The sequence below is a fragment of the Aphelocoma coerulescens genome, unplaced genomic scaffold (assembly GCF_041296385.1).
Source record: "Aphelocoma coerulescens isolate FSJ_1873_10779 unplaced genomic scaffold, UR_Acoe_1.0 HiC_scaffold_244, whole genome shotgun sequence".
Lineage (NCBI taxonomy): Eukaryota > Metazoa > Chordata > Aves > Passeriformes > Corvidae > Aphelocoma > Aphelocoma coerulescens.
The window spans coordinates 60,494-128,354 of NW_027183589.1; the positions used below are offsets into that span (position 1 = coordinate 60,494).

Genomic DNA, 67,861 nt, shown 5'->3' on the forward strand with positions numbered 1-67,861 from the left:
TTAGGGATTTTTAGGGAATTTTTGGGGGATTTTTTGGGAATTTTTGGGGGAATTTTGGGGATTTTCCAGGGGATTTTTTGGGGAAGAATTCCAGGGATTTTTGGGGGATTTGGGAGGGAAATCCTCGGATTTTGGGGGAAAATCCTGGAATTTTGGGGAGGAAATCCTGGAATTCTGGGGAGAAATATCCTGGAATTTAGGGGGAAATCTCTGGAAATTTGGGAGGAAAATTGGGATTTTCAGGGAATTCCAGGGATTTTTTGGGAATTTTTGGGGGGATTTTTTGGGGATTTTTTGGGGATTTGGGAAGAAATCTTGGGAATTTGGGGGAATTTGGGGGCAATTCCAAGGATTTTCCAGAGGATTTTGGGGACAAATCCCAGGATTTTGGGGATAAATCCCAGGATTTTGGGGATAAATCCCAGGATTTTGGGGACAAATCTCCGGAATTTGGGGATAAATCCCAGAATTTGGGGATAAATCCCAGGATTTTGGGGCTCCCTCACCTCTCCTCCCCCCCCCAGGGCGCCGCCGCCGAGGGACAAAATCCAAGGAGAAAATTCCGGGAATTCTGCTCCGGGTTCTTGGGGGATTTTGGGGCTTTTTGGGGCTTTTTTGGGCTTTTTTTGAGGGGAAATTTGAGGTTTTGGGAGGTTTAAAATTTTCATTTTTGGAGCCTTTTTTGAGGCTTTTTCTGGATTTTTTGGGGATTTTTTTGAGGTTTTTTGGGGGATTTTTGGGGTTTTTTTGAGCCTTTTGGGGCTTTTTTGGGGCTTTTTTGGAGCCTTTTTTGAGGGGAAATTTTGAGGTTTTGGGAGGTTTAAAATTTTTATTTTTGGAGCTTTTTTTGAGGCTTTTTCGGGATTTTTGGGGGATTTTTTGGGGCTTTTTTTGAGGGGAAATTTGAGGTTTTGGGGGGGTTTAAAATTTTTATTTTTGGAACCTTTTTAAAGGATTTCTTGAGGTTTTTGGGGGATTTTTGGAGCCTTTTTGGGGCTTTTTTGGGGAGCTTTTTTGGGGCTTTTTTGAGCCTTTTTTGGGGCTTTTTTGAGCCTTTTTTAGGAGCTTTTTTGGGGCTTTTTTGAGGCTTTTTTGGGGCTTTTTTGAGGCTTTTTTGGGGCTTTTTTGAGGCTTTTTTGAGCCTTTTTTAGGAGCTTTTTTGGGGCTTTTTTGAGGCTTTTTTGGGGCTTTTTTGAGGCTTTTTTGGGGCTTTTTTGAGGCTTTTTTGGGGCTTTTTTGAGGCTTTTTTGGGCCTTTTTTGGGAGCTTTTTTGGGGCTTTTTGACGCCTGTTTTGGGCCTTTTGAAGGCTTTTTTTGAGCCTTTTTTTTGAGCCATTTTTGGAGCTTTTTTGAGCCTTTTTGGGGTCTTTTTTGAGGCTTTTTTGGAGCTTTTTTGGGCCATTTTTGGAGCTTTTTTGAGTTTTTTGGGGGGCTCTTTTGAGGCTATTTTTGGGCTTTTTTGGGCCTTTTTTGGGAGCCTTTTTTGAGCCTTTTTGTGGCTTTTTTGAGTCTTTTTTGGAGCTTTTTTAAGGCTTTTGGGGGAGCTTTTTTGGACCATTTTTGGAGCTTTTTTGGGAGCCTTTTTGGGGCTTTTTGGGGGCTTTTTGGAGCCTTTTTAGGGCCTTTTGAAGGCTTTTTTGAGCCTTTTTTGGGCCATTTTTGGAGCTTTTTTGAGCCTTTTTGGGGGATTTTTTGAGGCTTTTTTTGGGCCATTTTTGGAGCTTTTTTGGACCATTTTTGGGCCATTTTTGGAGCTTTTTTGAGTTTTTTGGGGGGCTCTTTTGAGGCTATTTTGGGGCTTTTTTGAGCCCTTTTTGGGAGCCTTTTTTGAGCCTTTTTGCGGCTTTTTTGAGTCTTTTTTGGAGCTTTTTTAAGGCTTTTGGGGGAGCTTTTTTGGACCATTTTTGGGGCTTTTTTGGGAGCCTTTTTTGGGGCTTTTTTTGGCCTTTTTGGGCCTTTTTTCCCGGGGATGAAATTCCCCCTTTTTCCCTGAATTCCCGGCCGGGAATTTTCAATAAAAATTCGAATTCCGAGGAAACGGAAACCAAATTCCTTCTTTGGGGACTGGGAGGGACTGGGGGGCACTGGGAGGGAACTGGGAGGGAACTGGGAGGGACTGGGAGGGACTGGGAGGGAACTGGGAGGGACTGGGGGGCACTGGGAGGGAACTGGGAGGGAACTGGGAGGGAACTGGGAGGGACTGGGGGGCACTGGGAGGGAACTGGGAGGGAATTGGGAGCACTGGGAGAGGTTTGGGAGGGACTGGGAGGGAACTGGGAGGGGATTGGGAGGGACTGGGGCATACTGGGAGGGAACTGGGAGGGACTGGGAGGGGATTGCGAGGGACTGGGAGCTACTGGGGATACTGGGAGTTACTGGGAGGAGACTGGGAGGGAACCTGGGAGGGACTGGGAGCCACTGGGAGCTACTGGGGGATATTGGGAGCACTGGGAATTACTGGGAGCTACTGGGAGGGACTGGGAGTACTGGGAATTACTGGGAGCACTGGGGATACTGGGAGCTACTGGGGATACTGGGAGGGACTGGGAGCCACTGGGGGATATTGGGAGCACTGGGAATTACTGGGAGCACCGGGAGCTACTGGGGATACTGGGAGCACTGGGAATTACTGGGGGATACTGGGAGCACTGGGTGGGGTGGGAATTTTTGGAGGGGGAGGGGGGGGAGGGGCGGGGGCGTTTCCCGCTCCCAAATTCCCGATTTTTGCCCCCAATAAAAAATTCCCGATTTTTTTTTTTCTGTTGGGTTTTTTTTTGGGGTTTTTTGTTTGTTTTTGTTTGTTTTTTTCCCGGGAATGACGCAAAAAAAAAAAAAAAAAAAAATTCCCGGCGGTGACTCCGGAGCGGGGAATGGGCCGCCCCTCCCCCCGCAGCTCCAGTCCCCTATAGACCCCCTATAGACCCCCTATGGGACCCCTATAGACCCCCTATAGAACCCCTATAGGACCCCTATAGGACCCCCCAATCCCCTAGAGACCCCCCTATAGAACCCCTATAGGACCCCTATGGACCCCCCCAAATCCCCTATAGACCCCCCAATCCCCTATAGACCCCCCTTATAGAACCCCTATAGGACCCCTATAGACCCCCCAATCCCCTAGAGACCCCCCCCCGTCCCCTATAGACCCCCCTATAGAACCCCTATAGGACCCCCTATAGACCCCCCCAATCCCCTAGAGACCCCCCTATAGAACCCTTATGGACCCCTATAGACCCCCCCCGTCCCCTATAGACCCCCCTTATAGAACCCCTATAGGACCCCCTATAGACCCCTATAGACCCCTCAATCCCCTATAGACCCCCCCAATCCCCTATAGACCCCCTATAGACCCCATATAGGCTCCCCTGTCCCCTATAGACCCCCTATAGAACCTCCAATCCCCTATAGAACCCCCCCCGTCCCCTATAGACCCCTCAATCCCCTAGAGACCCCCTATAGAACCTCCAATCCCCTATAGACCCCCCTATAGACCTCCTATGGACCCCCCCAAAATCCCCTATAGACCCCCCCCAATCCCCTATAGACCCCCCCTGTCCCCTATAGATCCCCCATCCCCTATAGACCCCCCATCCCCTATAGACTCCCTATAGACCCCCTATGGACCCCCTCAATCCCCTATAGACCCCCCCAAAGGACCCCTATAGACCCCATATAGACCCTCCCAATCCCCTATAGACCCCCTGTCCCTACAGACCCCCCAAAACCCCCCTATACGCCCCAAATACCCCGCAAAATCCCCCAAAATCCCCCCAAAACCCCTCTATACCCCCCTAAAATCCCCCTAAACCCCCCAAAATCCCCCTATATCCCCCCAAAATCCTCCCAACCCCCCCAAAACCCCCCTAAATCCCCCAACTTCCCCCAAAATCCCCCTAAACCCCCCCAAAATCCCCCAAATTCCCCCTAAACCCCCCTAAACCCCCCAAAATCCCCCAAAACCCCCCCAAATTCCCCCTATAACCCCCCAAAACCCCTCCAAAATCCCCCCAAATCCCCCCAAAACCCCCCCCAAATCCCCCAAAACCCCCCAAACCCCCCCAAATCCCCCAAAAGCCCCCCCAAACCGCCCTAAACCCCCCAAATTCCCCCAAAACCCCCCCAAATTCCCCCTATAACCCCCCAAAACCCCTCCAAAATCCCCCAAAATCCCCCCAAAACCCCCCCAAATCCCCCAAAACCCCCTAAACCCCGCCAAATCCCCCAAAAGCCCCCCCAAAACTGCCCTAAACCCCCCAAAATCCCCCAAAACCCCCCCAAATTCCCCCTATAACCCCCCAAAACCCCTCCAAAATCCCCCAAAATCCCCCCAAAACCCCCCCAAATCCCCCAAAACCCCCTAAACCCCCCCAAATCCCCCAAAAGCCCCCCCCAAACTGCCCTAAACCCCCCAAAATCCCCCAAAACCCCCCCAAATTCCCCCTATAACCCCCCAAAACCCCTCCAAAATCCCCCCAAAACCCCCCCCAAATCCCCCAAAACCCCCCAAACCCCCCCAAATCCCCCAAAAGCCCCCCCCAAACCGCCCTAAACCCCCCAAATTCCCCCAAAACCCCCCCAAATTCCCCCTATAACCCCCCAAAACCCCTCCAAAATCCCCCAAAATCCCCCCAAAACCCCCCAAACCCCCCCAAATCCCCCAAAAGCCCCCCCAAAACCGCCCTAAACCCCCCAAATTCCCCCTATAACCCCCCCAAATTCCCCCTAAACCCCCCTAAATCCCCCGAATTCCCCCCAAAACCCCCCTAAATCCCCCCAAACCCCCCAAATTCCCCCAAAATCCCCCCTAACCGCCCTAAACCCCCCAAAATCCCCCAAAATCCCCCCAACCCCACCCCATACCCCTCCCGGTAGGCGGAGCCTCCGCCCCAAGCCCCGCCCCCTCTCCCATCCCCACCAATCAGATCGCTCGGTGGGCGTGGCCCGGCTCGGCGCGGGGGCGGGGCTCGGCGCTCCCTTGATAACCCCGGGGCCGCGGGTTCGAATCCCGACCTTCCTCGGTCGCCATGTCCATGGTAGCGGCAGCCGCGGCCACCGCCACGTGCCCGGGGCGTTTTTGGGGTCACCCCGAGGGTGCCCCCGGTGGGGTCAGCCCGTCCCCACCTCGCCACTTCACCTTCGAACCTCGCCCGGTGGCCAGCGCTCCCTGCAGGCCTCGCCGAAGGCATCGCCGCGTTCTTTACCCGCCCGCTGTGAGTATGGGAGGGGTTGGTTTTTGGTTTTTTTTGGGGGGGTTTGACCCCAAATTTGGAGCCTCTCAGGTGGTTTGGGTCAGTCTATACCCCCCCACTTGCCGCCTATAGGTCCCAGGGGTCTCCTATAGCCTCCGCTAAACTCGTCCTAAACCCCCCTGAACTCGCCCAAATCCGCCTTGAACTTGGAAAATTCGCCCCGAACTCGCCCCAAACTTGCCAAAATCGCCTCGAAATGGTCCCGCACCCCACCCGAATTCTCCCTAAACCTCCTTAAACCCCCCTGAATCCACACAAATTCACCCTAAACCCCCCAAAATCGCTCTAAACCCCCCTGAACCCCCCCAAAATCGCCCTGAACCCCCCTGAAAATGGCCCTAAACCCCCGCAAATTCGCCCTAAACCCCCCAAAATCGCTCTAAACTCCCTCAAAATGGCCCTAACCCCCCTAAATTCCCCCCAATCTGCCCTAAACCCCCCTGAATGCCCGCAAATTCGCCCTAAACCCCCCAAAATCGCCCTGAACCCCCCTGAAAATGGCCCTAAACCCCCCTGAACCCCCCCAAAATCGCCCTAAACCCCCCTGAAAATGGCCCTAAACCCCCGCAAATTCGCCCTAAACCCCCCCAAAATCGCTCTAAACCCCCCTGAATATGGCCCTAAACCCCGTAAATTCCCCCCAAAATCGCCCTAAACCCCCCCAAAATCGCCCTGAACCCCCCCCAAATTCTCCCTAAATCTCCTCAAACTTGCCCTAAACGCCCCCAAAATCTGCCCTAAACCCCCCCAAAATCCACCTAAATTCCCCCAAATTCCCCCTAAACGCCCCCAAAATCCTCCCTAAACCCCCCTAAACTCCCCCAAATTCCCCCTAAATCTCCTCAAACTCGCCCTAAACGCCCCCAAAATCCGCCCTAAACCCCCCCAAAATCGCCCTAAATTCCCCCAAATTCCCCCTAAATCTCCCAAATTCGCCCTAAACCCCCCCCCCAAAATCGCCCTAAACCCCCCTGAACTCCCCCAAATTCCCCCTAAAACTCCCCAAACTCGCCCTAAACGCCCCCAAAATCCGCCCTAAACCCCCCCAAAATCCTCCCTAAACCCCCCTAAACTCCCCCAAATTCACCCTAAATCTCCCAAATTCGTCCTAAACCCCCCTAAATTCACCCTAAACCCCCCCCAAAATCGCCGTAAACTCCCCCAAATTCCCCCTAAATCTCCCAAATTCGCCCTAAACCCCCCCAAAATCGCCCCAAAACCCCCCGGCCACCCCTCCCATCCCCCCCCTCTATTCCCAAAACCCCTCCCAAATCCCAAATTCCCGGAATTCCTCCTCTGCTCTCATTTCCCGGAGCCCCGGGGGGGGAAACTGAGTCACTTCCACCCCCTCGCCTCTGACTCAGCCCTGCCCGGGGCCCTCCCTGCTCAGGTATTTGGCCCAAAAAAGGGTTTTTTTTTGCCCCAAAAAAGGGATTTATTTGCCCCAAAAACGGGATTTTTTTCCCCCCCTAAAAGGGATTTATTTGCCCCAAAAAAGGGATTTTTTTCCCCCCCTAAAAGGGATTTATTTGCCCCAAAAAAGGGATTTTTTTCCCCCCCAAAATGAGATTTTTTTACCCCCCAAAAAGGGATTTTTCCCGCCAAAAAGGGGATTTTTTTGCCCCCAAAATGGGATTTTTTTGCCCCCTAAAATGGGATTTTTTTTTGCCCCCAAAAATGGGATTTATTTGCCCCAAAAACGGGATTTTTTTTGCCACCCAAAAAAGGGATTTTTCCCGCCAAAAAAAGGATTTTTTTTTCCCGCCAAAAGGGATTTTTTTCCCCCCCAAAAATGAGATTTTTTTGCCCTGAAAAAGGGACTTTTTTCCCCCCCAAAAAAGGGATTTTTTTGCTCCCAAAAGGGATTTTTTTGCCCCCCAAAATGGGATTTATTTGCCCCAAAAAGGGATTTATTTGCCCCAAAAATGGGATATTTTTTGCTCCCCAAAAAAAGGATTTTTCCTGCCAAAAAGGGGATTTTTTTTTCCCGCCAAAAGGGATTTTTTTTTGCCCCCAAAAATGGGATTTTTTTCCCCCAAAAAAGGGATTTTTTTCCCCCCCAAAAAAGGGATTTTTTTGCTCCCAAAATGGAATTTTTTTGCCCCAAAAATGGGATTTTTTTGCCCCCAAAAAAGGGATTTATTTGCCCCAAAAAATGGATTTTTTTGCCACCCAAAAAAGAGATTTTTCCCGCCAAAAAGGGATTTTTTTTGCCCCAAAAAAGGGACTTTTTTGCCCCCAAAAATGAGATTTATTTGCCCCAAAAACGGGATTTTTTCCCCCCCAAAAAAGGGATTTTTCCCCCCTAAAAAGGATTTTTTTTGCCTCCCAAAAATGGGATTTTTTTGCCCCCAAAAAAGGGATTTATTTGCTTCAAAAAGGGATTTTTTTTGCCCCCAAAAAAGGGATTTTTCCCGCCAAAAAGGGGATTTTTTTCCCCGCCAAAAGGGGTTTTTCTCCCGCCAAAAAAGGGATTTTTTTGCCCCCCAAAATGGGATTGTTTTCTCCCAAAAAAAGGGATTTTTTCCCCCAAATATGGGATTTTTTTGCCTCCCCAAAAAGGGACTTTTTTGCCCCAAAAAAGGGACTTTTCCCCCAAAAAAGGGATTTTTTTTTCCCCAAAAAAGGGATTTTCCCCCCAAAAAAGGGACCTTTTCCCCCACCCCCTTTGGGAAGCTAAGCAGGGTCCGCCAGGGTCACCCCTTGAATGGGTTCCCCAACCCCATCCCGTGAAAAATTACCCCAAAAAGGGATTTTTTTCCTGAAAAAAGGGATCTTTTTTGCCCCAAAAAGGGATCTTTTTTGCCCCAAAAGAGGGATTTTTTTTCCCCCAAAAAAGGGACATTTTCCCCCCAAAAATGGGATTTCTTCCCCCGAAAGAGGGATTTTTTTTCCCCCCAAAAAGGGAATTTTTCCCCCCAAAAATGGGATTCTTTTCCCCAAAAATGGAATTTTTTTGCCCCCCAAAAGAGGGATTTTTCCCCCCCAAAAAAGGGACTTTTTCCCCCCTAAAAGGGATTTTTTTTCCCCCCAAAAAAGGGATTTTTCCCCCAAAAAAGGGAACCTTCCCCCCGCCCCCTTTGGGAAGCTAAGCAGGGTCCGCCAGGGTCACCCCTTGGATGGGTTCCCCAACCCCATCCCGTGAAAAATTACCCCAAAAAGGGATTTTTTTCCTGAAAAAAGGGATCTTTTTTGCCCCAAAAAGGGATCTTTTTTGCCCCAAAAGAGGGATTTTTTTTCCCCCAAAAAAGGGACATTTTCCCCCCAAAAATGGGATTTCTTCCCCCGAAAGAGGGATTTTTTTTTCCCCCAAAAAAGGGAATTTTTCCCCCCAAAAATGGGATTCTTTTCCCCAAAAATGGAATTTTTTTGCCCCCCAAAAGAGGGATTTTTCCCCCCCAAAAAAGAGACTTTTTCCCCCCTAAAAGGGATTTTTTTTCCCCCAAAAAAAGGGATTTTTCCCCCAAAAAAGGGACCTTCCCCCCCCCCCCCCCCCCCCCCTTTCAGGAAGCTAAGCAGGGTCCGCCAGGGTCACCCCTTGGATGGGTTCCCCAACCCCTCCCTTTCCCCTCCTCTAATCCCCCCCTCACCCCTATCGGGAATTTCCCCCGGAATTCCCGGAATTTCCCCCGGAATTCCCAGAATTTCTCCCGGAATTCCCGCAGATCCCTGACCCCCTCTCCCCCCCCCACCCAGGTGCGCCGCCCCCTCCCCACCGAAGCGCCCAGCGCTGCCCAGCGCCTCCTGCTGCTGCTCTTGGCCGTGGTGGGCACCCAAATCTACACCGCGCCCGGCGACGTCGGCGCCACCGAGGGCGCCGGGACCCCCGCGGGGGCACCGCCGCTGGCACCCGAGCCCCCCGCGATTCCCGAGGCGCCCCCGATTCCCGCCGGGAACGCCGGGACGCCCAACGGGACGACGCCCGCGGCACCCGTGGGTGGCTCCTGCTCCTCTTGGTCGCTGTCGCCTCCTGGTGGTGTCCGGATCTGCTGAGGGGAACCCACCCCACCCCAGCCCGCCCCTCGTCGTCGTCGTCGCCTCCTGGCTTAATTAACGGCGTCGTTAATTAAGGTCGAAGAGCTCCGCGCTGTTTTGTGGCCTGACCGGTTCCAGTTGGGCACTGGGAGAACTGGGAGAACTGGACTGGGAAGGGGGTGGAGCCGTGGGTTGAGGAGGGAGGGAGGGGGGGGTTGTCCTTCCTGTAATTAATGAGCCGGTTAATTACCTCCTAATTAATGAGCAGGTTGTTAATTAGGCCCCAGGAGTTGCTGGTTGGAGGTGGGACCAGTCCCAGTTGGGTACTGGGAGCACTGGGAGCCCTGGGAGCACTGGGAAGGGGGTGGAGCCGTGGATTGAGGAGGGAGGGGGGGGCGTTGTCCTTCCTGTAATTAATGAGCCGGTTAATTACCTCCTAATTAATGAGCAGGTTGTTAATTAGCCCCCCAAGAGTTACTGGTTGGAGGTGGGACCAGTCCCAGTTGGGTACTGGGAGAACTGGGAAGGGAGGGTGGAGCTTAGGGGGGGGGGCGTGATCAGGATGGCCTAATTAATGAGGCTTAATTAACGAGGTCAGCTCTACCTCAGCATCAGCGCCTGTGGGTGCAGAACTTATTTATTGTTAATTAATATTTATTTGTTATTATTTATTCGTTATTAATTATTATTTATTATTAATTATTATTTATTGCGTCTTCGATCGTTATTATTTATTAATTATTTATGGATTATTTATTAATTAATTACCTCCGGGTTATTTATTGCGATTCAATTTGGGGGGTGGGGGGGGTGTTGAATGTGAGTTTGGAGGTAATTAATCTTTTAATAAATTAATTAATTTAATTAATGTCTGTCGTGTCTTTATTGGAGTTTCCCGTAGTCGGAATGGGGGGGGAGGGGAAAATTATGGAAAATCCCAATTTTGGGCATTTTACCCCAAAATTTTGGGGGATTTGGATGGGGGAAAAATTATGGAAAATCCCAATTTTGGGCATTTTACCCCAAAATTTTGGGGGTTTTGGAAAGAGGAAAAATGATGGAAAATCCCAATTTTTGGGCATTTTATCCCTAAATTTTGGGGGTTTTGGACAGGGGGAAAAATGATGGAAAATCCCAATTTTTGGGCATTCTACCCCAAAATTTTGGGGGATTTGGATGGGGGAAAAATGATGGAAAATCCCAATTTTTGGGCATTTTCATCCCTGAATTTTGGGGGTTTTGGAAAGAGGAAAAATGATGGAAAATCCCAATTTTTGGGCATTTTATCCCTAAATTTTGGGGGTTTTGGACAGGGGGAAAAATGATGGAAAATCCCAATTTTTGGGCATTTTACCCCAGAATTTTGGGGGTTTTGGACAGGGGGAAAAATGATGGAAAATCCCAATTTTTGGGCATTTTACCCCAAAATTTTGGGGGTTTTGGAAAGAGGAAAAATGATGGAAAATCCCAATTTTTGGGGATTTTATCCCTAAATTTTGGGGGTTTTGGACAAGGGAAAAATGATGGAAAATCTCAATTTTTGGGCATTTTATCCCAAGTCGGATTTTTATTGACCCGACACGGAAAATACAAAGTCACAAAAGTAACAAAAAAACCCCGAAAATTCCATTTTTTTCCTTAAAAAACAAAACAAGTTAAAAACGGCTCAAGTTCGCTCCCGTTTTTTGGGGAAAAACTGGGAATATCCAAAGGAAAAATCCCATCTTTCCTCCAAAACTCCCATTTGGTGGCCGTGGTGACCCAAATTTGGGATTTTTTTCCCCAAAATATTTTTTTTTTTTTTTTTTTTTAATTTTTCCCCTCCAATTTCGAGGATTTTTCCCCAAATTTTGAGCCGCGGGATGAGCGGGAATTTCCCCGTCCCGTCGTGAATTGGCCAATGAATCGCCCCCCTAATTAATCCCAGCTCGTTAATTAGCCGTGGGAATGGAGCGGGAACGAGGTGGGGCCAAACCCAAGGTTGGGGCTTGGGGTCGGCCGATCCCAGTTGGGCACTGGGAGCACTGGGAGCACTGGGAATGCTTGGAAGGGGCCGGGAGCGTGGAACGATGGGAACTTCTCTGTGTCGCCAATTAATTCAGCCCTAATTAATTAGAGATCATTAATTAGCCACGGGAACAAGTTGGGGACAAACCCAGTGATGGATCCTTGACCCCAAGGTGGGCACTGGGAGCACTGGGAGCACTGGGAATGCTGGGAATACTGGGAATGGGAACCATGGAATGATGGGAACTCCTCCATGTCGCCAGTTAATTAATGAATGAATTCAGCCCTCATTAATTAGAGATCATTAATTAGCCACGGGAACGAGTTGCGACCAAACCCAATGACGGATCCTTGACCCCAAAGTGGGCACTGGGAGCACTGGGAGCACTGGGAGCACTGGGAATGGGAACCATGGAACGATGGGAACTCCTCCATGTCCCCAGTTAATTAATGAATGAATTCAGCTCTAATTAATTAGAGATCATTAATTAGCCGCCAGGCTTGAATGGGAACGAGTTGGGGACAAACCCAGTGATGGATCCTTGACCCCAAGGAGGGCACTGGGAGCACTGGGAGCACTGGGAGCACCGGGAATGCTGGGAAGGGGAACCATGGAATGATGGAAATTCCTCCACGTCCCCAGCTAATTAACGAATGAATTTAGCTCTAATTAATTAGAGATCATTAATCAGCCACAGGAACAAGTTGGGGACAAACCCAGTGATGGATCCTTGACCCCAAAGTGGGCCACTGGGAGCACTGGGAGCACTGGGAGCACTGGGAATGGGAACCATGGAACGATGGGAACTCCTCCATGTCCCCAGTTAATTCCGCCCTAATTAATTAGAGATCATTAATTAGCCACCAGCCTTGAATGGGAACGAGCTGGGAACAAACCCAGTGACGGATCCTTGACCCCAAAGTGGGCCACTGGGAGCACTGGGAGCACTGGGAGCGCCGGGAGCACTGGGAATGGGAACCATGGAACGATGGGAACTCCTCCATGTCGCCAGTTAATTAATGAATGAATTCAGCTCTAATTAATTAGAGATCATTAATTAGCCGCCAGGCTTGAATGGGAACGAGTTGGGGACAAACCCAGTGATGGATCCTTGACCCCAAGGAGGGCACTGGGAGCACTGGGAGCACTGGGAGCACCGGGAATGCTGGGAAGGGGAACCATGGAATGATGGAAATTCCTCCACGTCCCCAGCTAATTAACGAATGAATTTAGCTCTAATTAATTAGAGATCATTAATCAGCCACAGGAACAAGTTGGGGACAAACCCAGTGATGGATCCTTGACCCCAAAGTGGGCCACTGGGAGCACTGGGAGCACTGGGAGCACTGGGAATGGGAACCATGGAACGATGGGAACTCCTCCATGTCCCCAGTTAATTCCGCCCTAATTAATTAGAGATCATTAATTAGCCACCAGCCTTGAATGGGAACGAGCTGGGAACAAACCCAGTGACGGATCCTTGACCCCAAAGTGGGCCACTGGGAGCACTGGGAGCACTGGGAGCGCCGGGAGCACTGGGAATGGGAACCATGGAACGATGGGAACTCCTCCATGTCGCCAGTTAATTAATGAATGAATTCAGCTCTAATTAATTAGAGATCATTAATTAGCCGCCAGGCTTGAATGGGAACGAGTTGGGGACAAACCCAGTGATGGATCCTTGACCCCAAGGAGGGCACTGGGAGCACTGGGAGCACTGGGAGCACCGGGAATGCTGGGAAGGGGAACCATGGAATGATGGAAATTCCTCCACGTCCCCAGCTAATTAACGAATGAATTCAGCTCTAATTAATTAGAGATCATTAATTAGCCACCAGCCTTGAATGGGAACGAGCTGGGAACAAACCCAGTGACGGATCCTTGACCCCAAAGTGGGCCACTGGGAGCACTGGGAGCACTGGGAGCACTGGGAGCACCGGGAGCACCGGGAGCACCAGTAACACCAACACCCCTCAATTGATCAACGACGCCGCCTCCGCCGACCCCGCCGGAAACCCCGGGAACGCCCGGCCCGGGAACGCCAAAGCCCAAGGCAACTCCAACGGCGCCGGCACCACGGGCGAAGCCGGGAACGCCGGGAACGCGGCGCCCGCCCCTCCCGCGGCGAAACCTCCGGCCGGCCCCGGCAGCGGCGCCGCGGCCCGAGAGGCGCCGGCGGCTTTGGCGTCGCCGCCCTTGTCCCCGGCGTGGGTGCGCTGGTGGCGGTTGAGGTGGGAGCTGCGGCTGAAGCACTTGCCGCACTCGGGGCACTTGTAGGGCTTCTCGCCGGTGTGGACGCGCTGGTGGATGGTGAGCTCGGAGCGCTGGATGAAGCTCTTGCCGCACTCGGAGCACTGGAAGGGTTTCTCGCCCAGGTGGGTGCGCTGGTGGGTCAGGAGGTTGGAGGAGACGCTGAAGCACTTGCCGCACTCGCCGCAGCGGTACGGCTTCTCGCCGGTGTGCATGCGGCGGTGGATGGTGAGGTCGGATTTTTGGATGAAGCCCTTGCCGCACTCGGGGCATTTGTAGGGTTTCTCGCCCGTGTGGATGCGCCGGTGTTTCACCAGCGCCGAGCGCTGCCCGAAGCTCTTCCCGCATTCCTGGCACTTGTACGGCTTCTCCGGCACCGCCGCCGCCGCCGCTTCCGATTCCCGCCCGCAATCCTGGCACAACCCGCGGCTTTTCCCGCAATCCAGGCATTTCGGCGCCGACGTCCCACCGGCACCGCCGCCGCCGCCGCCGCCGCCGCCGCCGCCGTGGGCGCGTTGGTGCTTCAGCAACGCCGCGCCCTGCCCGAAGCACCGCCCGCACTGCCCGCACTGGAACAGGCGGCCGTGCCGGTGAGCGGCCAAAAATCCGGCCAGGTGCTCCGGACAGCGGTAGCTCGCCCGTTCGGCCGCGTGGATTTTCCGGTGCCGGTCCAGGTGGGAGCTGACGCTGAAGCTTTTGCCGCACTCGCCGCAGCTGTAGGGCCGCTCGCCGGTGTGGACGCGCTGGTGCCGCTCCAGGTCGGAGCGCTGGATGAAGCCCTTGCCGCAGTCGCCGCAGGCGAACGGCCGCTCGCCCGTGTGGATGCGCCGGTGCTGGGTGAGGTTGGAGCCGCGGCTGAAGCTCTTGCCGCAGTCGCCGCAGCGGTGCGGCCGCTCGCCCGTGTGCGTCTTGCGGTGCTTGGCCAGCGCCGAGCGCTGCCCGAAGCTCTTCCCGCAATCCGGGCACCGATGCGGCGCCGCCGGTTCCGCCGCGGTCGCCGCCGGCCTCGCCCTGGCGCGGGGTTGAGCGGGCGGCCCCGGTCCCCCGGCGTGGGTGCGGCGGTGCCGGTCCAGGTGGGAGCTGACGCTGAAGCGCTTGCCGCAGTCGCCGCAGGGGTACGGCCGCTCGCCGGTGTGGACGCGCCGGTGCCGCTCCAGGTCGGAGCGCTGGATGAAGCCCTTGCCGCAGTCGCCGCAGCGGTGCGGCCGCTCGCCCGTGTGGATGCGCCGGTGCTGGGCCAGGTTGGAGCCGCGGCTGAAGCCTTTGCCGCAGTCGCCGCAGCGGTGCGGCTTCTCGGCCGCGGCGCCGCGTTCCGGCTGCCGGCAGCGCCGGCCGCACTCGGAGCAGCGCCGGGGTTTGGCCGGGCTCTTGCCGCACTCCGAGCAGCTTCCCGCGGTTTTCCGGCTTTTTGCCGGTGCCGCCGGGGTGGGGTCGCTTTGGGGTTGAGGTGCTGGAGGGTCTTGGGTGTCCTGAGGGGCCGGATCGTCCTCGGGGCCGCTGCCGGTGCCGGCGGCTGCGTTGGGAAGGGAGAACCTGAATCGTATCCCGGGCAAGGTCTTCCAGGATTCCGCGGTTTGGGTTGACCTTGGCCATGGTCTTGTTGGCCTCCCAGAAAATCTCATCTCATCCCCAAAAAATCCCATCCCGCCCCCAAAATCCCATCCCAAAAAATCCCAGCACACTCCAAAAAATCCCATCCCATCCAAAAAAATCCCATCCCATCCCATCCCAAAAAATCCGACCCCACCCCAAAAATCCCATCCCATCCCAAAAAATCCCATCCCATCCCAAAAATCCCATCCTGCCCCAAAAAATCCTATCCCATCCCAAAAATCCCATCCCACCCCAAAAATCCCATCCCAAAAAATCCCACCCCAAAAAATCCCATCCCATCCCAAAAAATCCCATCCCATCCCAAAAAATCCCATCCCATCCCAAAATCCCACCCCCAAAATCCCAAAAAATCCCCAAAAAATCCCCTAAATCCCATTCCAAAAATCCCCAAAAATCCCCAAAAATCCCAAAAAAATCCCCAAAAAATCCATTCCAAAAATCCCAAAAAATCCATTCCAAAAATCCAAAAAAATCCCCAAAAAATCCCAAAAAATCCCCAAAAATCCCCAAAAATCCCCCAAAACCCCACCCCAACTTTCCCACAGAACCCCCCCGAACAGAGCCCACCCAAAAAAAAAAAAAAACCAGGAAAACCTTCCCGGACTCCCTTTTTCCCCCCAAATTTTTGGTTTTTCCCCCAAAATTTTTGGTTTTTTCCCCCCAAAATTTTTGGTTTTTCCCCCCAAAATTTTTGGTTTTTTTCCCCCCAAAATTTTTGGGTTTTTTTCCCCCGAAATTCACCTCCGTCCTTGGCCGTTCTCCTCCGGTGCCGGCGTTTCCCGCCCTGCCCTTGTTCCCGGACCAATTCCCGGAGCATTTTTTCCACCTGGCTCCTCCCGGCCGTCTGCAGGATCAGCCCCAGCTGCCGCCGCAGCTCGGGATCCGCCCCTCCCCCATCGCCCGCCGCCCCCGCCGGGGGTCCCGGGGGGGGCTGGGCTGGGCTTTGATCCCCCTCGGCTTCCACGGCTGGGAAAAAAAAAAAAAAGGGGGGAAAAAAATGCTGGGATTCCGAAAAAAAAAAATCCGGAGGGGGTTTGGGAAGAGTTCGGGGAGAATTCGCGGAAAATCTGGAGGGGTTTGGGAGAATTCGGGGAGAATTCCCAAAAATCCAAAGGGGTTTGGTTGAGTTTGGGGAGAATTCCCGGAAATTTGAAGGGGTTTGGGAGAATTTAGGGAGAATTCCCGAAAATCTGAAGGGGTTTGGTTGAGTTTGGGGAGAATTCCCGAAAATCCAAAGGGATTTGGGAGAATCTGGGGAGAATTCCTGGAAATTTGAAGGGATTTGGAAGAGTTTGGGGAGAATTCCTGGAAATTTGAAGGGGTTTGGTTGAGTTTGGGGAGATTTCCCGAAAATCCGAAGGGGTTTGGTTGAGTTTGGGGAGAATTCCCGGAAATTTGAAGGGGTTTGGGAGAATGTAGGGAGAATTCCCGAAAATCTGAAGGGGTTTGGTTGAGTTTGGGGAGATTTCCTGAAAATCCAAAGGGGTTTGGGAAGAGTTTGGGGAGATTTCCCAGAAATCCGAAGGGGTTTGGTTGAGTTTGGGGAGAATTCCCGGAAATTTGAAGGGATTTGGGAGAATTTGGGGAGAATTCCCGAAAATCTGAAGGGGTTTGGTTGAGTTTGGGGAGAATTCCCGAAAATCCAAAGGGATTTGGGAGAATCTGGGGAGAATTCCTGGAAATTTGAAGGGATTTGGAAGAGTTTGGGGAGAATTCCTGGAAATTTGAAGGGGTTTGGTTGAGTTTGGGGAGATTTCCCGAAAATCCGAAGGGATTTGGTTGAGTTTGGGGAGAATTCCCAAAAATCTGGAGGGATTTGGGAGAGTTTAGGAAGAATTCCCAAAAATCTGAAGGGGTTTGGTTGAGTTTGGGAAGAATTCCCAAAAATCTGAAAGGATTTGTTTGAGTTTGGGGAGAATTCCTGGAAATTTGAAGGGATTTGGTCGAATTTAGGGAGAATTCCCAAAAATCCCAAAGGATTTGGTTGAATTTAGGGAGAATTCCCAAAAATCCCAAGGGATTTGGGAGAGTTTGGGGAGATTTCCCAAAAATCTGAAGGGATTTGGTCAAATTTGGGGAGAATTCCCAAAAATCCAAAGGGGTTTGGTCGAATTTAGGGAGAATTCCCAAAAATCTGAAGGGATTTGGTCGAATTCAGGGAGAATTCCCAAAAATCCAAAGGAATTCGGGTCAGTTTTGGGGGAGAGATTCCCAAAAACCCCCAGGGATTCCCTCCAACTTGGAAATTCCCCAAACCTCCCGAAATTCCCCCAATTTTGCAGCCGCTCCCCAAAAAAAACCTTCAGGAATTCCCCCGAATTTCCGAGCCCCCAAAATCCCAAATTTTGGGCCGATCCCCAAAATCCGAGAACCTCCGGAATTTCTCGGATCCCCGCCATCCCCAAATTCCCACGTTCCCGCCCCCAAATCCCAGGAAATCGCCCCGAAATTGCCCAAAACCTCACGGAATTCCCGGGTTTTTTTTACGAATTAACCAAAATCCACGGAATTCCCCCCAAATTTGGGGGATTTTTCCCGACTCACCCGACCCCAGCCCCCGTCTCCGGTGGGATTCGGCGAAGGCGGTGATCCGGGGCCAACTGATGGCGATTTCCTCGGCTGCCGGGGGGAAAAAAAATGGGAATTTTGGGAATTTTGGGAATTTTGGGAATTTTGGGAATTTTGGGAATTTCGGGAATTTCTGCACCCCCCTTTTTCCCTGCCCGGCTCCGTTTTGGGCTGAAATCCCTGAGTTTTGGGCAAATTTCGTTGATTTTTAGGGGGAAAAAAATCCCCAAATTCCCCCCCCCCCCAAAATCCCAAAATTCCCCCCCCCCCCCCCCCCAAATCCCCAAATTCCCCCAAATTCTGTCCTGGGAATTCCCCAAAAAAATCCCCAAAAATCCCCAGATTTGTGTCTTGAGGAACTCCCAAAAAATCCCCCCAAAAATCCTCAAAAAAACCCCAAGAAAATTCCCAAAAAAACCCCAAAAATTCCCAAAAATCCCCAAAAAAATCCCCAAAAAATCCCCAAATTCCACCCTCGAGGAACTCCCAAAATTCCCCCTTCTCTCCCCAAAAGTCCACTTTGGGATCTCCCCCAAAAATTCCCAAATTCCCTGGGAACCCCCAAAGAAATCCCTAAAAAATCCCAAAAAATCCCAAAAAATCCAAAAAAATCCCCCAAAAATCCCCAAATTCCACCCTCGAGGAACTCCCAAAATTCCCCCTTCTCTCCCCATAATTCCACCTTGGGATCTCCCCCAAAAATTCCCAAAATTCCCTCAAATTCTGTCCTGGAAATTCCCAAAAAATCCCAGAATTCCCCCCCAAAAATTCCCCAAATTCTGCCCTGGGAACCTCCAAAAAAATCCCCCAAAAATCCCCAAAAATTCCCCAAAAAATCCCCCAAAAATCCCCAAAAAATCCCCCAAAAATATCCCCAAAAACCCCCAAAAAATCCCCAAATTCCACCCTCGAGGAACTCCCAAAATTCCCCCTTCTCTCCCCAAAATTCCGCTTTGGGATCTCCCCCAAAAATTCCCAAATTTCCCCCAAATTCCGGCTCCCCCTTACCCAGGGAAATGACGTTCTCGTAGTTCTCCTGCATCCTCGGCCCCAAATTTGGGGGAATTTGCCCCAAAATCCCAAATCCGAGCCTGCAACGAGACCCCCCCACCCCAAAATTCCCGGTGGGATCCCAAAATCCCCCAGTTTGGGGCTTTTCCTGCAATTTTTGGGGTCTTTTCCTCAGTTTTTGGGGATGATTTGGGGGGAATTTTGGGATAATTTTGGGATGATTTGAGGGGAATTTTGGGATAATTTTGGGGTGGATTTGGGAGGAATTTTGGGGAAGATTGGGGGGATTTGGGGATCATTCGAGGAGGAATTTTGGGATAATTTTGGGGAATATTTGGGGTCATTTTGGGATAATTTTGGGGCATATTTGGGGTAATTTTGGGGGATTTTTGGGAGGAATTTTTGGGATCATTCCAGGAGGAGTTTTGGGGTAATTTTGGGATGATCTGGGGGGGGGAGGGGGGGGATTTTGGAATTATTTTGGGGTGGATTTGGGAGGAATTTTGGGGTAATTTTGGGTTAATTTTGGGATGATTTGGGGGGATTTTGGGATGATCTGGGGGGGGGAATTTGGGGTAATTTTGGGGTGATTTGTGGAGCAATTTTGGGGTAATTTTGGGATAATTTTGGGAGGAATTTTGGGATAATTTTGGGAGGAATTTTGGGGAAGATTCGGGGGGACTTTGGGGAATATTTGGGGGGATTTTGGAGAATATTTGGGGGGAATTTTGGGATGATCTGGGGGGGGATTATGGGGTAATTTGAGGAGCAATTTTGGGGTAATTTTGGGATGATTTGGGATGAATTTTGGGATGATTTGGGGGGGATTTTGGGGTAATTTTGGGAGGGTTTTTGGGGGTAATTTGAGGAGGAATTTGGGGGTAATTTTGGGATGATCTGGGGGGGGGGGGTTTTGGGGTAATTTTGGGATGGATTTGGGAGGAATTTTGGGGTAATTTTGGGAGGAATTTTGGGGTGGATTTGGGAGGAATTTTGGGGTAATTTTGGGATGATGTGGGATGAATTTTGGGATGATCTGGGGGGGGCGATTTTGGGGAATATTTGGGAGGAATTCTGGGGTGGGTTTGGGAGGAATTTTGGGATCGATTTGGGAGGAATTTTGGGATGGTTCAAGGGGGAATCTCGAGGGAATTTCGGGATGATCTGGGAGGAATTTTGGGATGATTTGGGGAGGAATTTTGGGATGATTTGAGAAGGAACTTTGGGCTAATTCCGGGATGATCTGGGAAGAATTTTGGGATGATCTGGGGGGGGGGGATTTGGGGGAATATTTGGGAGGAATTTTGGGGTAATTTCGGGATGATCTGGGGGGGGGGGGAATTTTGGAGCGGCTTTAGGGGGAATTCTGGGATGATTTGGGGAGGAATTTTGGGATAATCTTGGGATGATTTGGGGGGGGGGGAGGGGGGGATTTGGGGGCACCCTGCGTTACCTGCTGGGGGGAGGGGAGGGGGGGAGGGGGTTCAGCGCGGGGTCCCCCCCCCCCGCTTTTGGGGTCTCCCCGCGCCGCTCCCGATCCCGATCCCGATCCCGATCCCGCTCCCGATCCCGCTGGAGGCGGCTCCCGGCGTGACCCGGATACAGTGGAGCCGCCACCGCCTCCTCCTCCTCCTCCTCCTCCTCCTCCTCCTCCTCCCTCCCCCCTTTCCCTCCCTCCTCCTCCTCCTCCTCCTCCTCCCTCTCCTCCCCTTCCTCTTCCTCCCTTATTCCTCCTCCTCCTCCCCCCTCATTTCTCCTCCTCCCCTTTTCCCTCTTCTTCCTCCTCCTCCTCCTCCTCCTCCTCCTCCTCCTCCCCCCCCTTTTCCTGGATCGGGGGAGTTTTGGAGGGGGGAGGACCAAAAACGGGGGGGGGGGGGGGAGCTCCAAGGAATTCCCGAAGAATTGTGCCAAGGAATTGCCCAAGGATTTGCCCCCAAAACTCCCCAAAGTGCCCCCAAAAAATTCCCAAGGTAATGCCCCAAAAATGGCCAAAATATTCCCAAGGAAATGCCCCCAAAATAACCAAGGAAATGCCCAAGGATTTGTCCCCCAGAATTCCCAAAAAATTCCCAAGGAAATGCCACAAAAAATTCCCAAGGAAATGCCCCAAAAATTCCCAAGGAATTGCCCAAGGATTTGCCCCAAAATTCCCAAGGAAATGCCCCAAAAAATTCCCAAGGAATTGCCCAAGGATTTGCCCCAAAATTCCCCAAAATGCCCCAAAAAATGCCCAAGGATTTGCCCCAAAATATTCCCAAGGAAATACCAAAAACATTCCCAAGGAATTGCCCAAAAAATCCCCAAAGTGCCCAAAAAATTCCCAAGGAAATGCCCAAAAAATTCCCCCAAATGCCCCCAAAATTCCCAAGGAATTGCCCAAGGATTTGCCCCAAAATTCAAAAAAAATTCCCAAAAAATTCCCAAGAAAATGCCCCAAAAATTCCCAAGGAATTGCCCAAGGAAATGCCCCAAAATTCCCCAAAAAATCCCCAAAAATTCCCAAGGAATTGCCCAAGGAAATGCCCCAAGAAATCCCAAGGAAATGCCCAAAAAATTCCCAAGGAATTGCCCAAGGATTTGCCCCAAAATTCCCCCAAAAAATCCCCCAAAAAATCCCCCAAAAATCCCCCCAAAATTCCCAAGGAAATGCCCCAAAAATTCCCAAGGAAATGCCCAAGGAAATGCCCCAAAATTCCCCCAAAAATTCCCAAAAAATTCCCAAGGAAATGCCCCAAAATTCCCCCAAAAAATCCCACAAAAAATCCCCCAAAAATCCCCAAAAAATTCCCAAGGAAATGCCCCAAAAATTCCCAAGGAAATGCCCAAGGAAATGCCCCAAAATTCCCCCAAAAATTCCCAAAAAATTCCCAAGGAAATGCCCCAAAAATTCCCAAGGAATTGCCCAAGGAAATGCCCCAAAATTCCCCAAAAAAATCCCACAAAAAATCCCCCAAAAATCCCCAAAAAATTCCCAAAGAAATGCCACAAAAAATTCCCACGGAATTGCCCAAAAAATCCCCCAAACTCCCCCAAAAAAATTCCCGAGAGCCACCCGAGGAATTCCCACCCCAATTTTCCCAGGGATTCTTCCCAGAACTCCCGGATTTTTCCCCCATTTCGGGAAGGGCTCCAAGGAAATTTCGGGAATTTCTCGCTAAATCTATTTTTTATTCACAATACAAACGACAGCTCCCGCTCGCCTCGGGAAGAGAATTCCAAACAAAAAAAATCCCAAAAACCACCGGGAAAAACCCCGGAATTCCCGCCTGGCTCCCACCCCCCATCCCGGAAAAAAAAAAATAACCAAAAAACCCCATCCCGGCCGATCCGAGAGGATTTTTGGGATGAAATCCTCCTTTTTTCCCAGTTTTTCTTCCCGCTTCCGGCTGCTGAATAAATACAATAAATTAAGGAACCGCCCGGAATTCCGGCTTTTCCGACCGCCAAACCTCCGGATCCGGGGTCTTTTTCCCTCCGGAAAACTCCACGACAGAAAACCTGGGATGATCCAAAGGTGAAACCACCCAAAATTCCGGGATTTTCTCCAGCACGGGGCGGGATTTTTCCGGGAAAAACCGCCCGGAATTCCATCTTTTTCCCATATCTACCCTACTTTTCCTACTCTACCCTACCCAAAACGACATCCGGGATGCCGGGAACGCTTTTCGTGGAAGAATTCCCAATTTTTTTTTTACTTTTCACCCTTCCGGCATTTCCTCCTCTCCGTGACTCCGGAGGTGCCTCCGGAGATGGGATCCCATCCCGAAATTCCGCCCGCAGCGCGGGCACGGGAACGTCTTCTCCTTGGCCAACGCCGATGGATCCGAGGATTTCCCACTTTTTTGGGATTCCTCCTCATGGATCTGTTGGTGTTTGGCCAACGCCGATGGATCCGAGGAGGATTTCCCACTTTTTTGGGATTCCTCCTCATGGATCCGTTGATGTTTGGCCAACGCCAACGGATCCGAGGATTTCCCACTTTTTTGGGATTCCTCCTCATGGATCCCTTGGTGTTTAGCCAACGCCGACGGATCCGAGGAGGATTTCCCGATTTTTTGGGATTCCTCCTCATGGATCCGTTGATGTTTGGCCAACACCGACAGATCCGAGGATTTCCCAGTTTTTTGGGATTCCTCCTCATGGATCTGTTGGTGTTTGGCCAACGCCGACGGATCCGAGGATTTCCCGATTTTTTGGGATTCCTCCTCATGGATCCGTTGATGTTTGGCCAACACCGACGGATCCGAGGATTTCCCAGTTTTTTGGGATTCCTCCTCATGGATCCGTTGGTGTTTGGCCAACGCCGATGGATCCGAGGATTTCCCGATTTTTTGGGATTCCTCCTCATGGATCCGTTGGTGTTTGGCCAACGCCAACGGATCCGAGGATTTCCCACTTTTTTGGGATTCCTCCTCATGGATCCCTTGATGTTTGGCCAACAGATTTCCAAAGGATTTCCCGCCTTTTTGGGACTCCTCGTGGATCCGTTGATGCTTGGCCAACGCCGAGGGGTCTCCAAAGGATTTCCCGCACTCGCCGCAGCTTTTCCGGGATCCGGCTCCGTGCGCCCGCTGGTGCTTCTGGAAGTGCAGCGTGGAGTTGAAGCTCTTGCCGCACTCGGCGCAGACGTGCGGCTGCCCCCCGGCGTGCGTCCGCTGGTGCCGGTAAAGGTGGGAAGTTCTCCCGAAGCTCTTCCCGCATTCCGGACACTCGTAGGGCCTCTCGCCGGTGTGAATCCGTTGGTGCCTCTCCCAGTGGGAACTCCAGGAGAAGCTCTTCCCGCAATCCCCGCACCGGTACGGCTTCTCCGAGGCTCCGCCGTGGAAGCTCCGCCGGTGCCGGGCGTACTGCGAGCGCGCTCCGAAGGCTTTGCCGCACTCCTCGCACCGGAAAGGGCCCTCCCCCAGGTGAATCCGTTGGTGTTTCACCAACGCCGGAGCGTCTCCGAAGCTTTTCCGGCACAGCGAGCACTTGTAGGGTCTCATCCCGGTGTGCGTCCGTTGGTGCCGCTCGAAATGCAGGATGCTGCCGAAACTCCGCCCGCAGTAGGTGCAGATGTACGAACGGCCGCCGGCGTGACCCCGCTGGTGCCGGTAAAGGTGGGAACTCCTGGAAAAGCTCTTCCCGCATTCCGGACACTCGTAGGGCTTCTCTCCGGTGTGAATCCGCTGGTGCCGCTCCCAGTGGGAGCTCCAGGAGAAGCTCTTCCCGCAGTCGCCGCACTGGAAGGGCAAACGCCCCGTGTGCAGCCGTTGGTGCGTGGCCAACTCCTTGTTCCTCCGGAAGCTCTTCCCGCATTCCCGGCATTCGTAGGGAAGCCCGCGGGGTTTCTCCGCCTCGCCGTCGGCGCCGCCGTGGCCGCGCTGGTGCCGGTAGAGGTTGGAGGAGACGTTGAAGCTCTTCCCGCAGTGGAAACACCGGAACGGCTTCTCCCCGGTGTGCGTCCGGCGGTGCTTGGAAAAATGGGAGCTGCAGCTGAAGCTCTTCCCGCATTCCGAGCACTCGTAGCTTTTCTGGAGCACGATGATGCTCTTGAAGTTGGAGAAAGGGCCGGATTTGGGGCTTTTCCCGCTTTTCCGGCTTTTTCCCGACGTCCCGGGGTCGATCTGTTGCACCACGGTCCAGCGTAAAGTTTCCCGCGCCGGGCTCGGCTCGGAAGGGCGGGAATGGGAGTCGGGGGTTGGGAAGAGGGAAGGGGGCTCCAGTTCCACGATTTCGGGATCGTCCGGAGCGGTCGGATTCGAGTCCGGGGTTCCTGGGATATCGGGGGAGGGGAAAAGGGGGGGGAAAAAAAAAAGGGGGCGGAATTCCATGCGGTTTTCCCGTTTTCTGTGGGATTTCGATGGGAACGGGGATCGATCCCGATTTTCCCCTCGATTCCCATGCCAAGGATGCCATTCCCGTCGAAATCCTGTGGGAACCGGGGGGGGGGGGGGGGGGAGGTTCTCCATCCCATCAATCCCACCGGGGATGGGAATGATCCCAATTTTCCCCTCGATCCCACAGGAATGGGAAATCCCACGGGAAACGGGATCCTTGGGATGGGAATCGAGGGGAAAATCGGGATCGATCCCATCCAGGGTGGGATTGATGGGATGGAGACCCCAACAGGGATCCCGGGGATTTTTCCCACCCCCAACTTTTCCTGAGGCCCCTTCCCAAACTTACCCTGGATCCCGGCGGGATCGTAGGGATCCTCCTCCCCCTCATCCCCAAAAATCACCGCCTGCTCCGGCTCCTCCTCCTCCTCCTCCCCCCACGGATCCATCGCCCGCTCCGGGATCCTGGAAAAAGCCCCCCCAGAAAAATTCCAGCCCCTCCCCAGAAATTCCAGCCCCTAAAATTCCAGCTCCTCCCCGCCCTCGCTCCACATTCCCGCTTTTCCCGGGAATTTAGGGATCCCTCCAAATCCCATTTTCCCAGGAATTTAGGGAAACCCCGCCCCCATTTTCCCAGGAATTTAGGGAACCCCCACACCCATTTTTCCCAGGAATTTAGGGACCCCTCCAATTCCCATTTTCCCAGGAATTAGGGAAACCCCGCCCCCATTTTTCCCAGGAATTTAGGGATCCCTCAAATCCCATTTTTCCCAGGAATTAGGGAACCCCCGATTCCCTTTTTCCCAGGAATTTTGGGATCCCCCCATTCCCATTTTTCCCAGGAATTCAGGGTCCCCCACCCCCATTTCTAAGGATCCTCCCATTCCCATTTTCCCAGGAATTTAGGGACCCCTCCAAATCCCATTTTCCCAGGAATTTAGAGACCCCTCAATTCCCATTTTCCCAGAAATTAGGGAACCCCCACCCCCATTTTTCCCAGGAATTCAGGGACCCCCACCCCCATTTTCCCAGGAATTAAAGAACCCCCAATTCCCATTTTCCCCAGGATTTAGGGATCCCCCCATTCCCATTTTTCCCAGGAATTCAGGGACCCCCACCCCCATTTCTAGGGATCCCCCCATTCCCATTTTCCCAGGAATTTAGGGACCCCTCCAAGTCCCATTTTCCCAGGAATTTAGGGACCCCTCCAAATCCCATTTTCCCAGGAATTTAGGGACCCCCCAATCCCATTTTTCCCAGGAATTCAGGGACCCCTCAAATCCCATTTTCCCCAGGAATTCAGGGACCCCCACCCCCATTTTCCCAGAAATTAAAGAACCCCCACCCCCATTTTCCCAGGAATCTAGGGACCCCCACCCCCATTTTCCCAGGAATTAAAGAACCCCCTATTCCCATTTTTCCCAGGATTTAGGGATCCCCCCATTCCCATTTTTCCCAGGAATTCAGGGACCCCCACCCCCATTTCTAGGGATCCCCCCATTCCCATTTTCCCAGGAATTCCAGGACCCCTCCAAATCCCATCTTCCCAGGAATTTAGGGACCCCTCAAATCCCATTTTCCCAGAAATTTAGGGACCCCCCCAATCCCATTTTCCCAGGAATTTAGGGACCCCCCAATCCCATTTTCCCAGGAATTTAGGGACCTCTCAAATCCCATTTTTCCCAGAAATTAGGGAACCCCCACCCCCATTTTCCCAGAAATTAAAGAACCCCCACCCCCATTTTTCCCAGGAATTCAGGGACCCCCACCCCCATTTTCCCAGGAATTAAAGAACCCCCTATTCCCATTTTTCCCAGGATTTGGGATCCCCCCATTCCCATTTTTCCCAGGAATTCAGGGACCCCCACCCCCATTTCTAGGGATCCCCCCATTCCCATTTTCCCAGGAATTTAGGGACCCCTCCAAGTCCCATTTTCCCAGGAATTTAGGGACCCCTCAAATCCCATTTTCCCAGGAATTAGGGGACCCCCACCCCCAATTTTCCCAGGAATTCCGGGACCCCTCAATTCCCATTTTCCCAGAAATTAGGGGACCCCCACCCCCATTTTCCCAGGAATTAAAGAACCCCCTATTCCCATTTTTCCCAGGATTTAGGGATCCCCCCATTCCCATTTTTCCCAGGAATTCAGGGACCCCCACCCCCATTTCTAGGGATCCCCCATTCCCATTTTTCCCAGGAATTCAGGGACCCCCCCCCCCCCATTTCCCAACCCCCCCCCCCACTTCCCATCCCCCTTTTCCATGGAATTCCCCGACCCCCACCCCCTCCCCGCCAATCCATGGGGACAAAGCCGGGCGGCGCCACCACCCCTCCCCCTCCCCATTCCCAAAAAAAAAAAAAAAAACCCGGAAAATTCCCCCTCACCTCCCCTCCCCTCCCCCCCCCCCCCCCATCCCCCACCCACCCTAAAACCGCTCCGGGATTTGAGGGTTTTTTTTCCCGGTTTTTTCCCGGTTTTTTTCCCCCTCTTTTCCCGGGGCTCCCGCTCGTGGCCGTGGGGTTCCCCCCCCCCTCCCCCTTCTTTTTCCTGTCCCCCCCCCCTTTTTTTTTTCCCGATATCCCGTTTTTTTTTTTTTTTCGCTCCAGCCCCTTCCTGTGTGTCCTGGGATCACGGAGCCGACGTGCAACATCCACCCATCCCCCCCCCCCCCACTTCATCCTCTCCCATTTTTCCGACCCCCCTTTTCCCAAATCCCAGCCCCCTTTTCCCGCTGTTCCGCCGCCTCTCCGCATCCAGGTAAAAAAAAAAAAAAAAAAAAAAAAAAAATTGGAATTAAATTCAAAATCCCGGGATTTTTTGGGGGGAGGAGAAGTGGGGGGGGGGGGGGGGGGAAATGGGAAAAATCCTCACGCGGCCGCGCCCCGAGGGTGTGGATGGAGATGGAACGGGGGGGGGGGGGGGTCGGTTATTCCCAGAAATCCCCCTTTGGATTTTAACCCTTGGAATTCCCGGGTTTCCTCCCCCCCTCCCCCCCGCCCCCCATTTCGGGATCCGGATGCGCTTTTCCTGCCCCCAAATTCCTTAAAATTGCCTCAAATTCCCTGAAATTCCCGGCCTTTTGATGCTTTTTATCCTCATTTTTCCCTCCGTCCTCGTAGCCCGGCCGAGACCCTCCTCCATTTTTCCCATTTTTCCCATTTTTCCCATTTTTTTCCCTTTCCCGGTTTTTTTTTCCCTTTCCCGGTTTTTTTCCCCCCCATTTGTTTCCACCGCGATTTTCCCGGGGTTTTTCCACCTTTCCCCCCCCCCCCCCTCTTTCCTCCCCTTTTTTCCCATTTTTTCCCCTTTTTTAATTTCCTTAAATTCCGGCGCCCCCCTCCCCCCTCCTCCATTTAAAATCCCCTTTTTTTTAACCCCTTCATTCCCTGGATTCCTCTTCCATGGAAGCCCCAAATCCTTCTTTAAACCCTTCCCAACCTTTGGAAAACTGGGATTAGGGTGGGAATTAAGGTGGGAATTTGAGGGGGGGGGTCCCTTCCCAAAATTCCTCCTCGCCCCCCCCGCTCCCCCAAATTCCCGAAAAACACCCAAACATGGAAAAACCCCCAAATTTAAGGATTTTTTTCCCCCCCCCAGGATCCCAAAATCGGACCCGGAGCTGCTGGAATTCCAGGGATTCGTGACCCTCCCGCCGAAAATTCCCCAAAAACTCCGGGAGAAGCTCGGAATTCCGGGACGAGATGCAGGAGAGCTACGAGAGCGTCATTTCCTTGGGTAAGAGCCCCGATTCCCTCGGATTTCCCCTTAATTCGGGATCGAATTCCCAGATTTTTTTGCGCCCGGAAGTCCGAACGAATTGGGCTGGATTTTAAAAATGGGAACGGAAACGCCCAAACCCGCCAAAATCTGGCGGATCCGACCCCGATTCCGGCAGCGTCTTCGCGGGGTTATCCCGGATTTCGGGGTCCGATCCGTGCGCGGTTGTTCCCGGCAGCCGAGGAGATCGCCATCAGCTGGCCACGGATCACCGCCTTTGCCGAATCGCACCGGAGACGGGGCCTGGGCAACGGTGAGTCAACGCTGGCCAACGGGGCTTGGCCAAGATGGGGTTGGGCTCTTCCAGTTGGCCAACGCGGCCAAGAGTGGGGTTGGGCTCTTCCAGTTGGCCAACGCGGCCAAGAGCGGGGTTGATCAACCCAACCAAGATGGGGTTGGACTCTTCCAGTTGGCCAACGCAGCCAAGAGTGGGGTTGGGCTCTTCCAGTTGGCCAACGCGGCCAAGACAGGGTTGGGCTCTTCCAGTTGGCCAAGGTGGCCAAGAGCAGGGTTGATCAACCCAACCAAGACGGGGTTGGGCTCTTCCAGTTGGCCAACATGGCCAAGAGGGCAGTTGGACTCTTCCAGTTGGCCAACGGGGCTTGGCCAAGACGGGGTTGGGCTTTTCCAGTTGGCCAACCCAACCAAGAGCGGGGTCGGGCTCTTCCAGTTGGCCAACGCAACCAAGAGTGGGGTCGGGCTCTTCCAGTTGGCCAACCCAACCAAGGCCCCCCCCCAAAATCCCCTCCAGGGACCCCCAAAACCCCCCCAAGACCCCCAAACACTCCCAGGACCCCCCCCAAACTTCCCAAAGACCTCCAAGACCCCCCAAACACCCCCCCAAAACCCCCCCGGGAGCCCCCAAAACCCCTCCAAGACCCCAAATTCCCCCGAAGACCCCCAAACCCTCCCAGGATCCCCAAAACTCCCTCCGAGACCCCCCAAAACCTCCCCAGGACCCCCCTTTTTTTCCCGGCAGACGCCGCCCCGGCCTCGCCGAGCGACAACGACGAGGAGGAGCCGCCCCCGGACCCTCTGGAAAAAGCAGAAATCCCGGGAACGCCGCCGGCCCCGAACCCCAAAACCCCCCCGAGCCCCGACGGCGCCAAATCCGGCAGCGCCGAGGCTCCGAAAGCGGAAAGCCAATCCCGAAAACCGCCGGGGAAACGCCAGGGGAAATCCGGACCCCGCGGCTTCAAGAAATTCCCGGCGCGGAGCTTCCGATGCCACGACTGCGGCAAAGCTTTGGCCTTCCCGAAACGGCGGCGCGGGACGGAACGAGCCCATAAATGCCCGGAATGCGGGAAGAGCTTCCGGCTGAGCTCCAGCCTGGTGACCCACCAGCGGCGGCATTCCGGGGAAAACCCCTACAAATGCCCGGATTGCGGGAAATCCTTCAGCGTGGGCTCGGCGTTCATCCAGCACCAGCGGATCCACGCCGGAGCGGCGCCGTGCCAGTGCGGGATTTGCGGCAAGAGCTTCCCGGGAAGTTCGGGGTTGGTGAAGCACCAGAAGCTTCACCTGGAGGAGAAACCCTACAAATGCGGGGATTGCGGGAAAGGTTTCAACTGGAATTCCCACTTGGAGCGGCACCGGCGGATCCACACCGGAGAGAAACCCTACGAGTGCCCGGAATGCGGGAAGAGCTTTTCCTGGAGTTCCCACCTGGACCGGCACCGCCGCACCCACGCCGCGGCCGAAGGCGCCGGGCGCTGCGCCGAGTGCGGGGCGGGATCGCCGGAGCCTCCGGAATGCGGCGAGTGCGGGAAGGACTTCCCGAGAAACTCCAAAAACCATCCCAAAACCCCCAAAGCCCGGCGGGAAGCGGCGGAAAAACCCCACAAGTGCGGGGAATGCGGGAAGAGTTTCGGCGTCGCGGCGGCGCTGGCGCAGCACCGGCGCGGCCACGCTCCCGGCAAACCCTACGAGTGCCGGGAATGCGGGAAGAGCTTTTCCTGGAGCTCCCACCTGGATCGGCACCGGCGCATCCACATGGGGGAGAAACCGTTCCGCTGCGGGAATTGCGGCAAGAGCTTCTCCCAAAGCTCCCACTTGGAGCGGCACCGGAAAATCCACGAGGAGCCGTGCCGGAAATGCGGCAAAAGCACCGGCAAGAAGAGCGGGAAGAGCTTCCAGAAACGGCGCCGGCTGCCGGGGGAGCCGTGCGGGGATTGCGGGATGAGCTTCCCGTGGGGTTGCCGGGAGCGGGAGCAGAAGTGCAGCGAGTGCGGGAAAAGTTTGGGATCGGCGGCGGCGGCGGCGGCGCCGAGCGGCGGCGGCGCCGTGAAGGATCAGGGCACGCAGACCGGCGAGAAGCCGTACGCCTGCCCGGAATGCGGCAAGAGCTTCGGGCAGAACTCGGCGTTGGCCAAGCACCGGCGCATGCACACGGGCGAGAAACCCTACAAATGCCCCGAGTGCGGCAAAAGCTTCGGCGTCCGCTCCAACCTCATCAAGCACCAACGGACGCACCTGGGCGAGAAACCCTACAAATGCCCCGAGTGCGGCAAGGGCTTCATCCAAAAATCCGACCTCACCAAGCACCGCCGCATGCACACCGGCGAGAAGCCGTACCGCTGCGGCGAGTGCGGCAAGTGCTTCAGCGTCTCCTCCAACCTCATCAAGCACCAGCGCATCCACCTGGGCGAGAAACCCTTCCAGTGCTCCGAGTGCGGCAAGAGCTTCATCCAGCGCTCCGAGCTCACCATCCACCAGCGCGTCCACACCGGCGAGAAGCCCTACAAGTGCCCCGAGTGCGGCAAGTGCTTCAGCCGCAGCTCCCACCTCAACCGCCACCAGCGCACCCACGCCGGGGACAAGGGCGGCGACGCCAAAGCCGCCGGCGCCTCTCGGGCCGCGGCGCCGCTGCCGGGGCCGGCCGGAGGTTTCGCCGCGGGAGGGGCGGGCGCCGCGTTCCCGGCGTTCCCGGCTTCGCCCGTGGTGCCGGCGCCGTTGGAGTTGCCTTGGGCTTTGGCATTCCCGGGCCGGGCGTTCCCGGGGTTTCCGGCGGGGTCGGTGGGTAATTAGTGGTGGTGTTAATTAGGGGGGGGGGGTGGGGGGGGAGGAGGGGGGGGGTTTATTTGTTGATTCATTGGGGAGATGGAGGAGTTCCAGTGTTTCAGGGTTCCGGCCAATTCCCAGCATTCCCAGTGCTCCCAGTGCTCCCAGTGCTCCCAGCGCTCCCAGTGCCCACCTTGGGGTCGAGGATCCATCATTGGGTTTGTCCCCAACTCGTTCCCGTGGCTGATTAATGATTTCTAATTAATTAGAGCTGAATTCATTCGTTAATTAGCTGGGGACGTGGAGGAGTTCCCATCGTTCCATGGTTCCCCTTCCCAGCATTCCCGGTGCTCCCAGTGCTCCCAGTGCTCCCAGTGCCCAACTGGGGTCAAGGATCCATCACTGGGTTTGTCCCCAGCTCGTTCCCATTCAATCCTGGTGGCTGATTAATGATCTCTAATTAATGAGGGCTGAATTCATTCGTTAATTAACTGGGGACATGGAGGAGTTCCCATCGTTCCATGGTTCCAGCATTCCCAGTGCTCCCAGTGCTCCCAGTGCTCCCAGTGCCCAACTGGGGTCAAGGATCCATCACTGGGTTTGTCCCCAACTCGTTCCCGTGGCTAATTAATGATCTCTAATTAATGAGGGCTGAATTCATTCGTTAATTAGCTGGGGACATGGAGGAGTTCCCATCATTCCATGGTTCCCATTCCCAGTGCTCCCAGTGCTCCCAGTGCTCCCAGTGCTCCCAGTGGCCCACTTTGGGGTCAAGGATCCATCACTGGGTTTGTCCCCAGCTTGTTCCCGTGGCTGATTAATGATCTCTAATTAATTAGGGCTGAATTAATTGGCGACACGGAGGAGTTCCCATCGTTCCACGCTCCCGGCCCCTTCCCAGCATTCCCAGCGCTCCCAGTGCTCCCAGTGCCCAACTGGGATCGGCCGACCCCAAGCCCCAACCTTGGGTTTGGCCCCACCTCGTTCCCGCTCCATTCCCACGGCTAATTAACGAGCTGGGATTAATTAGGGGGGCGATTCATTGGCCAATTCACGACGGGACGGGGAAATTCCCGCTCATCCCGCGCCTCCTCCCAGTGCTCCCAGTGCCCAACTGGGATTGCTCCGACCCCTCCCCCTCCCCCCCCCCAGCGCTGGAGCTTTTCCAGGAATTCCATGGAATCTTCGGGAATTTTTCGGGGCCGAATTTTCCGTTCGTGTTCGTGGTGAATTTTTTGGGATTTTCCTTCTTTTTTTTTTTTTGGTTTTCCCGGTATTTTGGGGTTTTTTGGGGGGGGGGGGAGGATTGGGGAGGGGGTGGGGGATGGGATGGGAAAAATCCGGATTTTTCCCGTTTTTTCCGAGGGGGAAAAGAGTTAAAAAAAAAAAAATGGGAATGAGGGGGGAGGGGGAGGGGAAAAAAAAAAAAAAAAAGGAGGAAAAAATAAATTCCAAAAAAAAGAAAAAAAAAAAAAAGGAAAAAAAAAAAGAAGGAATCCAAGGAAAACGGAGAAAAAACGGGAAAAATCCCGGGAAAAAATCCCGGGAATTAAGGCTGGAAAGGGATTTTGGTGGTTTCTCCCGGAAAAGAAGGAAAAGACTTTTGGAAAAATCGGGAAAGCGGCGGAATTGGGAAGATTTCGCCGGGAAATGGACGAAAAAAAAAAACCCCAAAAATCGAAGAATTCCGGAATTTTTCCGGGAAGGATCGGAAAAGCTGGAAAAACATCGGAATTGTGTGTGGGGGGGGAAATATGGAAAAATGTGGGAAAAATGATGGAAAACCGGGAAAGAGACGGGAAAAAGGGGGGGGAGGGGTTGGAAGATGGAAAAAATTTGGGGGGGGGGTCGAAAAAAGCGACCGGATCGGCCCCGAAATCCGGGAAAAAAGGGGCCAAATCCAAGAAATTCCCGGAATTCCCGGATTGGCCGTTGGGAGGTTCCGAATTTTCCGCTTTTCCCGGGGAAAATTCCCGGCTCCGAGCTGCGATTCCGCTGGAATTTCTCGGGATTCGCGGCCTTTTCCGGGAGGAGAAATAAAAATCGGAGCGTGGAGATTCCCAACTTTTCCCTGCCTCGAGTCTTTTTCCTTGGAAAAACCGCCGGGAATTCCGGCTTTTGGGGGGGGGGGGATTCCCAAATTTCGGGGGGGGGTTTCCCAGGGTTTGTGGTTTCCTGGGTTTTTGGGGGGTTTTCCGGGGTTTTGGGGGCTTTTCTTGGGATTTTTGGGGGCTTTTCTTGGGATTTTGGAGGCTTTTCCCGTTTTTTTTTCGGGTTTTTCCCAGTTTTTAGGGGAGTTTTCCCATTTTTTGGGTGGTTTTCCCAGGTTTTGGGAGGTTTTCCTGGTTTTTTTGGGCTTTTCCTGGGTTTTTTTGGGGCTTTTCCCAGTTTTTGGGAGGTTTTCCCATTTGTGGGAGGTTTTCCCAGTTTTTGGAAGGGTTTTCCCATTTTTGGGGTGATTTTCCCAGGTTTTGGGAGGTTTTCCTGGTTTTGGGGGGTTTTTCCTGGTTTTTGGGGGCTTTTCCTGGGATTCTGGGGGGCTTTTCCTGGGATTTTGGGGGCTTTTCCTGGTTTTTTTTTGGCTTTTCCCCGTTTTTGGGGGCTTTTCCTGGGATTTTTGGGGCTTTTCCTTGTTTTTTTCGGGCTTTTCCCATTTTTTGGGGGGCTTTTCCCAGTTTTTTTTGGGGTTTTCTGGGTTTTTGGGAGGTTTTCCTGGGTTTGGGGGGCTTTTCCCGTTTTTTTTTCAGGTTTTTCCCAGTTTTTGGGGGCTTTTCCTGGGATTTTTGGGGGGCTTTTCCTGGGGTTTTTTTTGGCTTTTCCCATTTTTGGGGTTTTTCCCAGTTTTTAGGGGAGTTTTCCCATTTTTTGGGTGATTTTCCCAGGTTTTGGGAGCTTTTCCTGGTGTTTTGGGGGCTTTTCCCATTTTTTTCGGGCTTTTCCCAGTTTTTGGGGGGCTTTTCCCAGTTTTTTGGGGGTTTTTCCCGTTTTTGTGGGAGGTTTTCCTGCGTTTGGGGGCTTTTCCTGGTTTTTTTTCGGGTTTTTCCCAGTTTTTGGAAGAGTTTTCCCATTTTTTGGGTGATTTTCCCAGGTTTTCCTGGTTTTTTCGGGGGAGTTTTCCCAGTTTTCGGGGGCTTTTCTTGGAATTTTTGGAGGTTTTTCTGGGTTTTTTTGGCTTTTCCTGTTTTTTGGGAGATTTTCCTGTTTTTTTGGGGGCTTTTCCCGTTTTTCTGGGGGGGCTTTTCCCAGTTTTTGGGAGGTTTTCCCGGTTTTTTGGGAGGTTTTCCCAGGTTTTAGGGGAGTTTTCCCTTTTTTTTTGGGCTTTTCCCATTTTTGGGGCGATTTTCCCAGTTTTTTGGGGCTTTTGCTGTTTTTTGGGGACATTTCCCATTTTTCTGGGGGCTTTTCCCATTTTTTGGGGGGCTTTCCCCAGTTTTTGGGGATTTTCCTGTCATTTATTTTTTGTTTTCCCATTTTTTTGGGAGCTTTTCCCAGTCTTTGGGAGCTTTTCCCATTTTTTTTGCATTTTCCCATTTTTTGGGGGGCTTTTCCCAGCATTTTCGGGGCTTTTCCCATTTTTTGAGGGGTTCTCCTGGGCGTTTTTCAGGATTTTCCCATTTTTTTGGGATTTTCCCTTTTTTGGGGGCGATTTTCCCCTTTTTTTGAGGCTTTTCCCTTTTTTTTGGTGTTTTCCCAGTTTTGGGGGATTTTCCTGATTTTTTGGGGGCTTTTCCCTTTTTTTTTTTGCGTTTTCCCATTTTTTAGGGGATTTTCCCAGGTTTTTAGGGAATTTTCCCAATTTTTCGGGGATTTTCCCAATTTTTGGGGGCTTTTCCTCATTTTTTGGGTTTTTTTTCCCAGGTTTTTTTTTGGCTTTTCCCAGGTTTTTTTGGGGGGGAATTCCTGGGATTTTCATGGAATTTCTCAGCATTTCCTTGGGATTTCCTGGGGGTGTTTTGGGGATTTTTTTGGGGGATTTCCTGGGGATTTTTGGGGGATTTTTTTCAGAATTTCCCTGGGGTCTCATGGGATTTCCCAGGAATTTTCGGGATTCCTCCAGGATTTTGGGGGATTTCCGCGGATTCTGGGGGATTTTCCAGGAATTTTCGGGATTCCCTCAGGATTTCCTGGGATCTTCGGGAATTTTCCAGGAATTCTGGGGGATTTTTTAGGATTTCCTGATGATTTGGGGGGATTTTTCAGGATTTTCTGGGATTTTCCAGGAATTTTCGAGATTCCCTGAGGATTTCCTGGGATTTTCGGGAATTTTCCAGGAATTCTGGGGGTTTTTTTCGGGATTTTCTCAGGATTTGGGGGGGATTTCCTGGGGATTTTTTTAGGATTTCCTGACGATTTTGGGGGGATTTTTCAGGATTTTCTGGGATTTCTTGGGGATTCCCCAGGAATTTTCGGGATTCCCTCAGATTTTGTGGCATTTCCTGGGATTTTGGGGGATTTTCCAGGAATTCTGGGCCATTTCCCTCAGGATTTTGGGGTTTCCCTGGGATTTCTTGGGCCTCTCATGGGATTTCCCAGGAATTTTCCCCCTCCTGGGAATATTTTCCCAACCCCCCAGGCCCTCCCATCCCCCTTCCCAGAGGGGATTTTCCCGAGAAAAAAAATCCGGGATCGAGCCGGGATCCACAGGGGGGAAAAATCTGGGATCGATTTTCCCTAAAAACCGGGAAAATTCCCCCAAAAAGAGAAAAATCCCAAAAAAAAAAGGGGGATGATCCCAAAAAAAAAGAAAAATCCATGGATTGAAGGGGGGGGGGAGGGGAAAAATCTTGGGAATGCCGAGGAAAAGGAGGAATTACAACAAGAAGGAATTTTATTGATCTCAAGACGGGGATTTTTTTGGGGGAATTTTCCTCCCCCCAAAATTCCCAAATTTTCCCAGATTTCCTGGAATTCCAGCCTGGCCTGGAGGGGGGGAAGGGGGGGGAATTTTTTTTGGGGAAAAATCCCTGGAAAAGGAACCCCCGGGGCTGCCTCGAACCTGGGGGGGGGGGTTCTCATCACAGCCCCACCCCCATCCTGGAATTCCCAGAATTCCCAAAATTCCCCCCCCAAAAAAGCCCGGAATTCCGCAGGGATGAGATCCCCAAATTCCAAAGGTTCCACCCTCGAAGAGGCCGAAATTCCAAGGATTCCGCCCCCAAAAATCCCCAAATTCCAGGGATTTCAACCCCAACCCCTCCCCCCACCCCCACCTGAAATTCCAGGGATTTTTATCCCCAAATCCGCCGGATTTGGCCCCAAATTCCAGGGATTCATCCCGAAATTCCGCCCTCCGGGAATTCCATCGGAATCCCGCTCCCGTTCCTTGGGGGTTTTTCGGGAATTCCTTGGGATTTCCTGGGGATTTTTTGGGGATTTCCTGATGATTTGGGGGGAATTTTTGGGATTCCCTCAGGATTTCCTGGGATTTTTTGGGGATTTTCCAGGAATTCTGGGGGATTTTTGGGGATTTTCTCAGGATTTGGGGGCATTTCCTGGGAGTTTTTGGGATTTCCTGATGATTTTGGGGGATTTTTCAGGATTTTCTGGGATTTCCCAGGAATTTTCGGGATTCCCTCAGGATTTCCTGGGATTTTTGGGGGTTTTCCAGGAATTCTGGGGGATTTCCTGGGGATTTTCTCAGGATTTGGGGGGATTTCCTGGGGATTTTTGGGATTTCCTGACGATTTTGGGGGGAATTCCAGAAATTCTGAGGGAATTTCCCCAGGAATTCTGAGGGAATTTTCCAGGGATTTTCCAGGAATTCTGGGGAACTTTCCAGGAATTCTGAGGGATTTTCCCAGGAATTCTGGGCAATCTTTCCAGGAATTCTGAGGGGATTTTTTCCAGGAATTCTGGCGGATTTTTCTCAGGAATTCTACGGAACTTTCCAGGAATTCTGGGAAACTTTCCCCAGGAATTCGGAGGGAATTTCCCCAGGAATTCTGCAGGAATTTTCCAGGAATTCTGGGGAACTTTCCAGGAATTCTGAGGGATTTTTCCCGGGAATTCTGGTGGATTTTTCTCAGGAATTCTGGGGGAATTTTCCATGAATTCCAATGGATTTTTCCAGGAATTCTGGGGGATTTTTCCAGGAATTCTGGGAAACTTTCCCCAGGAATTTCCCAGGAACTCTGAGGGGGATTTTCCCAGGAATTCTGGCGGATTTTTCTCAGGAATTCTGAGGGGATTTTCCCAGGAATTCTGGCGGGATTTTTCCAGGAATTCTGGGAAACTTTCCCCAGGAATTTTCCAGGAATTCTGAGGGGATTTTTCCAGGAATTCTGGGGAACTTTCCAGGAATTCTGAGGGGGATTTTTCCAGGAATTCTGGGGAACTTTCCAGGAATTCTGAGGGGGATTTTTCCAGGAATTCTGCGAAACTTTCCCCAGGAATTTCCCAGGAACTCTGAGGGGGATTTTCCCAGGAATTCCAATGGATTTTTCTCAGGAATTCTGAGGGGATTTTCCCAGGAATTCTGGCGGGATTTTTCCAGGAATTCTGGGAAACTTTCCCCAGGAATTTTCCAGGAATTCTGAGGGGATTTTCCCAGGAATTCTGAGGAAATCTTTCCAGGAATTCTGAGGGGATTTTTCCAGGAATTCTGGCGGATTTTCCCAGGAATTCTGAGGGGGATTTTTCCAGGAATTCAGCGAAACTTTCCCCAGGAATTTCCCCAGGAATTCTGAGCGGGTTTTTCCCAGGAATTCTGAGCGGGTTTTTCCCAGGAATTCTAAAGAACTCCCCATGAATTCCAGCAGATTTTTTTCCCCCCCACCCCCCCGGAATTCTCACCGATCATTCCCAACAATTCCAGGTGCTTTCCCACCACCCCCCCCCACCCTCCTCCCCAATTCCCGGCTTTTCCCCTCTCCCCTCCGGGAATTTCAGAGGCTGACGCTCCGACGCTGCCGCCAACTCCGGCGCCGCCGCCGCTCCTCCTCCCTCCCCTCCCCCACCCCCTCTCCGTGCAGGCTCAGCGCATCCGGCATTCCCGAAATGCCGGGAACGGCGGCCAAATGTTCCACGGAGTCGAACTTCTGCAGGTCGGAGGCGACGCTGCGCAGGCTCAGCCCCGACAGCGAATCCCCGCAGGCCGAAATCCCCTCGGAGCCGCCGAGGCCGGAATTTTCCGCCGGAATTCCGGCGCCGCCCTCGGCCCCCAGAGGGTTTTCCCGGCGTTTTTTCCGCAGGATCCGGCGGAAGCGGCGGGCGTGGAGCTCCTCGCTGATCTGCTCCAGGTTGCGCAAGGCCACGGCGTAGCGGAGCTTGGCTCGGGAGACGGCGGATTCCAGGGAATTCACGCGGGATTTGTGCTCCTGGGAACGGGGGGAACGTTGGGAATTCCCGGCGAAATTCCCGGGAAAAAGGGAGGGAAGGGTGGGGGGAAAAGGGAAAAATCCAGCCCCAAAAAAAAAAGGGGGGAGGGTTGGGAAAGAACGGAGAGGGATTGGGGGGAATTCCCAAAGGTTGCGGTGGGGGGTGGGAGAATTGCGCGGAATTCCCAAGGTTCTGTCGGGATCCATGGAAATGGCAGGAAAATCCGTAAAAAATTCCCGTGAAAATGCCGGAAAATTGGGGTGAAAATCCCGGAAAATTGGGGTGAAAATCCTGGAAAATTGGGGTGAAAATCCCGGAAAATTGGGGTGAAAATCCCGGAAAATTTGGGGTAAAAATCCTGGAAAATTGGGGTGAAAATCCCGGAAAATTGGGGTAAAAATCCTGGAAAATTGGGGTGAAAATCAAGGAAAATTGGGGTGAAAATCACGGAAAATTTGGGTGAAAATCACGGAAAATTTGGGTGAAAATCACGGAAAATTTGGGGTGAAAATCCCGGAAAATTTGGGGTTTAGCCCCAAAAATTGGGGTGAAAATCCTGGAAAATTGGGGTGAAAATCCCAGAAAATTGGGGTGAAAATCCCGGAAAATTTGGGGGTTCTCCCGGAAAATTGGGGTAAAAATCCCGGAAAATTGGGGTGAAAATCCCAGAAAATTGGAGTGAAAATCCCAGAAAGTTTGGGGTTTAGCCCCAAAAATTGGGGTGAAAATGCCGGAAAATTGAAGTAAAAATCCTGGAAAATTTGGGGTTTATCCCCGAAAATTGGGGTAAAAATCCTGGAAAACTGGGGTGAAAATCCCGGAAAATTTGGGGTAAAAATCCCGGAAAATTCGGGGTTTAGCCCCAAAAATTGGGGTGAAAATGCCGGAAAATTGAAGTAAAAATCCTGGAAAATTTGGGGTTTATCCCCGAAAATTGGGGTAAAAATCCCGGAAAATTGGGGTGAAAATCCCGGAAAATTCGGGGTTTATCCCAGAAAATTGGGGTAAAAATCCCGGAAAATTGGGGTGAAAATCCCGGAAAATTTGGGGTGAAAATCCCGGAAAATTCGGGGTTTATCCCGGAAAATTGGGGTGAAAATCCCGGAAAATTGGGGTGAAAATCATGGAAATTTGGGGTGAAAATCCTGGAAAATTTGGGGTTTATCCCGGAAAATTGGAGTGAAAATCCCGAAAATTTGGGGTTTAGCCCCAAAAATTGGGGTGAAAATCCCGAAAAATTGGGGTGAAAATCCTGGAAAATTTGGGGTTCCCCTCCCAGTTCTCCCAGTTCCCCTCCCAGTGCTCCCAGTACCTCGAGGCGCTGGTTGAACTGGGCCTTGAGCTCGAAGTAGGGCCCCCTCCCAGTGCTCCCAGTGCTCCCAGTGCCCCTCCCAGTGCTCCCAGTGCCCCTCCCAGTGCTCCCAGCTCCCCTCCCAGTGCTCCCAGTGCCCCTCCCAGTGCTCCCAGTTCCCCTCCCAGTGCTCTCAGTTCCACTCCCAGTGCTCTCAGTTCCACTCCCAGTGTCTCTAACCCTTCTCCCAGTGCTCCCAGTGCCTCTAATCCTTTTCCCAGCGCTCCCAGTTCCCTCCCAGTGCTCCCAGTTCCCCTCCCAGTGCTCCCAGTGCCCCTCCCAGTGCTCTCAGTGCCTCTAACCCTTTTCCCAGTGCTCCCAGTTCCCATCCCAGTGCTCCCAGTGCCTCTAATCCTTTTCCCAGTGCTCCCAGTTCCCCTCCCAGTGCTCCCAGTGCCTCTAATCCTTTTCCCAGTGCTCCCAGTTCCCCTCCCAGTGCTCCCAGTGCCCCTCCCAGTGCTCCCAGTGCTGCCAGTACCTCGAGGCGCTGGTTGAACTGGGCCTTGAGCTCGAAGTAGGGCCCCCTCCCAGTGCTCCCAGTGCTCCCAGTGCCCCCCCCAGTGCTCCCAGTTCCCCTCCCAGTGCTCCCAGTTCCCCTCCCAGTGCTCTCAGTTCCACTCCCAGTGCTCCCAGTTCCCCTCCCAGTGCTCTCAGTTCCACTCCCAGTGCTCTCAGTTCCACTCCCAGTGTCTCTAACCCTTCTCCCAGTGCTCCCAGTGCCTCTAATCCTTTTCCCAGTGCTCCCAGTGCCCCTCCCAGTGCTCCCAGTGCCTCTAATCCTTTTCCCAGTGCTCCCAGTTCCCCTCCCAGTGCTCCCAGTGCTGCCAGTACCTCGAGGCGCTGGTTGAACTGGGCCTTGAGCTCGAAGTAGGGCCCCCTCCCAGTGCTCCCAGTGCTCCCAGTTCCCCTCCCAGTGCTCCCAGTTCCCCTCCCAGTGCTCCCAGTGCTCCCAGTACCTCGAGGCGCTGGTTGAACTGGGCCTTGAGCTCGAAGTAGGGCCCCCTCCCAGTGCTCCCAGTGCTCCCAGTGCCCCTCCCAGTGCTCCCAGTGCCCCTCCCAGTGCTCCCAGTTCCCCTCCCAGTGCTCCCAGTGCCCCTCCCAGTGCTCCCAGCTCCCCTCCCAGTGCTCCCAGTGCCCCTCCCAGTGCTCCCAGTTCCCCTCCCAGTGCTCTCAGTTCCACTCCCAGTGCTCTCAGTTCCACTCCCAGTGTCTCTAACCCTTCTCCCAGTGCTCCCAGTGCCTCTAATCCTTTTCCCAGCGCTCCCAGTTCCCTCCCAGTGCTCCCAGTTCCCCTCCCAGTGCTCCCAGTGCCCCTCCCAGTGCTCTCAGTGCCTCTAATCCTTTTCCCAGTGCTCCCAGTTCCCATCCCAGTGCTCCCAGTGCCTCTAATCCTTTTCCCAGTGCTCCCAGTTCCCCTCCCAGTGCTCCCAGTGCCTCTAATCCTTTTCCCAGTGCTCCCAGTTCCCCTCCCAGTGCTCCCAGTTCCCCTCCCAGTGCTCCCAGTTCCCCTCCCAGTGCTCCCAGTGCTGCCAGTACCTCGAGGCGCTGGTTGAACTGGGCCTTGAGCTCGAAGTAGGGCCCCCTCCCAGTGCTCCCAGTGCTCCCAGTGCCCCCCCCAGTGCTCCCAGTTCCCCTCCCAGTGCTCCCAGTTCCCCTCCCAGTGCTCTCAGTTCCACTCCCAGTGCTCTCAGTTCCCCTCCCAGTGTCTCTAAGCCTTCTCCCAGTGCTCCCAGTGCCTCTAATCCTTTTCCCAGTGCTCCCAGTTCCCATCCCAGTGCTCCCAGTGCCTCTAATCCTTTTCCCAGTGCTCCCAGTTCCCCTCCCAGTGCTGCCAGTACCTCGAGGCGCTGGTTGAACTGGGCCTTGAGCTCGAAGTAGGGCCCCCTCCCAGTGCTCCCAGTGCTCCCAGTGCCCCTCCCAGTGCTCCCAGTTCCCCTCCCAGTGCTCTCAGTTCCCCTCCCAGTGTCTCTAACCCTTCTCCCAGTGCTCCCAGTGCCTCTAATCCTTTTCCCAGTGCTCCCAGTTCCCCTCCCAGTGCTCCCAGTTCCCCTCCCAGTGCTCCCAGTGCTGCCAGTACCTCGAGGCGCTGGTTGAACTGGGCCTTGAGCTCGAAGTAGGGCCCCCTCCCAGTGCTCCCAGTGCTCCCAGTGCCTCTAATCCTTTTCCCAGTGCTCCCAGTTCCCCTCCCAGTGCTCCCAGTGCTCCCAGTACCTCGAGGCGCTGGTTGAACTGGGCCTTGAGCTCGAAGTAGGGCCCCCTCCCAGTGCTCCCAGTGCTCCCAGTGCCTCTAATCCTTTTCCCAGTGCTCCCAGTTCCCCTCCCAGTGCTCCCAGTTCCCCTCCCAGTGCTCCCAGTGCTGCCAGTACCTCGAGGCGCTGGTTGAACTGGGCCTTGAGCTCGAAGTAGGGCCCCCTCCCAGTGCTCCCAGTGCTCCCAGTGCCTCTAATCCTTTTCCCAGTGCTCCCAGTGCCCCTCCCAGTGCTCCCAGTGCTCCCAGTACCTCGAGGCGCTGGTTGAACTGGGCCTTGAGCTCGAAGTAGGGCCCCCTCCCAGTGCTCCCAGTGCTCCCAGTGCCTCTAATCCTTTTCCCAGTGCTCCCAGTGCCCCTCCCAGTGCTCCCAGTTCCCCTCCCAGTGCTCCCAGTTCCCCTCCCAGTGCTCCCAGTGCTGCCAGTACCTCGAGGCGCTGGTTGAACTGGGCCTTGAGCTCGAAGTAGGGCCCCCTCCCAGTGCTCCCAGTGCTCCCAGTGCCTCTAATCCTTTTCCCAGTGCTCCCAGTGCCCCTCCCAGTGCTCCCAGTGCTCCCAGTACCTCGAGGCGCTGGTTGAACTGGGCCTTGAGCTCGAAGTAGGGCCCCCTCCCAGTGCTCCCAGTGCTCCCAGTGCCCCTCCCAGTGCTCCCAGTTCCCCTCCCAGTGCTCCCAGTTCCCCCCCCAGTGCTCCCAGTGCCCCTCCCAGTGCTCCCAGTGCCTCTAATCCTTTTCCCAGTGCTCCCAGTGCCCCTCCCAGTGCTCCCAGTTCCCCTCCCAGTGCTCTCAGTTCCACTCCCAGTGTCTCTAACCCTTCTCCCAGTGCTCTCAGTGCCTCTAATCCTTTTCCCAGTGCTCCCAGTTCCCATCCCAGTGCTCCCAGTGCCTCTAATCCTTTTCCCAGTGCTCCCAGTGCCCCTCCCAGTGCTCCCAGTTCCCCTCCCAGTGCTCCCAGTGCTGCCAGTACCTCGAGGTGCTGGTTGAACTGGGCCTTGAGCTCGAAGTAGGGCCCCCTCCCAGTGCTCCCAGTGCCCCTCCCAGTGCTCCCAGTTCCCCTCCCAGTGCTCCCAGTGCCTCTAATCCTTTTCCCAGTGCTCCCAGTTCCCCTCCCAGTGCTCCCAGTTCCCCCCCCAGTGCTCCCAGTGCTCCCAGTACCTCGAGGCGCTGGTTGAACTGGGCCTTGAGCTCGAAGTAGGGCCCCCTCCCAGTGCTCCCAGTGCTCCCAGTTCCCCCCCCAGTGCTCCCAGTTCCCCTCCCAGTGCTCCCAGTGCCTCTAATCCTTTTCCCAGTGCTCCCAGTTCCCCTCCCAGTGCTCCCAGTGCTGCCAGTACCTCGAGGCGCTGGTTGAACTGGGCCTTGAGCTCGAAGTAGGGCCCCCTCCCAGTGCTCCCAGTGCTCCCAGTTCCCCCCCCAGTGCTCCCAGTTCCCCTCCCAGTGCTCCCAGTGCCTCTAATCCTTTTCCCAGTGCTCCCAGTTCCCCTCCCAGTGCTCCCAGTTCCCCTCCCAGTGCTGCCAGTGCCTCTAATCCTTTTCCCAGTGCTCCCAGTTCCCCTCCCAGTGCTCCCAGTGCTGCCAGTACCTCGAGGCGCTGGTTGAACTGGGCCTTGAGCTCGAAGTAGGGCCCCCTCCCAGTGCTCCCAGTGCTCCCAGTTCCCCTCCCAGTGCTCCCAGTGCTCTCAGTTCCCCTCCCAGTGTCTCTAAGCCTTCTCCCAGTGCTCCCAGTGCCTCTAATCCTTTTCCCAGTGCTCCCAGTTCCCCTCCCAGTGCTGCCAGTACCTCGAGGCGCTGGTTGAACTGGGCCTTGAGCTCGAAGTAGGGCCGGCTGCGGCCGATGTCGCGCCTCAGGGCCTTCTGCAGCCGCTGCACCTCGGCCTCGGCCTCCTGGCACAGGCGCGTCACGCGCTGGTGCTCCCGCTCGCTGCCCAGCCGCTCCTGCTCCGCCTCGTTCACCTGCGCCCCACAAACGCCCCGGGAATTCCCGACAAATTCCCCCGGGAATTCCCGCCAAATTCCCGCCAAATTCCCCAGGAATTCCCACCAAATTGCTCAGAAATTCCCGTGAAATTCCTCCCAAATTCCCGCCAAATTGCTCAGAAATTCCCGTGAAATTCCCAGAAATTCCCGAGAAATTCGCGCCAAATTCCTCAGAAATTCCCGCCAAATTGCCCAGGAGTTCCCGTGAAATTGCCCAGAAATTCCTGAGAAATTCGTGCCAAATTCCTCAGAAATTCCCGCCAAATTGCCCAGAAATTCGTGTCAAATTCCCAGAAATTCCCAGAAATTCCCGCCAAATTGCCCAGGAATTCCCGCCAAATTGCCCAGAAATTCCCGAGAAATTCCTGCCAAATTGCTCAAAAATTCCCGACAAATTGCCCCAGGAATTCCCATCAAATTGCCCCGGGAATTCCTGCCAAATTCCCCAGGAATTCCCAAGAAATTCCCCAGGAATTCCCGCCAAATTGCCCAGGAATTCCCGCCAAATTGCCCAGAAATTCCCGAGAAATTCGTGCCAAATTCCTCAGAAATTCCCGCCAAATTGCCCAGGAGTTCCCGTCAAATTGCCCCAGAATTCCCGCCAAATTCCCCAGGAATTCCCACCAAATTGCCCAGGAATTCCCGTCAAATTCCCAGAAATTCCCGCCAAATTGCTCAGGAATTCCTGCCAAATTCCTGTCAAATTGCCCAGGAGTTCCCAACAAATTGCGCAGGAATTCCTGCCAAATTCCCCAGGAATTCCCGAGAAATTCCCCAGGAATTCCCGCCAAATTCCCGCCAAATTCCCCGGGAATTCCCGGCAAATTGCCCAGAAATTCCCGTGAAATTCCTGCCAAATTCCCGTCAAATTGCCCAGGAATTCCCGCCAAATTGCCCAGGAATTCCCGACAAATTCCCAGAAATTCCCGTCAAATTCCCCAGGAATTCCGGTCAAATTCCCAGAAATTCCCAGAAATTCCTGCCAAATTGCCCAGGAATTCCTGAGAAATTCGTGCCAAATTCCTCAGAAATTCCCGCCAAATTCCCCAGGAGTTCCCGTCAAATTGCCCAGGATTTCCCAACAAATTGCCCCAGAATTCCCGCCAAATTGCCCAGGAGTTCCCGCCAAATTCCTGTCAAATTCTCCAGGAATTCCCACCAAATTGCCCAGAAATTCCCGAGAAATTCGTGCCAAATTCCTCAGAAATTGCCGTCAAATTCCCGCCAAATTGCTCAGAAATTCCCATGAAATTGCTCAGAAATTCCCGAGAAATTCGTGTCAAATTCCTCAGAAATTCCCGCCAAATTGCCCAGAAATTCCTGCCAAATTCCCAGAAATTCCCGCCAAACTCCCCAGGAATTCCCGCCAAATTCCCCAGGAATTCCCGCCAAATTCCCACCAAATTGCCCCAGAATTCCCGCCAAATTCCCCAGGAATTCCTGCCAAATTCCCGCCAAATTCCCCAGGAATTCCTGCCAAATTCCCGACAAATTGCCCAGGAGTTCCCGTCAAATTGCCCAGAAATTCCCGAGAAATTAGTGTCAAATTCCTCAGAAATTCCCGCCAAATTCCCCAGGAATTCCCATCAAATTGCCCAGGAATTCCCAAGAAATTCGTGCCAAATTCCTCAGAAATTCCCAAGAAATTCCCGCCAAATTCCCCAGGAATTCCCACCAAATTGCCCAGGAATTCCCGCCAAATTGCTCAGGAGTTCCCGTCAAATTGCCCAGGAATTCCTGCCAAATTCCCACCGAATTCCCAGAAATTCCCAAGAAATGCCCATCAAATTCCCAAGAAATTCTCGTGAAATTCCCACCAAACTCCTGCCGTTCCGAGACGGAAAGGAGGCGGGAGGAATTCCTGCCAAATTCCCCAGGAATTCCCACCAAATTCTTTCCCAGAAATTCCCGTGAAATTCCCCAAAAATTCCTGAGAAATTCCCACCAAATTCCTGAGAAATTCCCAAGAAATTCCCACCAAATTCCAGTGAAATTCCCACCAAATTCCTGCCAAATCCCCACCAAATTCCTGCCAAATTCCCGCCAAATTCTGAGTGGGAAAGGGAGGTGGGAGGAATTCCCGCCAAATTGCCCAGAAATCCCCGAGAAATTCCCGCCAAATTCCTGTGAAATTCCCATGAAATTCCCGCCAAACTCCCGCCAAATCCACACCAAATTCCCACCAAATCCACGCCGAATTCCTGCAAAATTGCCACCAAATTCCCGCTGTTCCCAGTGGGAACAGAGGCGGGAGGAATTCCCGGCAAATTCCCAGAAAGTCCCGGGAAATTCCCGCCAAACTCCCACCAAAGCACCACAAAATTCCCAAAAAATTCCAGCAAAATCCCTGCCAAATTCCAGCCAAATTCCCACGAAATTCTCCTATGGAGCCCAAACCCCATCCCAAACATCCCAAACCTTCTCCCGTTGATCCCAAACCTTCCCTCATTGATCCCAAACCTTCCCTCATTGATCCCAAACCTTCTCCCATTGATCCCAAACCCCATCCCACCCATCCCAAACCTTCCCTCATTGATCCCAAACCTTCTCCCGTTGATCCCAAACCTTCTCCCGTTGATCCCAGTCCTCATCCCATTGATCCCAAACCCCATCCCACCTTCTCCAAACCCCATCCCACCCATCCCAAACCTTCTCCCATTGATCCTAAATTGCATCCCACCAATCCCAAATCTTCCCTCATTGATCCCAAACTTTCTCCCATTGATCCCAAACTTTGTCTCGTTGATCCCAAACTTTCTCCTGTTGATCCCAAACTTTCTCCCATTGATCCCAAACCTTCTCCCACCCATCCCAAACCTTCTCCCATTGATCCCAAACCTTCTATTGATCCCAAACCTTCTCCTGTTGATCCCAAAGCTTCTCCCATTGATCCCAAACTTTCTCCCATTGATCCCAAACCCCATCCCACCCATCCCAAACCTTCTCCCAACCATCCCAAACCCCATCCCAAACATCCCAAACCTTTCCTCATTGATCCCAAACCTTCTCCCGTTGATCCCAAACCTTCTCCCGTTGATCCCAGTCCTCATCCCATTGATCCCAAACCCCATCCCAAACATCCCAAACCTTCCCTCATTGATCCCAAACCTTCTCCCGTTGATCCCAAACCTTCTCCCATTGATCCCAGTCCTCATCCCATTGATCCCCAACCCCATCCCACCTTCTCCAAACCCCATCCCACCCATCCCAAACCTTCTCCCGTTGATCCCAAACCCCATCCCAGCATCCCAAACCTTCTCCCATTGATCCCAAATTGCATCCCACCAATCCCAAAGCTTCCCTCATTGATCCCAAACCTTCTCCCGTTGATCCCAAACCTTCTCCCGTTGATCCCAAACTTTCTCCTGTTGATCCCAAACTTTCTCCCATTGATCCCAAACCTTCTCCCACCCATCCCAAACCTTCTCCCAACCATTCCCAGCCCCATTCCCGCCATTCCCAGCCCCATTCCCGGCTCCCACCTTGCCCGTGCCGTGGTTGAGCATCTCCTGCCAGGTGGGATCCAGGCGGTTCTTCCCATTCCCACCATTCCAAACCCCATCCCAACCATCCCAATCCTTCTCCCATTGATCCCAAATCGCATCCCACCCATCCCAAACCCCATCCCATTGATCCCAAACCTTCTCCCATTGATCCCAAACCTTCTCCTGCTGATCCCAAAGCTTCTCCCATTGGTCCCAAACCCCATCCCACCTTCTCCAAACCTTCTTCCAACCATCCCAAACCTTCTCCCATTGATCCCAAACCCATCCCACCCATCCCAAACCTTCTCCCAACCATTCCCAGCCCCATTCCCGGCTCCCACCTTGCCCGTGCCGTGGTTGAGCATCTCCTGCCAGGTGGGATCCAGGCGGTTCTTCCCATTCCCGCCATTCCCAACCCCATCCCAACCATCCCAATCCTTCTCCCATTGATCCCAAATCGCATCCCACCCATCCCAAACCCCATCCCACCCATCCCAAACCCCATCCCATTGATCCCAAACCCCATCCCAAACATCCCAAACCTTCTCCCATTGATCCCAAACCTTCTCCTGCTGATCCCAAAGCTTCTCCCATTGGTCCCAAACCCCATCCCACCTTCTCCAAACCTTCTTCCAACCATCCCAAACCTTCTCCCATTGATCCCAAACCCATCCCACCCATCCCAAACCTTCTCCCAACCATTCCCAGCCCCATTCCTGGCTCCCACCTTGCCCGTGCCGTGGTTGAGCATCTCCTGCCAGGTGGGATCCAGGCGGTTCTTCCCATTCCCGCCATTCCCAACCCCATCCCAACCATCCCAATCCTTCTCCCATTGATCCCAAATCGCATCCCACCCATCCCAAACCCCATCCCACCCATCCCAAACCCCATCCCATTGATCCCAAACCCCATCCCAAACATCCCAAACCTTCTCCCATTGATCCCAAACCTTCTCCTGCTGATCCCAAAGCTTCTCCCATTGATCCCAAACCCCATCCCATTGATCCCAAACCCCATCCCATTGATCCCAAACCCCATCCCAAACATCTCAATCCTTCTCCCATTGATCCCAAACCTTCTCCTGTTGATCCCAAACCTTCTCCCATTGGTCCCAAACCCCATCCCACCTTCTCCGGACCTTCTCCCACCCATTCCAAACCCCATCCCAACCATCCCAAACCTTCTCCCATTGATCCCAAACCCCATCCCAGCATCCCAAACCTTCTCCCGTTGATCCCAAATCGCATCCCACCCATCCCAAACCTTCTCCCATTGATCCCAAACCTTGTCCCACCCATCCCAAACCTTCTCCTGTTGATCCCAAACTTTCTCCCCTTGATCCCAATCCTTCTCCCGTTGATCCCAAACCTTCTCCCATTGATCCCAGTCCTTCTCCCATTGATCCCAAACCCATCCCACCTTCTCCAAACCTTCTCCCAACCATTCCCAGCCCCATTCCCGGCTCCCACCTTGCGCGTGGCGTGGTTGAGCATCTCCTGCCAGGTGGGATCCAGGCGGTTCTTCCCATTCCCGCCATTCCAAACCCCATCCCAACCATCCCAATCCTTCTCCCATTGATCCCAAATCGCATCCCACCCATCCCAAACCCCATCCCACCCATCCCAAACCCCATCCCATTGATCCCAAACCCCATCCCAAACATCCCAAACCTTCTCCCATTGATCCCAAACCTTCTCCTGCTGATCCCAAAGCTTCTCCCATTGATCCCAAACCCCATCCCACCTTCTCCAAACCTTCTTCCAACCATCCCAAACCTTCCCCCATTGATCCCAAACCCCATCCCATTGATCCCAAACCCCATCCCACTGATCCCAAACCCCATCCCAAACATCTCAATCCTTCTCCCATTGATCCCAAACCTTCTCCTGTTGATCCCAAACCTTCTCCCATTGGTCCCAAACCCCATCCCACCTTCTCCAAACCTTCTCCCACCCATCCCAAACCTTCTCCCATTGATCCCAAACCCATCCCACCCATCCCAAACCTTCTCTCATTGATCCCAAACCCATCCCACCTTCTCCAAACCTTCTCCCAACCATTCCCAGCCCCATTCCCGGCTCCCACCTTGCGCGTGGCGTGGTTGAGCATCTCCTGCCAGGTGGGATCCAGGCGGTTCTTGCCGTTGGCCATGCCCTGCTCGGCCACGAAGACCATTTCCCGCGCCGCGTTGTGCATCCCCACCGCCCGCTCGTAGCGCAGCGCCGCCCGCTGCGTCTCCTGCTGCGCCTGGGGAAAGCGGGAATTCCGGGAATCCGGGATGGCCGGAGCCGCTCCCGGGTGGGTTTCGTGGAGTTTGGGATGGGTGGGATGGGTGGGATGGGAACTGGGATGGGTGGGATGAGGATTGGGATGGGTGGATGGGGTTTGGGGTCAATGGGGGAAGGTTTGGGATGGGTGGGATGGGAATTGGGATGGGTGGGATGGGGTTTGGGATCAATGGGAGAAGGATTGGGATCAATGGGAGAAGGTTTGGGATCAATGGGGGAAGGTTTGGGATGGGTGGGAGAAGGTTTGGGATGGTTGGGAGAAGGTTTGGGATGGGTGGGATGGGGTTTGGGATCAATGGGAGAAGGTTTAGGATGGTGGGATGCGGTTTGGGATCAACAGGAAATGGTTTGGGATGGGTGGGATGGGAATTGGGATGGGTGGGAGAAGGACTGGGATGGGTGGGAGAAGGATTGGGATGGGTGGGATGAGGTTTGGGATGGGGTTTGGAGAAGGTGGGATGGGGTTTGGGATGGTTGGGATGGGAATTGGGATGGGTGGGATGGGTTTGGGATCAATGGGAGAAGTTTTAGGATGGTGGGATGGGGTTTGGGATCAATGGGGGAAGGTTTGGGATCAATGGGAGAAGATTTGGGATGGATGGGATGGATTTGGGATGGTTGGGATGAGGTTTGGGATGGATGGGAGAAGGATTGGGATGGGTAGGATGGGTTTGGGATCAATGGGAGAAGGTTTGGGACCAATGGAAGAAGGTTTGGGATGCTCAGATGGGGTTTGGGATGGGAATTCCCAGTTTTCCTGGGGTTTCTTGGGGCTTTTTTCAGTTTTTTACCCATTTTTTCCCTGTTTTCCCCCCATTTTTTCTCCTTTTTCCCCAGATTTTTCCCGTTTTTCCCGGATTTTCCCCCAAATCCCGGCACCTCCTTGGCTCTCCTCCAACGGCCTCATAGGAGATGGAATTTGGGATGGGAATTCCCAGTTTTCCTGGGATTTTCCCCCTTTTTTTTCCCATTTTACCCCATTTTTCCCCGTTTTTTCCCCATTTTTTCCCGTTTTTCCCGGATTTTACCCCAAATCCTGGCACCTCCTTGGCTCTCCTCCAACGGCCTCGTAGGAGATGGAATTTGGGATGGGAATTCCCAGTTTTCCTGGGGTTTTGCCCCTTTTTTTCCCCATTTTTCCTGTTTATTTCCCATTTTTCCCCATTTTTCCCCATTTTCCCCCCATTTTCCCCATTTTTCCCAGATTTTGCCCCAAATCCCGGCACCTCCTTGGCTCTCCTCTAACGGCCTCATAGAAGATGGAATTTGGGATGGGAATTCCCAGTTTTCCTGGGGTTTTTGGGACTTTTTTCAGTTTTTTACCCATTTTTTCCCATTTTTTCCCCGTTTTTCCCCCATTTTTTCCCGTTTTTCCCAGATTTTCCCCCAAATCCCGGCACCTCCTTGGCTCTCCTCTAACGGCCTCATAGAAGATGGAATTTGGGATGGGAATTCCCAGTTTTCCTGGGGTTTTTGGGACTTTTTTCAGTTTTTTACCCATTTTTTTCCCATTTTTTCCCCGTTTTTTCCCATTTTCCCCCATTTTTTCCCGTTTTTCCCAGATTTTCCCCCAAATCCCGGCACCTCCTTGGCTCTCCTCTAACGGCCTCGTAGGAGATGGAATTTGGGATGGGAATTCCCAGTTTTCCTGGGGTTTTTGGGACTTTTTTCAGTTTTTTACCCATTTTTTTCCCATCTTTTCCCCGTTTTTTTCCCATTTTCCCCCATTTTTTCCCGTTTTTCCCGGATTTTGCCCCAAATCCCGGCACCTCCTTGGCTCTCCTCCAACGGCCTCCTAGGAGATGGAATTTGGGATGGGAATTCCCAGTTTTCCTGGGATTATTTCCCTTTTTTTCCCATTTTACCCCAGTTTTCCCCATTTTTTGCCCATTTTTACCCCATTTTTCCCGTTTTTCCCAGATTTTGCCCCAAATCCCGGCACCTCCTTGGCTCTCCTCTAACGGCCTCATAGAAGATGGAATTTGGGATGGGAATTCCCAGTTTTCCTGGGGTTTTGGGGACTTTTTTCAGTTTTTTTCCCATTTTTTCCCCGTTTTTTCCCATTTTCCCCCATTTTTTCCCGTTTTTCCCAGATTTTGCCCCAAATCCTGGCACCTCCTTGGCTCTCCTCCAACGGCCTCGTAGGAGATGGAATTTGGGATGGGAATTCCCAGTTTTCCTGGGGTTTTGCCCCTTTTTTTCCCCATTTTTCCTGTTTATTTCCCATTTTCCCCCATTTTTCCCCCATTTTTTCCCGTTTTTCCCAGATATTGCCCCAAATCCCGGCACCTCCTTGGCTCTCCTCTAACGGCCTCATAGAAGATGGAATTTGGGATGGGAATTCCCAGTTCTCCTGGGATTTTCCCCCTTTTTTTTCCCATTTTACCCCATTTTCCCCCGTTTTTTCCCCATTTTTCCCCGTTTTTCCCGGATTTTACCCCAAATCCTGGCACCTCCTTGGCTCTCCTCCAACGGCCTCGTAGGAGATGGAATTTGGGATGGGAATTCCCAGTTTTCCTGGGGTTTTGCCCCTTTTTTTCCCCATTTTTCCTGTTTATTTCCCATTTTTCCCCATTTTCCCCCCATTTTTCCCATTTTTCCCAGATTTTGCCCCAAATCCTGGCACCTCCTTGGCTCTCCTCTAACGGCCTCATAGAAGATGGAATTTGGGATGGGAATTCCCAGTTTTCCTGGGTTTTTTGGGACTTTTTTCAGTTTTTTACCCATTTTTTTCCCATTTTTTCCCCGTTTTTTCCCATTTTCCCCCATTTTCCCCCATTTTTTCCCGTTTTTCCCGGATTTTGCCCCAAATCCCGGCACCTCCTTGGCTCTCCTCTAACGGCCTCATAGAAGATGGAATTTGGGATGGGAATTCCCAGTTTTCCTGGGATTTTCCCCCTTTTTTTTCCCAGTTTTCCTGGGGTTTCCCCCCTTTTTTTTCCCATTTTTCCCCATTTTTCCTGGGATTTTTCCCATTTTCCCCCATTTTTCCCCCATTTTTTCCCGTTTTTCCCGGATTTTGCCCCAAATCCCGGCACCTCCTTGGCTCTCCTCCAACGGCCTCCTAGGAGATGGAATTTGGGATGGGAATTCCCAGTTTTCCTGGGGTTTTTTGGGGCTCTTTTTCAGTTTTTTACCCATTTTTTTCCCATTTTTTCCCCGTTTTTTCCCATTTTCCCCCATTTTCCCCCATTTTTTCCCGTTTTTCCCAGATATTGCCCCAAATCCCGGCACCTCCTTGGCTCTCCTCTAACGGCCTCATAGAAGATGGAATTTGGGATGGGAATTCCCAGTTTTCCTGGGATTTTCCCCCTTTTTTTTCCCAGTTTTTCTGGGATTTTCCCCCTTTTTTTTCCCATTTTTCCCCATTTTTCCTGGGATTTTTCCCATTTTTTCTCCTCTTTTCCCCATTTTTTCCCGTTTTTCCCAGATTTTGCCCCAAATCCCGGCACCTCCTTGGCTCTCCTCCAACGGCCTCGTAGGAGATGGAATTTGGGATGGGAATTCCCAGTTTTCCTGGGATTTTCCCCCTTTTTTTTCCCATTTTTCCTGGGATTTTTCCCATTTTCCCCCGTTTTTCCCCCATTTTTTCCCGTTTTTCCCAGATTTTCCCCCAAATCCCGGCACCTCCTTGGCTCTCCTCCAACGGCCTCATAGGAGATGGAATTTGGGATGGGAATTCCCAGTTTTCCTGCGATTTCCCCCCTTTTTTTTCCCATTTTTCCCCATTTTTCCTGGGATTTTTCCCATTTTTTCTCCTCTTTTCCCCATTTTTTCCCGTTTTTCCCGGATTTTACCCCAAATCCCGGCACCTCCTTGGCTCTCCTCTAACGGCCTCATAGAAGATGGAATTTGGGATGGGAATTCCCATTTTTCCTGGGAATTTTTGGGGCTTTTTTTCAGTTTTTTACCATTTATTTCCCATTTTTTCCCCATTTTTCCCCCATTTTTCCCGTTTTTCCCAGATTTTGCCCCAAATCCCGGCACCTCCTTGGCTCTCCTCCAACGGCCTCATAGAAGATGGAATTTGGGATGGGAATTCCCAGTTTTCCTGGGGTTTTTGGGACTTTTTTCAGTTTTTTACCCATTTTTTCCCTGTTTTTCCCCGTTTTTTCCCATTTTCCCCCATTTTTTCCCCATTTTTTCCCGTTTTTCCCAGATTTTCCCCCAAATCCTGGCACCTCCTTGGCTCTCCTCTAACGGCCTCATAGAAGATGGAATTTGGGATGGGAATTCCCAGTTTTCCTGGGATTTTCCCCCTTTTTTTTCCCATTTTTCCCCGTTTTTTCCTGGGATTTTTCCCATTTTTTCTCCTCTTTTCCCCATTTTTTCCCGTTTTTCCCGGATTTTGCCCCAAATCCCGGCACCTCCTTGGCTCTCCTCCGGGCCTCGTAGTAGGGCCGGGCTCTCTCGATGCAATTCCCGAGTTGGGATCCCTGGGAATTCAATTTCCGGGCGGAATCCGAGAGGATGCGGCGATAGCGGGAACGGGCGGCCTGGGAGGGGTGGGAAACCAGTTTGGGACTGGTTTGGACTGGTTTGGTCCGGGAAAACCACTTAAGGAGTGGGAAACCAGTTTGGGAATGAGGAAAACCAGTCTGGGACTGGTGTGGAGTGGGAAAACCAGTTTGGGAATGGGAAACCAGTTTGGGAGTGGTTTGGACTGGGAAAACCAGTTAAGGAATGGGAAACCAGTTTGGGACTGGTTTGGACTGGTTTGGTCCGGGAAAACCACTTAAGGAGAGGGAAACCAGTTTGGGAATGAGGAAAACCAGTCTGGGACTGGTGTGGACTGGGAAAACCAGTTTGGGAATGGGAAACCAGTTTGGGAGTGGTTTGGACTGGGAAAACCAGTTAAGGAATGGGAAACCAGTTTGGGACTGGTTTGGACTGGTTTGGGACTGGTTTGGTCCGGGAAAACCACTTAAGGAGTGGGAAACCAGTTTGGGAATGAGGAAAACCAGTCTGGGACTGGTGTGGAGTGGGAAAACCAGTTTGGGAATGGGAAACCAGTTTGGGAGTGGTTTGGACTGGGAAAACCAGTTAAGGAATGGGAAACCAGTTTGGGACTGGTTTGGACTGGTTTGGTCCGGGAAAACCACTTAAGGAGTGGGAAACCAGTTTGGGAATGAGGAAAACCAGTTTGGGACTGGTTTGGGACTGGTTTGGACTGGGAAAACCAGTTTGGGAATGGGAAACCAGTTTGGGACTGGTTTGGACTGGTTTGGGAGTGGTTTGGACTGGGAAAACCAGTTTGGGAATGGAAAACCAGTTTGGGACTGGTTTGGGACTGGTTTGGACTGGGAAAACTGGTTTGGGAATGCAGAAAACCAGTTTGGGACTGGTTTCGACTGGGAAAACCAGTTTGGGAATGGGAAACCAGTTTGGGATTGGGAAACCAGTTTGGCACTGGTTTGGACTGGTTTGGACTGGGAAAACCAGTTTGGGAAGGGGGGAAACCAGTTTGGGACTGGTTTGGACTGGTTTGGACTTGGAAAACCAGTTTCGCTCCCAGTTCACTCCCAGTGCTCCCAGTTCCTTCCCAGTTCCCTCCCAGTGCTCCCAGTTCCCTCCCAGTTCCCTCCCAGTGCTCCCGGTTCATTCCCAGTTCCCTCCCAGTTCCCTCCCAGTCCCTCCCAATCCCCTCCCAGTGCTCCCAGCCCCCTCCCAGTTCCCTCCCAGATCCCTCCCAGTGCTCCCAGTTCCTTCCCAGTTCCCTCACAGTGCTCCCGGTTCATTCCCAGTTCCCTCCCAGTTCACTCCCAGTGCTCCCAGTCCCTCCCAGCTTCCTCCCAGTGCTCCCGGTTCATTCCCAGTTCCCTCCCAGTCCCCTCCCAGTGCTCCCAGTTCCTTCCCAGTGCTCCCAGTTCCTTCCCAGTGCTCCCAGTCCCCTCCCAGTGCTCCCAGTTCCCTCCCAGTCCCTCCCAATCCCCTCTCAGTGCTCCCAGCTCACTCCCAGTTCCCTCCCAGTTCACTCCCAGTCCCTCCCAGTTCCCTCCCAGTCCCTCCCAGTTCACTCCCAGTGCTCCCAGTTCCCTCCCAGTCCCTCCCAGTGCTCCCAGTTCCTTCCCAGTGCTCCCAGTTCCCTCCCAGTCCCTCCCAGTCCCTCCCAGTGCTCCCAGTTCCTTCCCAGTGCTCCCAGTTCCTTCCCAGTCCCCTCCCAGTCCCTCCCAGTGCTCCCAGTTCCACTCACGTCCAGCTCCAGCTCCCCCCGGTTGATTTCAGCGTTGGCCTCGTTCAGGTGCTCCAGCTCCTCCTGCAGCCCAAAGAATTCCCAAAAAACCCCAAAATTTGGGGAAAAGGATCCCAAAATCCCCAAAATTTGGGGAAAAAACCCCAAAATTCGGGATAAAGGATCCCAAAAACCCCAAAATTTGGGGAAAAAAAGCCCAAAATTTGGGGAAAAGGATCCCAAAACCCCAAAATTTGGGGGAAAAACGCCCAAAATTTGGGGAAAAGGGATCCCAAAATCCCCAAAATTTGGGGAAAAGGATTCCAAAATCCCCAAAATTCGGGGAAAAGGATTCCAAAATCCCCAAAATTCGGGATAAAGGATCCCAAAAACCCAAAATTTGGGGAAAAAACGCCCAAAATTTGGGGAAAAGGATCCCAAAATCCTCAAAATTCGAGAGAAATCCTCAAAATTCGGGGAAAAGGATCCCAAAATCCCCAAAATTTGGGGAAAAAAACCCCATAATTCGGGATAAAGGATCCCAAAAACCCCAAAATTTGGGGAAAAAAACCCAAATTTGCGGAAAAGGGATCCCAAAATCCCCAAAATTTGGGGAAAAAGATCCCCAAATCCTCAAAATTTGGGGAAAAAACCCTAAAATTCGGGAAAAAGGATCCCAAAATCCCCAAAATTCAGGAAAAAGATCCCAAAATCCTCAAAATTCAGGGAAAAAACACCCCAAAATCCCCAAAATTTGGGGAAAAGAACCCAAAATTTGGGGAAAAGAATACCCAAAATCCCCAAAATTCGGGAAAAGGGATCCCAAAATCCCTAAAATTTGGGAGAAAGCCCCAAAACTCAGGAAAAAGATCCCAAAATCCCCAAAATTCAGGAAAACGATCCCCAAATCCTCAAAATTCACAGAAAAAACCCCCAAATTTTGGGAAAAGGACCCCAAAATCGCTAAAAATGGGGGGAAAAAAACCCAAAATTCAGGAAAAAACCCCAAAATTTGGGAAAAGGATCCCAAAACCCCCAAAATTTGGGGAAAAACAGTCCCAAATCCCCAAAATTCAGGGAAAAAAGATCCCAAAATCCCGGGAAAAAAACCCAAAATCCCCAAAATTCAGGGAAAAGGGATTCCAAAACCCCCCCAAATCTGGGGAAAAAACCCCAAAATTTGGGGAAAAGGATCCCAAAACCCCCAAAATTTGGGGAAAAAACCCCAAAACTCAGGAAAAAGAATCCCCAAATCCCCAAAATTCAGGGAAAAAAGACCCCAAAATTCAGGAAAAAGAATCCCCAAATCCCCAAAATTCAGGAAAAACTCCGGAACTCCCCAAAATTCCCCGAAACTCCGGGAAAAAGACCCCAAATCCCAAAATCCCAACCCCAAATCCCCAAAAACTGGACTCAAAACCCCCCAAAATCCCGGGATTTCCCCCCAAATTCCCAAGATTTCCGCCGCAAATCCCCAAATTCGCACCCCAAAAGCCCCAAAATCCCAGGATTTGACCCCAAATTCCCACCTGGATCCGGGGGTCCAGCTCTTCCTCCTCCTCTTCCTCCTCCTCCTCCTCCTCCTCCTCTTCCTCCTCTTCCTCCTCCTCCTCTTCCTTCGGGGGATTCCCGGGGTTTTCCCCTCCCCCCCAAATCCGCCCCTGCTCCGAATCCCCCATTTTGGGATCCCCCAAAATTCCAGGGGGCCATCCAAGGTCGGGGGGGGGGGGAGGGGAGGGGCTTTAATTCATTTTTGGGGGAATTCTTCGGGAATTTCGGGGAGTTTGGGATTTTTCCTCCTTCACTCCAGGCTGGGTTGGGCCAATGGGATTTTGGGGGGGAGGGGAGGGGAGGAGCTGGGGGAGAAAAAAAAGGGGGGAAAATCCAAAATTAGGGAATTTTTTCCCCCCCCTCTCCTGGAATTTTGGAAGAGTCCAAGTTGTCCAGAGGGGGGAGATTTGGCTGAATTCCATGAAATTTGTCCCAAAATTCCGGGGGAGTCTGAGCAAATCCACCGGAATTCCCTCGAATTTCACCCCAATCCCACCCAAAATGCCTCAAATCCCGCCCGAAATTGCCGAAATTCCCGCGAAATCCCCTCAAATCCACCCAAAATCCCTCAAATCCCAACGCGAAATCCCCTCAAATCCCCCCAAAATCCTTCAAATCCAACCCAAAATTGCCAAAATTCCCACAAATTTCTTCAAATCTCCCCAAAATCCCTCAAATCCAAACCAAAATTGACGAAATTCCCACAAATCTCCTCAAATCCCCCCAAAATCCCTCAAATCCAACCCAAAATTGCCAAAATTCCCACAAATCTCTTCAAATCCCCCCCAAAATCCCCTCAAATCCCCCCAAATCCTCCCCAAAATCCCCCCAAATCCCAAAAATCCTCTCCCACACCCCCAAATTCCCCTCAAGGACCCCCAAATCCCCCCAAACTCTCCCAAAATTCCCCCAAAGTCCCCCCAAATCCTCAAAATCCCACGAATATCCCCAAATCCCTCCCCCACATCCCCCCAAAATCCACTCCATGACCCCCAAAATCCCCCCAAATCCCAAAAATTCCCCAAAAATCCTCTCCGAGATCCCCAAATTCCCCTCAAGAACCCCAAAATCCCCCCAAACTACCCCCAAATTCCTCAAAATTCCCTCAGAATCCCCTCAAATCCCCCCCAAATCCCCTCAAATCCCAAAAATCCCCTCCCACACCCCCAAATTCCCCTCAAGAACCCCAAAATCCCCTCAAATCCCCCAAAATTCCTCAAAACTCCCCCCAAAATCCCCTCAAATCCTCCCTAAATTCCAAAAATCCTCTCCCACACCCCCAAATTCCCCTCAAGGACCCCCAAATCCCCCCAAACTCTCCCAAAATTCCCCAAAAATCCCCTCAAATCCCACAAATATCCCCAAATCCCTCCCCCACATCCCCCCAAAATCCACTCCATGACCCCCAAAATCCCCCCAAATCCCAAAAATTCCCCAAAAATCCTCTCCGAGATCCCCAAATTCCCCTCAAGAACCCCAAAATCCCCCCAAACTACCCCCAAATTCCTCAAAATTCCCTCAGAATCCCCTCAAATCCCCCCCAAATCCCCTCAAATCCCAAAAATCCCCTCCCACACCCCCAAATTCCCCTCAAGAACCCCAAAATCCCCTCAAATCCCCCAAAATTCCTCAAAACTCCCCCCAAAATCCCCTCAAATCCTCCCTAAATTCCAAAAATCCTCTCCCACACCCCCAAATTCCCCTCAAGGACCCCAAAATCCCCCCAAACTCTCCCAAAATTCCCCAAAAATCCCCTCAAATCCCACAAATATCCCCAAATCCCTCCCCCACATCCCCCCAAAATCCACTCCATGACCCCCAAAATCCCCCCAAATCCCAAAAATTCCCCAAAAATCCTCTCCCAGATCCCCAAATTCCCCTCAAGAACCCCAAAATCCCCCCAAACTACCCCCAAATTCCTCAAAATTCCCTCAGAATCCCCTCAAATCCCCCCCAAATCCCCTCAAATCCCAAAAATCCTCTCCCACACCCCCAAATTCCCCTCCAGGATCCCAAAATCCCTCCAACCCCCCTCAGAATTCCCTCAGAATCCCCCCCAAATCCCCCCAAATCCCAAAAATCCTCTCCCACACCCCCAAATTCCCCTCAACGACCCCAAAATCCCCTTAAATTCCCTCAGGATTCCCTCAAACCCCCCCCAAATCCCACAAATATCCCCAAATCCCTCCCCCACACCCCCCCAAAATCCACTCCACGACCCCCAAATCCCAAAAATCCTCTCCCACACCCCCAAATTCCCCTCCAGGACCCCAAAATCCCTCAAAACCCCCTCAGAATCCCCTCAGAATTCCCTCCAAATCTCCCCGAATTCCCCCCCAAAGCCCCCCTCAAACCCCCCAAAAACCCCTCAGACCCCCCCTAAGCCCCCTCCCCAACGCCACGATCCCACAAATCCCTCGAAGCTCCCCTCCCCCTGATCCCAGAGATCCTCGGGATCTCCCCAAAATTCCCAAAAATTCCCAATTTTCCCCCAAATCCCCCCCCCCGGGCCTGTGTTTACCCCCCGCTCCGCCACCGCTGCCGGGCCGCTCCTCCCACCGGAAGCGGAAGTGCCCCTCAGCCTCCTCCTGCCGTACAACATGGCGGCCTCCTGGGTGATTTTTAACGCCGCTTTTCCGCCTTTCGCCCGGTTTTCCGGGGCTCAAACCGGGCGAGACGCTTAAACCGAATAAAAAACGAACCCGCCGTGCCCGGTTAGGTCACGACTGGCCTGAAATGGTGCCTCAAAAACACCACCGGGAGGAGGGTAAAAGGGTGCCGCCATCTTGTTGAACGCCTCGAGATGGCGGCCGCGGGCGCTGAAGCCGCGGGAAGGTTGGATGGGATCGCCCAAAAATGGGGGGGGAAAAGACCCTCGAGCCCCCTCAGAGCTCCCGGAGCCGTCGCCCAGCCCCTAAACCCCCCCCTTTCCTCATGGCACTCTTGGGTTCGCCCTCCGTTCCCGCGCCGCTGCCACACCGGAAGCGGAAGTTCCGCCATCTTCCTCCTGCCGTATAACATGGCGGCTCCCTGAGCAGCGTCTCTGCTCCTTTCTCCGCCTCCCGCCCGGTTCCCGGGGGCTCAAATCGGTGCCGGGGGTGGAACGGGAGGAGGCGAATCCGTCGCGCCCCGGTTGGTCCCGGTTCGCTTTGAAATGCGCCGAGAAACGGCGCCGGGAGCGGATCCCATGGGTGCCGCCATCTTGTTTTACGGCACTGCCGCGCCTCAAGATGGCGGCGAGGGGCGTTGACGCCGTCGCTAATTGGAGTGGATTTTAATGAGTTTTAATTCCTTTAATTGGCTTTTTCTTAATTGATTTTATTTCCGTTTTATTCTTTGAAAGTTCTGCTTTTGGTACTTGAGTTTCGAATTCGGTTTTTTCTCATTTTCGTCCTTTATTTTAATTTTTATTCCATCATTTTTGGCTTTTATCGTTGAATTTTTCTTTAATTATTTTCGGTTTTTATCCTTTATTTTATTTTTTTATTCCATTATTTTTTACTTTTATGGTTTAATTTTTTAATTAATAATTCCGGGATGACGTTTCCCAGGAAATCCTTCGGGATCCGAGGGTTCGGAGCAGGATTTGGGATTTTTCCTGGAATTTTTTCCCGGGAATTTTTTCCCGTTTGGGTCTTTCCAGGCTCGTTTGAATAAAGTTGGAATGGGATAAAATTGGGAATAAAAGGAGGGAAATGGAGGGAAAGGAAAGGAAAAGAAAGGATAAAAAATGGAAAATAATCCAATAAAAATTAAAACAAATTAGAAGAATGAAAAGCAATTAAATAAAAATTAAACGAAATTATAAAAGCGGAAAAAAAATCAAAATAAAGGATGAAAATGAAGAATAATTAAATGAAATTAAATGAAATTAAATGAAATTAAATGAAATTATAGGAAGGAGGGATAGTTTAATAAAGATTAAAATAAAGAATTAATAATCTTAATAAAGATTAAAATAAAAAATAAAGGAAAAAGGATTCAAAAAGAAATGGAAATAAAGGATAAAAGTGGGAAAGAATGGAATAAAAATGTAAATAAATGATGAGAATGAAAAATAATCGAGTAAAAATTCGATTAAATTGGAGGAATGAAAAATAATCCAATAAAAATGAAAATAAAGGAGGAAAGTGGGAAAGAATCCAATAAAAAAGGAAAATAAAGGGTAAAAATTAAAAATAATTAAATTAAAATAAAGGGGAAAAAAAGGAAAAATAATCAGAAAAAAATTAAAGAGTAAAAATTAAAAGTAATTAAATAAAGTTAAAATAAAGAATAAAAAGGAAAAAGAATCCGATAAAAATTAAAGAATGAAAATTAAAAGTAATTAAATAAAATTAAAGTAAATGAGGAGAATTAATAATAATAAAATAAAATTAAAATAAAGGAGGAAAGTGGGAAAGAATCCAATAAAAAATGGAAATAAAGGGCAAAAATTAAAGATAATCAAATAAAAATTAAAGAATAAAAAGAAAAAATAAATAAAATTTAAATAAAGGATAAGATTAAAAAATAATCAAATAAAAATTAAAATAAAAGATGAAAGTGGGAAAGAATCCACTAAAAAATTAAAATAAAGGATAAAAATGAAAACTAATTAAATAAAAATTCAATTAAATTATAGGAAGGAAAAATAATGAAATCAAAACTAAAGGAAAGAATAAAAAGGGGAAAGAATCCAATAAAAATGAAATTAAAGAGTAAAAATTAAAAGTAATTAAATAAAATTAAAATAAAGAATAAAAAGGAAAAAGAATCCGATAAAAATTAAAGAGTAAAAATTAAAAATAATTCCGGAGCCACGGAATGACCCCGAATCCCGGAATTTTGGGGCCAGGGAATGACCTTGAATCCTGGAATTCCGGAGCCACGGAATGACCCAAAATCCCGGAATTTTGGATCCATGGAAATCCCCCAATTCCAGATCCATGGAATGCCCCAAATCCCAGAATTCCGGATCCATGGAATGACCCCAAATCCCGGAATTTTGGAGCCACGGAATGACCCCAAATCCCGGAATTCCAGAGACGTGGAATCCCCCAAATCCTGGAATTCTGGAGCCAGGGAATTCCCCAAATCCCAGAATTTTGGAGCCAGAGACTGACCTCGAATCCCGGAATTTTGGAGCCACGGAATGACCCCAAATCCCGGAATTTTGGAGCCATGGAATGACCCCGAATCCTGGAATTTTTGAGCCAGGGAATGACCCCGAATCCCGGAATTCCAGAGCCATGGAATGACCTCGAATCCTGGAATTCCGGAGCCGTGGAATGACCCCAAATCCCGGAATTCCAGAGACGTGGAATCCCCCAAATCCCGGAATTCTGGACCCGTGGAATCCCCCAATTCCAGATCCATGGAATGACCTCAAATCCCAGAATTCCGGATCCATGGAATGACCCAAATCCCGGAATTTTGGAGCCACGGAATGACCCCAGATCCCGGAATTCCAGAGATGTGGAATCCCCCAAATCCTGGAATTCTGGAGCCAGGGAATTCCCCAAATCCCAGAATTTTGGAGCCACGGAATGACCCCAAATCCCGGAATTCCAGAGCCGTGGAATGACACCGAATCCCGGAATTTTGGATTCATGGAATGACCCTGAATCCCGGAATTCCAGACTCACGGAATGACCCTGAATCCCGGGATTTTGGGGCCGGGAAATGACTCCAAATCCCGGAATTCTGGAGCCATGGAATCCCCCAAATCCCGGAATTCCAGAGCCGTGGAATGACCTCAAATCCCGGAATTTTTGAGCCAGGGGATGACCCAAATCCTGAGTCATGGAATGACCTCAAATCCCAGAATTCCGGAGCCATGGAATGACCTCAAATCCTGGAATTCCAGAGCCATGGAATCCCCCAAATCCCGGAATTCTGGAGCCGTGGAATCCCCCAATTCCAGATCCATGGAATGACCCCAAATCCCGGAATTCCGGAGCCACGGAATTCTCCAAATCCCAGAATTTTGGAGCCACGGAATGACCCCGAATCCCGGAATTCCGGAGCCATGGAATCCCCCAAATCCCAGATTTGGGACCAGGATCAGGACCAGAATTTGGGATCAGGATCAGGATTTAGGACCGGGATTTGGGATCGGGATCTGGGACCGGGATTTAGGATCAGGATCGGGATTTAGGACTGGGATTTGGGACCGGGATTTGGGGTTGGGATTTGGGACCGGGATTTGGGACCAGGATTCGGGACCAGGATTTGGGGTCGGGATTTGGGATCAGGATTGATTTGGGATCAGGATTTGGGATCAGGATTTGGGATCAGGATTTAGGATCAGGATCGGGATTTGGGATTGGGATTTGGGACCGGGATTTGGGATCAGGATTTGGGACCGGGTTTCGGGACTGGGATTTAGGATCAGGATTGGGATTCGGGACCGGGATTCGGGACCGGGATTCGGGACTGGGATTTGGGATCGGGATTTGGGATCAGGATTTGGGACCGGGATTCGGGACCGGGATTCGGGACTGGGATTTAGGATCAGGATCGGGATTTGGGATCGGGATTTGGGATCAGGATTTGGGATCAGGATTTAGGATCAGGATCGGGATTTGGGATCGGGATTTGGGATCAGGATTTGGGATCAGGATTCGGGACCGGGTTTCAGGACCGGGATTTAGGATCAGGACTGGGATTCGGGACCGGGATTTGGGGTCAGGATTTGGGGTCGGGATTTTGGATCAGGATTGATTTGGGATCGGGATTTAGGATCAGGATTGGGATTCGGGACCGGGATTCGGGACTGGGATTTGGGATCGGGTTTCGGGACCGGGATTTGGGGTCGGGATTTGGGGTCGGGCCCCTTTTCCCGGTTATCTTCGGGAATCCCGGGAAAGGCGCGGGGGGGGGGAGGGGGGGGAGGGGAATGAAGGGAGAGGGGGAGGGGGGAGGGGGGCTCTGGAATTCCCGTGGAATTCCCAAGGAATTCCCGGCGCCGCCCGGATCCGGAGGGATTTGGGATCCTCGTGCTTCCCCCTCCTTTTTTTCCCAAATCCTGCCTTTTTTTTCCCAAATCCCTCCTTTTTTTCCCCAAATCCCTCCTTTTTTTTCCCAAATCCCTCCTTTTTTTCCCAAATCCCTCCTTTTTTCCCCAAATCCCGCCTTTTTTTTTCCCAAATCCCTCCTTTTCCCGCTCCTCCTCTTCCTTCCTCCTCCTCCAATCCCCAAAAAAACCCCCGGGATTCATCCCAAAAAATCCCTCCCGGGAACTTTCCCCTCTCCTCTTTTTTTTTGGGATTTTGGGGATTTGGGGCTTTTCCCTTCCCGGTTTTTTTTTGGTTTTTTTCCTGGATTTTCTGCTCCGGGATTCCCGGGAATTCGAGGTGGGTTTTTTTTTTTTTTGGGGGGGTGGGAACGGCCAAAAAAAGTGGGAATTTGGGGTGGGATGCTCCAAAAAAAGTGGGAATTAGGGGGGAAATGTCAAAAAAGTGGGAATTTGGGGTGGGATGCTCCAAAAAAAGTGGGATTTGGGGTGAAAATGTCCCCCAAAAAGTGGGAATTTGGGATGGGATTTGGGATTTCCGGAGCTCTGCCCTCAGTTCGGGGAGAGGGAGGGAGAGGAAATTCCCAAATCCCCAAATTCCGCCCCAAATCCCCCCGAAATCCCCTCGAAATCCAAAATTCCTCCTCAAAATCCCCCAAATTCCCCCTCAAAATCTCCCAAATTCTGCCGAAATCTCCCCCAAAATCCCTCAAATCGCCTCCAAATCCCAAAATTCCCCCTCAAAACACCCAAGATTCCCAAATCCCCCAAATTCCCCCTCAAAATCTCCCAAATTCTGCCGAAATTCTCCCCAAAATCCCTCAAATCCCCCCCCCAAATTCCCCAAATCCCCCAAATTCCCCCCAAACTCCAAAATTTCTCCTCAAAATCCCCCTCAAATCCCCCCAAATCCCAAAAATTCCCCCTCAAACCACCCCAAATCTGCCAAATTCCCCCTCAAATCCTAAAATTCCCCCTCAAATTCCCCAAAATCCCCCTCAACCACCCCAAATTCCCAAAATCCCCACAAATTCCCCAAATCACCCCTTAAATCCCCAAATTCCCCCCCCAAGTCCTCTTCAACCCCCCCAAATCCCCCCAAATTCCCCCAAATTCCCCCCCAAATCCCCTCAAATCCCCCCCAAATCCCTCAAATACCCCAAATTCCCCCCAAAACCCTCAAATTCCCCCCCAAATTTTCCCGAAATTCCCCAAATCCCCCAAATCTCCCCCAAATCCCCTTCAAACCCCCCCAAATCCCCAAAATTTCCCCCAAATTCCCCCCAAATCCCTCAAATTTCCCCCTCAAATCCCCAAATTCCTCCCAAATCCCCCAAATCCCCCCAAAATCCCTCTCAAACCCCCCCAATCCCCCAAATTTCCCCCAAATCCCCCAAATTCCTCCCCCGAATCCCCAAAATTTCCCCCAAATCCCCCAAATCCCCTTCAAACCCCCCAAATTCCCAAAATTTCCCTCAAATCCCTCAAATTTCCCCCCCAAATCCCCAAATTTCCCCCAAATCCCCTTCAAACCCCCCCAAATCCCCCAAATTCCCCCCAAACCCCCCAAATTTCCCCCCAAATCCCTCTCAACCCCCCCAAATCCCCAAAATTTCCCCCGCAAATCCCCAAATTTCCCCCAAATCCCCCAAATTCCTGCCCCGAATCCCCAAAATTTTCCCCAAATCCCCTTCAAACCCCCCCAAATCCCCAAAATTTCCCTCAAATCCCCCAAAAATTCCCCCAAATTCCCTCAACCCCCCCCAAATCCCCAAAATTACCCCTCAAATCCCCAAATTCCCCCCAAATCCCCCCTAAATCCCTCTCAACCCCCCCAAACCCCCAAAATTCCCCCCAAATCCCCAAAAATTCCCCCCAAATCCCCCAAATTTCCCCCCAAATCCCTCAAATTCCCCCCAAATCCCCCCAAAATCCCTCTCAAACCCCCCCAAATCCCCAACATTTCCCCCGCAAATCCCCAAATTTCCCCCAAATCCCCAAAATTTCCCACCAATCCCCAAAATTTCCCCCAAATCCCCCAAATTCCCCCCAAACCCCCCAAATTGCCCCCCAAATCCCCCAAAATTTCCTCCAAATCCCCCAAAATTTCCCCCAAACCCCCAAAATTCCCCCCAAATCCCCAAATTCCCCCCAAATCCCCCAAATTTCCCCCCAAATCCCTCAAATTCCCCCCAAATCCCCCCAAAATCCCTCTCAAACCCCCCCAAATCCCCAACATTTCCCCCCCAAATCCCCAAAATTTCCCACCAATCCCCAAAATTCCCCCCAAACCCCCCCAAATTTCCCCCAAATCCCTCAAATTTCCCCAAACCCCCCAAATTCCCCCCAAACCCCCCAAATCCCCATCAACGCCCCCCAAAAACCCCCAAACCCCCCCTCCAAACCCCCCAAATTCCCGAATTCCCCCCCCGTCCCTCCCCCCCGCCCCCATTCCAGCGGCGGCCCCTCCCCCTCCCCCCCTTCCCCTCCCCTCCCCCCTCTCCGGCCCCTCCCCCTTCCCCGCCCCTCCCCCCCCCTCCCCCTCCCCCACGCCGGGCCCCTCCCGCGGGTGATTCCCGAGCCCGAGGCCCCTCCCGAAGCTCCCTCGACCCCCCCCCCCTTCCCCCAAAATCCTTCCCCCCCAAAAAAAAATTTGGGGAGACCCCTCCCCCCCCCCCCCTATTTTGGGAAATTCCCAAAAAACCAAAAAAAAATCCCCAAAATTCCCTCGAATTTTTTTTTTTTTTTTTTTTTTCCCGGGGATTTTTCGCCGCTCCCGGAGCATCCTCGGCTCCATCCCCGCCCCTCCCCCACCCGTGGGAAGCTCCGGGACCCCCCCTTCCCCCACCCCCCCCCCCCCATCCCCCCCAAAAAATTTTAGGGACCCCCTCCCACCACCCCAAAGCTGGAATTTGGGATTTTCCGCCCCAAAAAATCGCCGGGATTTTGGGGGGAATTTCGGGAAGATCGGGCCGAGGTAAGGAAACGCCCCTCCCCCACCCCCCCCCCACCGCCGCCCCTCCCCCCCTCCCCAAATTTGGGGGGTGGGGGGGGGGGGGCTGGGATTTTTTTTTTTGGGGGGGGGGAGGGGGGGTTTAAAATTGGGGGAGGGGTCTTGGAATTGAGGGAGGGGTCCCGAGAATTGGGGGAGAGGGGGGGAAAAATTGGGGGAGGGGTCCTGGAATTTCGGGGGGGTCCTGGAAATT

General features: G+C 52.3%; 5 protein-coding genes across 5 annotated transcripts; 2 read left to right on the top strand and 3 right to left on the bottom strand.

Moving 5' to 3' along the window:
- The first annotated feature begins 4,991 nt into the window (after positions 1-4,991).
- On the top strand, positions 4,992-10,088 carry IER3 (immediate early response 3). Its single transcript, XM_068999139.1, has 2 exons — positions 4,992-5,210; positions 8,946-10,088. Exons 1-2 carry the CDS (start codon positions 5,025-5,027, stop codon positions 9,240-9,242), a joined length of 483 nt encoding a protein of 160 aa, XP_068855240.1. The 5' UTR covers positions 4,992-5,024; the 3' UTR covers positions 9,243-10,088.
- Positions 10,089-13,114: 3,026 nt separating this feature from the next.
- On the bottom strand, positions 13,115-24,943 carry LOC138101347 (zinc finger protein 721-like). Its single transcript, XM_068999144.1, has 6 exons — positions 24,844-24,943; positions 22,378-24,430; positions 18,673-18,755; positions 17,641-17,715; positions 15,838-16,062; positions 13,115-14,995 (listed from the first exon to the last, which is right to left on the bottom strand). The coding sequence occupies exons 1-6, from the start codon at positions 24,941-24,943 to the stop codon at positions 13,206-13,208; spliced, it is 4,326 nt and encodes a 1,441-aa protein (XP_068855245.1). The 3' UTR covers positions 13,115-13,205.
- Positions 24,944-27,180: 2,237 nt separating this feature from the next.
- On the top strand, positions 27,181-31,300 carry LOC138101348 (zinc finger protein 665-like). Its single transcript, XM_068999145.1, has 4 exons — positions 27,181-27,253; positions 28,094-28,231; positions 28,452-28,526; positions 29,253-31,300. The coding sequence occupies exons 2-4, from the start codon at positions 28,198-28,200 to the stop codon at positions 31,298-31,300; spliced, it is 2,157 nt and encodes a 718-aa protein (XP_068855246.1). The 5' UTR covers positions 27,181-27,253; positions 28,094-28,197.
- A 6,842-nt stretch (positions 31,301-38,142) lies between these two features.
- Positions 38,143-60,217, bottom strand: SH3BP5L (SH3 binding domain protein 5 like). Its single transcript, XM_068999140.1, has 7 exons — positions 60,180-60,217; positions 57,637-57,963; positions 56,129-56,191; positions 54,303-54,431; positions 49,733-49,894; positions 43,965-44,138; positions 38,143-38,589 (listed from the first exon to the last, which is right to left on the bottom strand). The coding sequence occupies exons 2-7, from the start codon at positions 57,784-57,786 to the stop codon at positions 38,158-38,160; spliced, it is 1,110 nt and encodes a 369-aa protein (XP_068855241.1). The 5' UTR covers positions 57,787-57,963; positions 60,180-60,217; the 3' UTR covers positions 38,143-38,157.
- LOC138101341 (golgin subfamily A member 6-like protein 25) lies at positions 46,860-49,140 on the bottom strand. Its single transcript, XM_068999138.1, is given in 4 exon segments — positions 46,860-47,102; positions 47,480-47,671; positions 48,953-49,015; positions 49,117-49,140. Coding segments are annotated over 4 exon segments (522 nt in total).
- Positions 60,218-67,861: the final 7,644 nt, after the last annotated feature.

Bases quoted from the DNA above. Each gene is read 5' to 3' on its own strand.
- IER3 (XM_068999139.1), top strand. From the start codon at position 5,025: ATGTCCATGGTAGCGGCAGCCGCGGCCACCGCCACGTGCCCGGGGCGT. The intron at 5,211-8,945 runs GTGAGTATGGGA...CCCCCCACCCAG, and splicing joins GCGTTCTTTACCCGCCCGCT to GTGCGCCGCCCCCTCCCCAC.
- LOC138101347 (XM_068999144.1), bottom strand. From the start codon at position 24,943: ATGGATCCGTGGGGGGAGGAGGAGGAGGAGGAGCCGGAGCAGGCGGTG. The intron at 18,756-22,377 runs GTGAAAAGTAAA...GTCTCGTTGCAG, and splicing joins GAGGAGGAAATGCCGGAAGG to GCTCGGATTTGGGATTTTGG. The intron at 17,716-18,672 runs GTAAGGGGGAGC...TCCCCCCGGCAG, and splicing joins CGAGAACGTCATTTCCCTGG to CCGAGGAAATCGCCATCAGT.
- SH3BP5L (XM_068999140.1), bottom strand. From the start codon at position 57,786: ATGGGGGATTCGGAGCAGGGGCGGATTTGGGGGGGAGGGGAAAACCCC. The intron at 54,432-56,128 runs GTGAGTGGAACT...CACCCCTCCCAG, and splicing joins GGGGGGAGCTGGAGCTGGAC to GCCGCCCGTTCCCGCTATCG. The intron at 44,139-49,732 runs GTGGGAGCCGGG...TGTGGGGCGCAG, and splicing joins TCAACCACGCCACGCGCAAG to GTGAACGAGGCGGAGCAGGA.
- LOC138101348 (XM_068999145.1), top strand. From the start codon at position 28,198: ATGCAGGAGAGCTACGAGAGCGTCATTTCCTTGG. The intron at 28,232-28,451 runs GTAAGAGCCCCG...TGTTCCCGGCAG, and splicing joins CGAGAGCGTCATTTCCTTGG to CCGAGGAGATCGCCATCAGC. The intron at 28,527-29,252 runs GTGAGTCAACGC...TTTTCCCGGCAG, and splicing joins GAGACGGGGCCTGGGCAACG to ACGCCGCCCCGGCCTCGCCG.